The sequence below is a fragment of the Lathamus discolor genome, chromosome 1, assembly GCF_037157495.1.
Source record: "Lathamus discolor isolate bLatDis1 chromosome 1, bLatDis1.hap1, whole genome shotgun sequence".
NCBI lineage: Eukaryota > Metazoa > Chordata > Aves > Psittaciformes > Psittacidae > Lathamus > Lathamus discolor.
In genome coordinates this window covers 69,801,865-69,873,306 of record NC_088884.1, presented here as the reverse complement: position 1 = coordinate 69,873,306, position 71,442 = coordinate 69,801,865, and the positions used below count along the sequence as shown (strand labels likewise).

Here is a 71,442-nt window from a genome sequence, read left to right as displayed (position 1 = left end):
CCTGGAGAAGAGAAGGCTGCGTGGAGACCTCATAGCAGCCTTTCAGTATCTGAAGGGGGCCTATAAGGTTACCAGAGAGGGACTCTGCATTAGGAACTGTAGCAAAAGGACAAGGGGTAACAGGTTCAGACTTGAACAGGGGAAGTTCAGGTTAGATATAAGGAAGAAGTTCTTTACTGTGAGGATGGTGAGGCACTGGAACAGGCTGCCCAAAGGAGTGGTAAATGCTCCATCCCTGGCAGTGTTCAAGGTCAGGTTGGACAGAGCCTTGGGCAACATGGTCTAGAGTGAGGTGTCCCTGCCCATGGCAGGAAGTTAGAACTAGATGATCTTAAGATCCTTTCCAAATGAAACCATTCCATAGAATCATATGATTCTATGATGAGTGGGTCAGCTCATGCTGGTCAACCAGGTGACTTCCTTATTCACACAGCCCATTGCAGCCTCTTCACTGTCCACAGCGTAGTGCAGGACATTTCTCCTGGTCCATGATGCAGCCGTCACAGTCCACCAAGCAGGTTCTGGAGGGAGAGGTCAGTGTGGTTTGCTGCAGGGACTGCGTCAGTTGGACACAGTCATAGTCAGAGGCGCTTGAGAGAACAACACAGACTCGCAGACGCAGCTCACACCTCATCCCTTCCCTGGACACACACCAGCTCACACAACCTGGTGCAGAGCAGAGGATTCCCAAGGTCTCTGTCTGGAATCATCCAAAGGCTGCTTAAATACAAGCACTGCTTGACTCTTTCATAAGAGATCATTTTGGCCCAGAGGACTGACTACAGTGCCCCCATGTCCCCCCAACCCAACAGTCCCCACAGGGCTTCAGGGCATTTGTGATTACTTCAGCCCTCACAGTCTTCCCTTCCCAAAGCTTCCCACTCCACCTAGACAGCATCTGCAAATATATTTTGTCCTTCCTCATCCACGTGACAAAGCAACCAGATGAAATGCAGAGACTGTAGAAACAAAATCGAATTTAGCAACAAAATAAACAGCATGGGGGCACTCAACTGATTAGATTATGCCTCTTCATAATTTATGCATTAATTCCTCCCAAGTTTTGAGATTCCCTGTCTCAGAAGGCCCATACCCCTGCACTGCAGGGATGCAGATGTCAGGAACACCACCTTGAGCCAATGATACAGCTTTCCACAGAGCACATGAAGCTCTGATTAACCCCAGCAGAGCTCCTTTTGGTTATGCACCATTGTCCATCCCCCAGAGGTGCACAGCCCAGCACCATTCCTTCCCATACTCAATCATTCTTCCTAAGTCCAATGAAGAACATGTCAGACTGTGAAGCATCTGCCTGTAGTAGCATCTGCCCCCAAGGTTGCTCTAAAATGAATTCAAGCATTAATAAGAGTCATCAGCTACTGCAGCATATATATCCAGAGGCTGAAAATCACTGTTGTGTCCATATTCACAGCCCCTTAGGACCATTTATTTCTGGCCCCTGCAACTAGGAGCAGAGGCTGTGAGCTCAGCACACCCCAGAGGGAAGCTCAGAAGCCACAGTTAGACCCACCTGACCAAAGCTGGATGTGCAAGGGCAAAAGAAGAAACCCTCTGAGCCAAGCAGCAGTACCAATCTTGGGAGGAACTAGAAACAACAACAAACAGGAGGCAGAGAAGACATGCAAGGGAATGGCTGCTATGTCACCATACAAAAATTGGCCTAATTACATGTATAAATGCACCAATAACCACGGATTAGCTGTCTGTGTTCTTGACTTTAAATATTGATGCTTAAGAAGAGCTGAGATCAGGATATCTGCTGGTGGATTAGGCTACAGATTGCTCAGTCATTACCCATGGCTGAATCACCTGGCTCGGACTGCCTTCCTCCAGAGAGCTCTGGAGCTTGGGAGGGGACGCCTCTCACCACCAAGTGAGGACTTGTTGTGTAGGTGATGGGTGAGGAAGTGCTGCCCTACACCATGCCCAGAACGGGGCATTGACTGGGTGCTGGAGGGGACCGGTCTCATGGCAGAACTGAGGACTCAGTAAATATCAGTATGTGTCCAAACAGATACCCAAGGGCAGAGAATCAGTGTGTTTGGGGGGGAGTAGATGGCCACAGGGTGCCTAGGAGAATCCTTCTCCCGTGCCCTGACCCAGCTTTCTTGGTTTTTCCCATAGCCCATTCCCTCCCATCCCATCCCACCTCCTCTACAAGACAAGGCCAGAACAAATAGACTCAGAAGCAGCTTTTCATATTTTCTGTTTGTTGTTTTTTGGGTTTTTTTGTCGTTTTTTCCTTTTTTTTTTTTTAAATAAGAAATTTATTGCAAATATAGAAATTGATTTTCTCCATACAGGAATCTCCGAGTTGAGGAAAAATGATTTCGTGCCATTCAGTTTTAAAACAGGAAAAGAAAGGAAAAAAGAGGAAAGAAAAGAAATACAAATCTAAAAGAAGAAAAGAAAGAGGAAGGAAACAAATTAAAAACAAATAGAAGAAGAAGAAAATATAACTTCAACTCAAATTTGTCCATACACAACCAGGGGGGGGTCACAGGGGTGTTACGGAAGGAGGAACACCGAAGAGGCCACAAGGAGCCAGTCCCAGCAGCTGCCTCCCAGGCCCTTCCTTACATTCAAGGGCTGCTGCCCCCAGCTCTGTGCCTGGCAGTTGCCTGCCCCTTCCCATCCCCTCGCCCCAGGTGCTGTGCTTGTGGATGGACCAGTCGTACCAGCCCTGGAGGGTCTGGACTGACCCTGATGGCCTCTCCCAAGGTGGAGGGCAGGCCATGGGGGCAGGACAGCCAGGAGCAAGGCCTCACAGTGGCGGTGGTTGTTATGGGGGAGGCAAAGGCCAAGCCAAACATGTGAGGATGGGGCAGACTGAGGGGGATCATAAGGGGCAAGGAGGAGAGGAGGAGCCCACCCAGTGGGAGAAGGAGAAGCCGGGCATAGATTGCCCTCTCTCCGCCCTGGGGATGGGGGTAGGGTTGGGGCAGCCCTGGGGAGAGCTGCCCTGGTGGGACTGCACGTGGAGAGCTGTAGAGACATCTCCCCACAGCAAGAGAACTGAAGGGGAGGCGGACTGAGAACGCCCCTCACGGTCCAAGGCCAAAGTGGCTGGAGGGACGAGGTGTGGGTGAGTGTGTGTGTGTAGGGGGAAGGCGACAGACGCTCCCCTCGGCCCCTTCTTCACAGAAAGACACAAACCCACCTACCCCAGCCACGGTGGGCAAGGGGCAGCTGAGCTGGGGCAGGCTCCCGCAGCCCTACAAGAGACCCCACTCAGGGTTCATCCTGCACCAAGCCACGCTCAAGATGCTCCCCCCTGCTCAGATGGTGGGACAGCAGCAGACGGGCTCCAGCAAGAGGACACGGCTCCATGAGGCTTTTTTATACATGGGGCTTGTGCAGAAGGAGGTGGTGGTGGTGGAAGGGGTGCTCTCCAGGCTCCCAGAGGCTGTGTGTCCTTCCAGACGTAGCTGAGCTGTCCGGTCAGCAACAAGCATGGCAAATGTGCATTCGGGGCCTTGGGTGCAGCTCCTGCCCATGTGGCTGCTGCCCGCCCTGTCGCGCTGAGCTCTGCCCTACAGAGAGGGGCCACAGCTTCCTCATCATGAAGTCTGCCCAGCTTGTCTCTTCAGGCACTGCTGGCTGACTCCCCACCTCCTCTCAGAGAGCCTCCACCCCTGCACTCAACCCTTTCTCTCTCTGGTCCCTTTCTCTTTTACCATCCCATTTTCACAGTGTGGCCATCTCTTCCCCTGGTCTTTGCAGCCTGTCCTCCTCCATCTCCCTCTACCTGTCCCTTGCCTCACGATTTCCTGGTCCCACCACACCTTCCTCACCCTTGTCTGCCCCTCCTCTCTCTTCCTCAGCTCCTTTTCCACCTTGCCTCCTGCATCTCCCCCTCTTTCCCCAGGCCCGTATGGCAGAGCCTCCTCCAGGAAGGCAGGCTGATTAGCATTGCAAACACACACAGGCCTCCTCAGCCCAACATAAATCTTCATTTGTCAGTCATGAATATTTCACACCTGCCTCGGGAGGGATTTATTCAGCATGGAAGAGTGGGGAAGGGGGAAGAGGAAAACGGCAGCATAAGCTAGGGCAGCACCGGCGGGGATGGGGAACAGCTCTGCCCCACGGTACAGCATGCCTAGGGTCTCACCTTCACTCTTCTGGGTACAGGAACCCAGCCCAGGCTTCCCCCCAAGTCTGTTCCTGGGGGGAAGAGGGCAGGTCAGCACCCAGCCTCTTTCCTCACTCTTCATGCTTCCCAGTGAGGTGAACTAAACCCCTGCTTTCCCTGCCAAGAGTAACCAACCCGGATAAATAAAGTGTGAAAGGGGCTGGTCCTGGTTCTGCCCAACGAATCCACTTTGCCCTGGGAGAAGGCAGAGGTGAGGGACCCTTGCCAAAGCCAAGCCACAGGGGGCTTAGGAACTTCAGGCAGTCTCTCTATGCTTTTTACTGTCACAGAGGTCTTAAAAGTCTCATCAGACCCTGCCCTCTGCCAGGGCTACCCACAGGAGAGGAGGGGTAGGACAGACCTAATCCAGACCTATGTGCGATCGATGAGAGGAAGGTGGTGGGAGGTCTTCAAGTGATTGCGACCAGCTTCACATCAAGCTTTCACTGTATCAGAGGTTTCCCTGCAGCTGAAGCACTCCTTGCTCCCCCAAGAATAACCTTGCTTGTAGATCTGGGGAAAGAGCAACCAGGGCATGGGGACAGTAGTGACCATTTCTCTTATGAGATCTGTCTTGATTGGCCTCACTCCTGTTTCTAAATAATTAGGAGAAATGATGACCACTACGAAGAGCCAGCATTTGGTATATAACACATCCCTTTTCACACGCACAACCCTGAAAAGCAGCTGAGAGACCACATTTGGGATAAGGGGAGGGAGACACTGGAAAGAAGGAGGAATGTTTATGTGGCTGATTGGGTTGGGTTCTCTTTGGGGTGTGTTCCCTCCCAAACTGGTAGGAGTCTCTCATAAAATCACATCAGGGATGAATGAAAGGAGCAGGGAAAACAGGGACAAGGACAGGAGAGACTTTGGGGGAGGAGGTTAAATTCCAACAAACTGGCACATACACAACAGGTGTTTGCTCAGAAAAAATACAATAAAATCGTCATGCAAATAGAACGTTAAATCTGCTTTCCTCCAACAGGGCTGGCGCCACTTTGCGAGCCCTCGTCCCTGGGGAGGGAGCAGGACAAGGAAGAAGGGAGGAGGAAGGAAGGTGAGACACTGTGTTTCCCTTCCTTGCCCTCTTTCTCCCACAGAACAGTCCATCTTGTGCAAACTTCACCCACTGGTTTGGAGTGGGGGGCTACAATTGGGAGAGAAATGGCTTGTCCCTCCTACCCAGTCTTACTCCCACTGCAGGCAGAAGAAGGGCCTGGTGATAGCTGTGTCCCTGACCTTTCTTTTCTGCCTTGTTGGGGTGATGGGGGAAGGGAGAAGAAACCATTACAGGTTAACACTCCCCCCAAAAGTATAGACTGAGCAGAACTGATTACAAGACCATACAGCAGAGAAGCACAGGGAGGGAAGAGATGGGGAGAGGAACAGCACTCCGTCCCCCCATGCCTGTCATTCCCCTTTTCCTGTCCAGTTCTGTGCCCCAGCCATCAGTCGTTCCTGCTTGGATGGTTGCCATGCCGGAGGACCACTGGGCCTGCTCCATGTGGTAGCTGCAGAGGTCTCTACTGTGCCTAAGCATCACTCACAGTATTTACCTGTCTTGATATGCTGCATTGTCCCAACATGGAGGGATGGCTGGCAGCAGTGGTGTGACTTCCCTTCATCTTTCTGCATGTAACACACATTAACAGACACAAACGTGTGCACACACACCCTTTCTTCTGGGTTGGACTGGCAGTCAGTCCTATGAATACTTCTGGACTCAGGGCGAAATGATGCTTTGACTGTGGGGAAGCAGGCTGACAGTGAAGGAGGCTGAGGCAATGGGATCAGGACCTGGCTACCATCAGCATCCCTACAAGGAAGGAACCCCATGGATCTTCACAGGTTTAGATCTTGGGGACCACCCCTCTGGTTTTCATACACCAGTCTCTGTCTGCTGCTGTTCCTCACTTGCAGAAGATGAAGTCATGTCTCCTGTGGCATAGAAACCAGCTCTCTCACAGCTGGCAGTGCTGCTGCCTGACAGGCTGGTTTTCTGCAAGCAGCATGGAAATCCCTCCCAGAGAAGCTCTTACATCCTCATCCTTCTCCCAGGGCCTCCCAGAAAACCGGGGCTTCTCAAGAATACCTCAAAAAGGAAATAGCCACTTAGGAAAGGCCAACACAGCACAGGCACTCACCCCCATCCTGACAGAGGTGAAAGATTGTCAAGATTTGCGGTGTGCAGCTCATGCAGAGGAGGACCACTGTGCTGCATAAAGATGCACTCAGCAGGCAGCACCCCTGCCTGACAAGAAAACTTTGGGGGAGAAGGTGCCAAGATTGTGCTTTGTTGGGCTGCTAAGAAATGGGATGATGTGAAGAGGGCAGCAGGCTCATTCCCAGCTCTGTGGCAGATCTTCTATCCAAGGGACGGAGGTTGGGACCTAGCAAGTGAAACTGGGTTTTTGCCAAGGCATGAAAGGATCCCTAAGAAAAGCTTGTCATGGCTAAATGTGAGGAGGTGGAAGATTTAGGAGGTGACATGTTGCTCTGACTCTCATGAGGCCCTCTAAATATTCAAAAAGACACTGTCATCCAGAGGCCGGTATGCTCTTCTATCCCAGTACACACAGCATGGCTGCACATACAAAGGGAGTTTCTTTAGAAGCCATCCCTCTTCAGCTATTCCTGGGTCCCATGCTCATATCCCTTTTGTTTCCTGGGTTCCTGCCTCAATCCTAGGCTATTTCCTACCCATGCCAGAATGTCCATGGCTTATTCAAGAGGAAGCCAGTTGGGTGCAAGTCATTTGGGAAGAGCTGCAGAAGGTTCGTGCAGAACTTGTTCTGCTGAGTTCCTCTCCAGGTGACTTCCTCATAGTAAGGGAGATACGAACAGAGAGTATCGAACCTACAAGGTAGCAGTAGTTCTGCCTGAGCGCAGGTGTATATGGTGGGGATAACCTCTGGCCTGTGACACTCATGAAGAGATAGGAATCCTTTACACCTCTGAGAGACCAGACCTCCTGCCTTTTCCTCCACCACTCCTTAAGGACCTGGCTTGCCATACCAAAGAACACATTCATACCCTGCCACCAACTGGCAGAAAACTGTCTCTGAGAAGTCTGGAGAATGCCCATCACTCCAGAACTGCTGGTGTTCATCAGCAACAACATAGTTTGAAGAGAAGGGAAGGAAGAAGAGCAGCAAGGGCACAGAGTGTGTTGTATGGCAGGTCCTACCTCCCTTGGTCCTTCACACCTCCTCTCCTTTGTCTGAGGACGATGGAGGTTTGCAAAGTATCTAGACAGAAAGGGTGAGCCTAAGGACCTTTAAGCACAGAAGGGTAAGGAAGGGCAAAGGAAAAGAAGCGAGAGAATGTCTTCCAACAAATCCCACCTATCTTGGAAGGGGACAGAAGAGAAAGAAAAGACTCCACTGCCAAAGGAAATGAGGGAAAAATTAGTGATGGAAGATTTGGAAAAGCAGGTGTATCAGAAAGGCAGAGAAGCTTTCTAAACCAAATCCCTTCCTCCCACCCAAAAGAAACATCATCCCTCAATAGGAACAGAAAGAGCAATAGTTCACAGCTGAGTTTCATGCCCAGTGAGTGTCCATCCCTGCCCTTCCCTTGCCACCGCTGCCACCCCATCCCGGGCCATTCCCACCCACCCGCACTCCAGAGTTGTTACCACAGTGTCAGAGCAGGACGCTCCTCCCAACCATCGCAAGCAGAACAATGGTCCCCATAACACAGTAGAGACAATTCGGCTTGTGTGTGTGTCTGTGTGAGTCAGTGTGTGTGAGAGTTTTCTGCTGCTGTTGTAAACTTGAAGAAACAATTTTGTCAGTTTTGTATTTTCAGGAGTATTTTGTTGGTGGTTTATTTTTCACAGTCAAGTGGCTTTTTTTTTTTTTTCTGGTTGTTTGGGGGTGGGGGTCTTGTTTTGTATCGTTTCCTTGGAAAGAGCAAGGGAGAGTCACAGCTTCTGCTGAGCAGAGACGCCTTTCCAGTAATCCAGGATGTCATGCAGATCCTCATCCTTGGCAAACTGAACTTTCTTCCGCAGGGCATGCCCAGCTGCCATGTAAACCTCCTCCCTGTGGTGCTTCTTGTAAGGCCGGAATCGCTCCCAGATCTTGTGGGTGCTCTCTGATGAGTACTCAGGGCTGGAGGAGTAGCCTGAGAAGTAGTGTCTGGGAGAGAGCTGGGAGTACGTGGAGTCTCGCTTGGACCGGGAGAGTGGCTTGAGGAATGACACCCTCTGGCTCAAGGTGTCAGCACTTTCCTCATAGTACAGGGCTGGGAAGGAGTGACGGTGCTCACTGCAATGGTAAGAAGGCTTGACCTCCAAGTGGTGGATGGCGCCTGGGGACACCAAGGGAAGACGATCCAAAGGGCTGTTGAGTGGACTGCCCTTCTCAATGTATTTGGAGTCAGACTTGCTGAGTGGTGGGTGATCAGGCACATCCAAGCTGAAGACCTTGGCGCTCTTGATGGAGCCACTAGAGGAGACGCTGCAGGTCTTTCTGGCCACGGCAGCATCAGCACTGAGCTGGCGCTGCAAAGGGTGGTGGGAGCTTTCCTTGTAGGGTGGGGAAAGAAAGCTGGGCCGCTCTAGCCCACCCGAGGAACTGGCTGGGATGGACTGGCACTCAAAGGCCATGTCTGAGTCAACACCCGTTCCACCACCCAGGAAGGAGGCTGTATCCAACTTGAGGGCGTCAATGCAGTTGTTGATGATCTGGTTGACCTTGTCTACCTCCTTTGCTATAGTAGAGATCTCAGCAGCTGAGCCTTGCCCATTATCAAGCTCCCTCAGGTCCTCATCTCGCTGCGTTCTCTCCAGCCCATCCCCACCACCAGTCCGCACCTCAATGTAGTTACCTTTAGTGGTGACTTTAGGAGTCTCCATCCCAGTGTCTATTGACTTTGATGGGGGCAATTTCTCCCCAATCATGGAAGGGATGGAAGACATCCGTGAGACAGGGATGACTGGTGGCTCACCCAGCTTCTGAGAAGGATGGACCATGGTACTAGTATCAATATCTGATCCATAACGCATTTCCAGAATGGTCTTTTTGACATTGAGGGATTTCTGTTTCTCCTCCTGCATCCTCCGCTTCCGCAGGCAGTAGTACACCACCCCCAGGACAATGACCATCCCAAAAAGGCAACCCAGGGTGGTCATGATATAGTGGGTGGTGGTGGAAGTACTGGAAATAGGGTCCTCCCTGCCTTTGCTTCGGGTTGCAAAGGTCAGGCAAGTGTGGTTGTAGCGCCTGTTGTTGCGGATGGAGGCCACACAGAAAGTATAATCAGTGTGGGCCTTCAACTTGTTGACAGTGACATATTCTTTCTTGCTCTTCAGTGTTGCTATGTCAGAAACGTAGCTATTGTTGTACTGGACCAGCACATACATCTTACTGTAGGGCATGGGGATGGTTACCATCAGGATAGCTGAGGTGATGGTGACATCATGGAGCTTGATGCTGGGACTGAAGGAGGAGTCAGTGGTGGAGGAAGCTGGAGGCTTGACTGAGAGGAAGTCCCCAGGGCTGATGGCTGAGCCCTCATCCAGGTCTCGCTGGGAGTCAGGGGTATACGGGGTGGGGTTGACCCTGGAGAGAGAGGGAATGGTGCCACCTCTGCACATGGACTGGAAGATGGTGATGGCGTTGCGGTTGTGGTGAGGCCTAGGCACCAGGAGTGGGTACCCAGCAAACTCCCGTGGACTCTCACACTGGAGCCGGTCATAGTTCTTGGTGACATTGTTGAAGACCGCCAGCCAGTTAAGAAAGCTGTAGAGGCTACAGTCACAGTTGAAGGGGTTGCCAGCCAGCTCGCACACCATCAAATTGCTCAAGCTGGTGAAAGTGTTCCCCTCCAGTCGGCTCAGACGGTTAGATGACAGGTCAATGCTAATCAAGCTGGGGCACTCAGAGAAAGCAGTAGGGGTGACCAGCTCAATAAGGTTGTGCTGCACAAAGAGGAACTGGAGACGTGCCATGCCCCGCAACATACCCTCTGTCAGGTTGGTGAGTTTGTTGTAGCCCAGCTGTAAGACCTGGAGGTTTGACTGGCCCATGAAAGCCCCATCCTCAATGTAAGAGATCTCATTCTTGGTCAGGTTCAGATCAGTCAGGTTGCCGAAGCGGTTGAGGGATGAGTACAGCACCACTTTGAGCTTATTCTCGTTGAGACGCAAGTCGTGCACCGTGCTGTTGATGTGCTGGGGGATGGTCTCATATGGGGGCTGGTTCTGGCTGCAGATGGCCAGCCACACATAACCTTTGTCACCCTCAATCAGCCAGCAATCACCTCTCACAGTGCCAGGAGAAAACAAGCAGAGCAGGGCAGCTGCCCACAACCCCAGGCACATCGTGGTCTGCAGTGGTGCCCTCATCAGGATGGGAAAAAAAGGCCCCACAACAGAAAACAACCCCAAATTTCAGGATCACAGCAAAAAGAAACTAAGGGGCAGGGGGAAGAGAAAGGGGCAGTAACTGGGCTTTAGCAATTGAAGGGCATGAGCACCCCAGTCTTTGTGTGTGTTGTCACCATTGCTTCTTCTTGCCCTCTGGGTCAAGCCAGGAGCATGGAGCAGGGAGAACACGTGCAATCTGCTTCCAGCACATGCAAAAGCTGTGACCGTGAATAACTGGTCTGGAAGGGAACTACCTTGTGCTTTTCTAAACAAAACTTCAGACCGAGGGTAGCGAATCTTCTTTGATGCTCATGAATGACTTGCCCACCTTTTCCACTTTTCTCCCTCCCACCCACCCCCCACCCACACCGAACCCACCCCAAAATCAACCCAAGCCCTCCCCCCTCTAGTCTTCCCTCGCCCCTCCACGGTGTGATTTGGAAGAACAAGGCAGGGTTGCCTCCTCTGTCGCTCACACTCCCTCGTTTCTTTCTCCTTCTCTTCCTTCTTCCCCAGGTTCGCTTCTGAGAAGCTTCAGAGCTTCCGATCAAACATGTTGAAAACAAAAATACAGAGAGGGAAAGAGCAAGTGCACACGAGAGAGATCCATCTGTCACTGGAATCTGGAAAAGAAAGCACACAGGAGACAAGAAGAGGCATCAGTTGGAGGGGTCTTTGAGATAAGAGTATAGACAGCAAGGTTTCAGGAGAAGAGTGAGATGGGGAAGAGACAGCATTATGGGGTATGCAGGCAAGAGAAGAATGATACTGCCTGCTATGCTGATAAACCTTCTAGAAGGGAACCTTCATGACATATAATCTCCTATCAAGGGTATGCAGAAAGGCACTGGGGCTGCCTCAAGTAACGTGATCAAAACTAGGGACCTGTGGGAAGGCAGCGGTGGTGGGGGAAGAAGGGGAAGGGAAAGAGGAAGAGGGATGGAGAACGTAAGTCTGTTATTTCAGGGGCTCAAAACTCCTAGGGTAAACAAAGGCAAGCCTCAAGCACAAGCCAAAGCTGTGGATTTCCAGCCGCCTGAAAATGATGTACACGGAATGCATGAAGCAGAGAAAATTTGGACAAGCCTTCCCTCCTGGAAAAAAAAAAAAAAAAAAAAAAAGAAAAAAGAACAAAACACTTTTTTGTTTGTTTCCGTCCTTCCTTGATGCAAAAGGGATAAATAATTCAAGCCACGTGTAACCATTTGTGCTCTAAAAATTGTTCCTGCCTCTTGGTGCATGGATAAGGCTCCTGAGGTGAGCCAGCCCAGCTTCAGCAGGCTGCGGGGGCAGGCTGTAGGCATTGTGTTAAACACCAGCCTCTCAGCCAGCAATGCCAGTGGTCCTGAGCTGGAGCACATCACCCACCTACCTCCCACCAAAGAGGGATGCGCTGCTTCCACCTTTGTACTTTGCCACCTCTCCTTAGGGCTGTGAGCACTGCCCCTTTGAGGGAAAGGACACCTTGCAGGAATGCTTCAGTGCATTCCTGGGCTCGAGGCAAGCTCCTGGTTCTGGCTGGGAAGGGCAGCCTGGAGCACCCTTCCCTCCAGCTACAGCTTCAAGCCTTCTCCCACTGTGCTGAGACACGAGCCTGGCAGGGGTGTCCTCAGGCAGCACAGAGGAAACGATTTCATACGGCACATAAAACAAGTGGGCACTGCACCCTCATGTATTTATTTATTTTAATAGGAAAACCAATAAAAAACAGAGAAAAGGATTCTTAGTTAATGAAAAACTAAGGTGTCCTCTTGCCCCTTTTATTGTGAGGGGAGGCTGCTCACTAAAGACACTGACAAAGCTCTTTCTGAAAAAGCTGAACCAATTTCTAGTGCAGAGACACAAAGGGCAGAAATAAAATGAAGGAAGATAAATGGAGGAGGAGTGAACCCTTGAGAAACAAGGCTTAGGGCTGTGGAGAAATCTGAGCTGATTTGGGTCTGTGGAATTACCAGGCCAGCTGGATTAAAGGATCAGAGATAGTGTCACAGAGAAACACTTAAATATTTAATAATCCAAAAAGTAAAGCCAAGATGGAAAAAGGGAGGGGGAGAAGAGCTAGACCAATAGAAAAGACAGAGAGAAAGCCTCTGTTCCCCACAGCTCATCATCTGAGGCCACCAAACTCGTGTCACTTATGGCTGTCATACAATGGCCTCCAGCTGCTGCCTAAGCTTTGCATCAGCCAGCACTGCAGCAGAAAACAGAGGCTTTTACAGTCTGTTGCTTTGTTTCTCAGCCTTATAATCCAAAGGGAAATAACTTCCTGACATTGTCTCTCCAGATGCATGAGATAGGAGGCACATCTGGCTCTCCAGAGGTTGGAACCCACATGCCTCTGATATTCCTCAATGCCAGTCCCACCTTTTCCAGAGGTGACTCCATGCAGAGACACAGCCAACCCGCCATACCATCTCTGCCCCTAAAACCTTAGCTAACATTTTAGCCAGCATCCATCTCTGAGCATTTTGCTTTAGCCCGTCTGTCTCGCCTTGACAAATACAATACACAATACCCAGCTCCATATAGGAACATCGCAGCCCCCTTGCCTTGACCCGTTCCGGTAGAGCAGACTGCTCCAAAAGCTGTGCTGAATTGGTCATTGCCTGCTGTAGCTTGTTCAGGGTGCACAGGGAGAAAATCTGAGGACAGGACCGCATTCCTCTGCAGCAGCCCCAGCAATCAATGAGAGCCACCCAATCCCACTCAAGAAGCTGCACTCAGGGAACACAGAGAGGGCTCGAAAGGGGAGATGTCCTAGCAGCCTGGAGAGGAAGAAGGTGGCTGCATTAGGGGCTGAGTGGAATGAAGGTAGTGTTTATCCTTGCTATGCATCAAAATCAAGGGGACCATGTAGAGAAGACCTGCTCCCTCTCTATCTTCCATCTTGGCTGTGCAACCTTGCCTCAGCCACAGGCCAAAGGAAGGGCCAAGCCATTCCTCAAGCCAAACTCACTGGTCTCTTCAGTCCCCAGGGTAGCAATCAACTCCAGCCCAGTGGAGAGCCGAGGCAGGCGGACACAAGAGCAGTTGCTGAGAGCCTGGTTTGGACGGGGTCTGTGATTACAGGCAAGAAGAACAGTTCAGACATCGGATCTGTTTTATAGGGCAAGTGAAAGGTCACCACCCTCATGAACCGGGCCTACCTTCTGTAGGGTTCCTATGGTCTTCAGTGTAGGCCAAGACAGCACTTAGAACATGCCCTTGGCTCCTGGCCATCCTCACAAATGCAAAAGCATCAAGTAACAGTAGTGGCATTGTGCCCATGAATGGCTGTACCCTCCTTGGCTGGCACAAAGTCAACCCACCAGCTCCAAGCTCCCACTAATTTCCCTCTGGTTTATTCCCTGCTAATGGATGTGCCAATGTTATTGGCATTTCTTTGCACCAGAGAGTTTGGAGAAGAGCAGGAGGCCAAAGGAATGGTTCCCTTTTTCAGAGGAAAAACAGAGGGAGAAGACCCCCAGATCTGAATCAGGAGCTGGATGTTCTGATAGCCACAGGCAGCCCTTTGGCTTGGGGATCAGGGTGGCACAGAGGGTGACAGAGGAATACAGTCAGTAGTTAGACGGCAAGGCATGAGGGCAGCTTAAAATACAGCCACTTGAAAGTGTGGACAGACTTGATATGAGGGACAGAGACAAGCTGGGGGCTGAGTAGATGGAAAGACTATGACTGAGAAAGGATACAAGGTCTAGAGGGCACGGTGTAAAAAAGCAACCAGAAAAGACTCATACAGCAGCAATTTGGGCCTGAAATTCTGACCTTGTCAACCTTGTCCTCCTGGGGCCCAGTTCACTGGGAAAAACAGCACTTAATTCTACCATTGCTTAAACGGTGCTAAGAGCCTCCCATTAGAAATGCATGCATTAAAACCTGCCAAACACATTTGGCTCCTCTGGGGACACCCCGAAACCAGGCCAAAGCTCCTGCTGCTTTCTTAGGCTTTGTGCTGCAGCTGGGCATCAGCCCTCTTTGCAACTCAGCATGCTGCCTGCTCCTGGCAGGCCTGAGGGCACAAACAGCATCTCCAAGGGGCTCTGCCTCCCAGGATTTTTCTACCCACCTCCCAAAAAAGAGACCTTTCGCAGGGGTGCGTGGTACTGGGGGCTGGTGCCTCATTGAAGGGCCTCTCTACACCTGATGGATAGTTTCTACAATATACACTGCTCTTATGCATCACTGCAGCTACTTCAAATCACCACCCAGAGATGGCCCTTGCTTTTGTCCCTGGCTATAGTGAAAGGACAGTGCCATGGAAGAGCTCACAGCACGGCTGTGGCACTTAAACAACAGCAGCCCCTTCCCTCTCAGTCCCGCTGCTTCCAGGGATGCTCCTATTTATCCCAGGAGTAACCATCAAGTCATGCAGCAAAGAACCCGTGGCTGTGCCCAGAAATGCTCCAGAAGGCTTGAGATGTTTGGGACAAAGAGGAAGCCTGATGACCTGTGGATCTGTGACATGGAAGACACGAGAGAAAGAGAGTGTCTTACACTGCAGCTTCTCTGATGCCCACCAAAGGTTGAACTCACACAGCACTCTCTCCTCTAATGGGGCTCTGTGAAGGTTTCTCTCTCATTTTCTCCTTTCTCTAATTTTTCCCCTATTTTCATGAAACACAATCTGATCCCAGCATCTCTGAAATCCACCCCAATGTTACATTTGTTTGAAATTGGCCCTGTAGCTTCAAAAATCTAGAGGTCAGAGGAGCTGGCTAAGGCAGAAACATAAGAAAGGGGGAAAAGCTGTAAGGCCACCCTAAAAGTCATGCAACAAAAGGTGTTTTCATTTAATTAACCAGACAAAGCCTTCATCTCTTACAGGGGTTGAACGGGTACCAATGCGTCCTGCTGAAGGGTGGCCACTCAGCCTTAGAGGCTCTGTGACTTTTAGCAGAGAGCTGTCGCAAGACAGATCTCATGGTTCAACTCTGGGCAGGTTCATTTTGCCATATACAAATCCACAGTGGCTGCTGGGAGAAAAATCATCCCTCTGAAAGCCAGGCTGGCCCTGCCATGAGTGGGGAGGAAGCTCACAGATCCCAAACTCCAGCTGTCCCTGACACGAGGAAGCCCAAAGCACTAGGATCCTAGCAGGACACACTGTGGCGAGGGGGCCCACAAACCCACAAAGGATCTTAGGTACTTCTCACAGGAGCTGCAAGGATGCTCACAGTGCTCCAATTCCAGCCAGCAGCTATGGGGCCCCTGCACAGAGGAAGGGCAGAGGGCTGAAATACAGTCTGTAGGACCATCTCAAGGGTATGCTGCTCTGCAGCCCTGCCCTTTGGCCAGCTCAGGGGATGGGAAGCATTCAGGTGTTAACCTGAAGTTACCACTCACCACGTATGTGCACATATATGTGCTCAAGCAAATGCACAACCATTGACTTCAAACCTTTGCTGGGCCAAACAGCTTAAAGATTAACCATGAAAAAACCCAACACGGTGCTGAATATAAAAGCCCTGCTCTCCCATTGCGCCTCCCCAGCAGTGATTAGATGCTTAATTTGTTAGGCAGCAAGAAAGAGAGAATGGGAAAGCTCAGGGGAGAAAAATGAAGCTGCTCAGAAGCATGAAAGGAGAGAGAGAGCTTTAGAAGCGTAAATCTTATTTTAGAGTGATAAATACTGGCAGAAAGGTCTTTCATATGCCAGTGGTTCCCTGGCAGGCCAGAGAGCCTCTTTTGTTTTCCAAAGTGAAATTTTATATTAATATGATTATTGAAGATTAAGGGTAATTTGCATCAAGCTAGCGCCACTCAGATGGCAGCATCTCACAGGAGTGTGTGCATGGGGGTAGGCTTGGGGAACAGCCTTCTCCAGGTAGACTAGGATATCAAGAGATTATAGGTTCCATAAAAATCACTATCAGCAATAAAGCCATCTTCACCAGTCTCCCTCCAGGGGAGAGGGGGGCCTGGGAAACATTGCTCCCCTTGGTGTCATCTCATGACCCCGGACATGAGGCAGTGGAAAGGCTTAGAAATAACTCCTGTTGGTGATGGAGAGGGACTGTGGGCTCTATGAGTCTGTAGGGACCTGCCACAGGGAGCACGACAGCAAGACTGGCTCTGCCTGTGCACATGGATGGGTATGCTTGTGTGTGAGTCATGGTAGAGAAAGAGGTGGCAGTTTTGGCTCTGGGGGTGTGAGGTGGAGGGGGAGTATGTGTGGAGGAGCTGCTATAGGTGGGTGTAGGGGGCTGGGTGTGGATGTGGGTTAATCACTTTGTGAAGCAGAGAATGAGCGCTGGCTCCTGTAGAGGGGTTGAATTGCCATGGGGAACCAGGCAAGGTGCTGACTGTGAGTGGAAGTGTGTGTGTGCATGTGTGTTCGCATGAAGCAGTGACTGTGGGAGTGAGGAGCCGTAGGGAGCTAGGTGGGAGCGCGGGCTGCAGGTAGGCGTGCGTGGATCGCGGGAGACAACCATGGCTGTGCAAGTGTGTGTATGGGAGAAGGGCTGTAGGAAAGGGGTGGGAGCACTCCTGTATGCGTCCCTCAATATGAATCGCAGCAGAGAGCAGGGTCTGAGGGCTGGATCTATGCACGTGCCTGTGGGAAGGAGTTGCTGTGGGGGACACGGAATGACCTGTGCTCTTCATGACTGGGACATGTGAGCTTCTGCAGGTAACAGGCCAAGAGTGGGGGCTCTGGGGACATGGAGGAAGCAGCTGTAGGAAGCAAGGATGCAGAGCCAGGATGCACCGGCTCTGTCTGTGTGCAGGGCAATGCTCAGCATGAGGCCAGGAGAAATTCTTGCACTATATGTGATGTTACTGCAAAGACCCCCATCCTGTAAGGGTCACCATGATGCCTCTGCCATCATGTGCTGGCCTTGCTGCCCTGTTTCCCACAACAGCAGCTCCTGGCTTTCACTGAGCTGGCTGTGAACAACTGGTCCACAAGCAATTTGAGAGATGCCCTCACTCAAACGAAGCATACCTCCAGTATATCCAGGTGCTAAATGTATCTCCAGCAACCAAGCGGTACCAGTTTGGAGTGCCACCAAACATGCTACGCTGCAGGTAGAGCAGCAAAGGGACATGAAGGGGGTTAGACCTTACACTACAGCTCACTACTGTCTCTTGCTGGAGGGACTCAGAGAACCTGCAGAATCATATAGGTCCTGGGCTGGCTGAGGGAAGTAATCACTACCCTCACGGTGCACTGGCAGACAGTTATACTGTGGAGGATACCTCCAGGCCTACAAACTGCTGCAGGGCACAAACACTGGCATTCCAGTAGCTTCAGTGTGCTCTTGCCTTCCAGTACATCTCCAGATTGAAAACTCCAGAGGCCAAGCCATGTCATTCCAGTGACAGGAAGGGACTGCCCTTGCATGGCCTTCCCAGACAGGGCATCTCTGACAGTCACATGTTGCTATCCCAAGTCATTAGTCTGCAAGATGGGGCAGTCCCTGTGCTCAGCCTTCTGCCAAATGGACAGTCAACCAGAAGCAAAAGCTTTTATAGATGGTGGTTCAAATGCAGCAGATGCAGTCCTGGTCTGGGGTAGGGCAGAAGCAGAGGAAAGGTGTAGGGGGACATGGAGAAGCTACTTTAGGTAACCCAAGAGTGAAATGCTGTGGCAGCACAGGCTAATGGGGACACTTCAGCCCCTGAAAACTCTCCCTTCGGTCAATGTGTGCCTGGATTCACGAAGAGGAGTAGCCCCATGCATTATGTTTCCACATGCCTGCTTCCACCTTCACTCCATCCTCCACTCCCAAGCACTGGCACAGCTCAGCCCCGCTGGGGAGGGACCCTCCTCCCAGCCAGCTCGCCTACCTATACTTCAGGCTAAGATCTGACATGCATTTTGACACAGCTGTGCCTCCCCTCTCTTTTCCCCACTACCTTGCCTTGTTTAGAGCCTGTTTTTTTCTTCCATTGCCAAAACACAATGACTGTTATAATTAACAGATTATCTCAGTGCGACAGCTGCAGTCCTTTGAAAATTAGGTTGAATAACAGGATCCTGCCGTATGGTAATTTCTTTTCAACTCCCAAATATTTTCTCTCTCTCACTCTCATTTCTACCTCATTTCTTCTTCTCTTTCTTTCTTTTCTCTCTCCTGTCTCCTACATTTCACCAGCTCCCTGGCTGCACGAGTGATATCTTTGGGGTGAGACAGTCTGAAGGGCTCTTTCTCCCTTCATCAGCTGTTTCCATTCCTCTTCTTTTACTACCACACCTCGCAGAGAGGCAGTGTTTTTAAGTCGGATCATAAGCATGCCTGGAAAAAATATGCCCACCAGAGGCCATGGTCAGGGGCTCAATATCTCAGAAATGCTGCTTAGGTAATTGCATGGGAAGGGAAGTAACCGGGATGCAGTAACCTGAACACTACCTGCAACTTTCCCACGGGGAGCTGAATGCAGCGTTGTGGCTGAGTGGCTGAGTGGTTAGTACTGAGCTAACCAGGAGCTCTACCTACCCACCTACCCGCCCGCCTTCTTGCTGACTCAGCATCTGCCCCTGACTCACCACTTGCTCACTGAATGGGGACTGGCAGTACTTATACGGCATCCTTCCCTCTCACTAAGGCAGTAGCTCTACCACTTACCACCCCCTCTCCCCATTATCCACCTACATCTGTCTCTCTACCGACTCAATCAACCCAAGCCAGCCAAAAAAGCAGCTTGCTGGAAATTCAGGGTTTCAAAACCAAAATAAGAACTGGTGCTGCTCCCAGCTGGACCCAGATTATGGGCTCTGGAAATCTCCTCCTCCAGGACTGGAGATTCTCTGGCCCCTGCTGCAAACTGGACTGATCCATTCAATGAAGTGGCAGGACTCCTTTGCCTCTGCTTGGGCAGACATGCTAATGCACAGCGTTTCAGGCTGCAAGGATGCCCAGCCAGACATGTGGGACAGGTCTGCTGGTATGGTGCCCTGGATTTGGCAACTGAAAGGTTTCAAGTTCAACATGTTCTGGACTCAAGAAATCTGCAGCTTTGTCATTGACTGCACCAGGAGTATTAGTTAATTATTCTCGATGCCTGGCTTGAACTCCTGCAAAATGCCTCGATCCTGAGCTGCTCATTTCAAGCATGTCTGTAATCTATACAGCATTGTCTTTTACAGTTAAACACTGCTTTTTCCTTCTGGAAAAAAAGGGCAGTATTCCTCCACACCACTCATCCATCGCAGCCTACCCCACCACTGCAGAAGCCAGCACCAGCTGAGTCCTGGGCCTCCTCCTGCCTCCTCATCACAGCCATTTCCTCTCCTCCCATGGAGTTCCACCTCATTTATTTCCTTAATCCCGACTCAGTAGAACAGAAACACTTTGTCACCATTATTCTGCCAAAAGCCAAGTAGAGTCTTTTAACAAACACTCATCTGTTCCATTGTGTTTCAGCAGTCTCCAGAAATGCTCCTCCTCCTTGTCCATGATCTCTCTCTTTTCATTCTTTGCTACCCTCACCCTGCATTCTCCCTTTGCTTTCACTCCAGGCCTCATGTTGGCTCGAGGCACTTATAGCGCATCTCCTCATTCATTCACTGTCACTTACCCAAATGTTACCTTCAGTTATTAATTCTCCTTTTTTTCTAGTAGCATCCCTCCTCTGGGTGCTCTGTACAGTCCTACTTACGTATCCAATAATAGTATTTTCCCAATGAGTGAGTCATATACCCCTTTGCTGACATTTAGAATTCTCCTTGTTCTTTGAAATACGTTTATTCATTCCCCCTCTCTACAATTATATACGTCTACTCATGATGTTGCATTTCCTACAGCAGCCGTGCAGCAAACAGATCATCCAGGCAAATAACAAAATAATTGTCTCTGCTGGTACCTTGTCATTCTCCATTTTAATTATGTAGGACAAAGCTAATTCAAGCTACGAAGCAATCAAAAATAGAGGACAACTTAATTTTAAAAGCACCCTACCCTTTCCTTTGTTCTTGCTCAGTCCAGATTTCAATCTTTTTTTTTTTTCTTACCTATTTACAGCTCTGCCTCTTCCAATGCTGTTAGTAGCAGAGGCTGCGATGGATATTGGGCCTCTGGTTTCCTAGGTGCTATAAATACCTTCAGTGAGAAACAGACTTTGCTCCAGACTGTTTCCAAGCTGAAGGGACAAAACAAAAGGAGTATCACTCAGCTAACAGCGGCACGTAAATGTCTTACCCACTAACCCAGGTCACATACACTCCATGACCAGAGAGTGATACCACATCCCCCTAAATCTGTCTCCAGGTAGCCCTAGCAAGTAATTCATCTGGCAATCCCTCCTCATTCCTCACCATAGCCCTTATTCCTTCCCACACACTGTTCTTTGCTTCTCTTCTAGTCCTTAGTCACCCTTGCATATGCCTTATTTTATTTATTCCTTACTACTCTTCTTAATCTGCACAGGCCAAACCCTAAACTCTGTAGTCACCCTGACTCACTTCCTACCCAGGAAAAGCAACAATACAAATCAGTGGGAAAGCCTGTGATGTCAGTCTGGACAGAAACTGATACTGCATGAGGACTCCTGCATGATTATTTCTTGTTCTCTTCTCACTCATTCAGGTCTCCATTTATCAACATACTTAAATATGCACCCAACTGTAAACCTATGCAAGTGCCATTCAGCTTCTCAACTGCTTTATTCTGCAACATCTGTGTTGATGGTTCCCACATCTTCCAAACACAACAGATTCTCCTTCTGTGCTTTCTGTTTGTAACCCACCCACCAACATCTTTAATTTTGCTTTGAGAAATTTAACTTTTCCTTTTTTTTCCCTTTGCTTGTTTGGATTTTCTTATTTTCAGAGCTGCCTGGAGACTCCAGCTTGTAATTTCACCTCCCTTTTCCCGAGATCACGATGCTGAATAAAACACCGACTTCCCCCTCTGCTCTCCCGCATTCTGAAATACCGAATTGGACCACTGAGGAGAAAAACTACTGGCTGGGACTGCTCTCTCTGATATGGAAACAGAGCTGGCAGTAATATTTACAAGCTGCTTTGAAAGCTCCAGGGATGGCTTGTGGCCAAAAATGATGATATCTACTCCTCTTTTTTTTAATGATGCCTTCCTATGACTCAGTCTGGTCCATAAGTCAAAATGAGATTTTTTTTTTTAACCATCCTCCTTTTAAGCAATGAGAACAAGAGCCTAAGAACAGAATGCCATAGCATCACGGGCAGGATGGGTTACGTCACGAATAATGCAACTTGGGGTGTCCTTGGTGGTTTTAAAAGAAGCAGAACAAAAGGCATATGTCCTCTTTCCAGAGAAATGAGTCTTGGCAGAGCTAAACCGGCAATTGCCTGAGTTTTCTAAACTTAGTTTGATCTGCAAGCAAAGAAAGAAACATGCGGGAAGCGGGGACACCGTGACCTCAAGGGGCTCATGACTACCTGGGCTCAGCAAGGAGCTACCATGCCCTTTATTATCCAACACTGTATGGAGGCAGAGCCTTGAATAGAGGGGGTGGTGTAGGGGGGAACTGTGGCAGCTGTTTCCAAGGGGGACCAAGGCAAACCAATGCGGGCTGCCCACACACTCTTACCTCTGCCTCCAGCTATACAGTCTGCAGCAACAAACAGACATTCAGATGGCTGATAAATGAGCAGTTCAGCCGGAGACCACTTAATTTGCTCCTTGCCTCCTTTACCTGCCAGCGGCAGGGAGAAAATGCATGCTTGGAAATTGGCAGTGGTGCATACAGCATTACCAAGCTGGAGTTATGCTGACTGCTGTAGAAAAAAAAAAGGAGAAGAGAGGAGAAGAAGGGTGCAGGGAGCAGGAGAGAGTCAGGCAAGGAAAACAGGAGAGAAATGAGATGGTTTTGTACCCAAGACTAGATACTATGATGATGGGGACATTGAGAATATGATAGATAGGCAGGAAAGGAAGGCAAACAGACAGAGGCAGGCACAGAGAAAGAGACAGAGGCGAAGGAGGGAGGGAGAAGGAAGACAGAGAACCAGAATTAATTTAGGAGGAATATACTGAAAACATAATCTTCTCAACGGAGAGAAAATAGAGAGAGAGAGAGAATTAAACAAACAGTGACAGGAAACTGGGAAAGAATAACTTTTTTTTTATGAGCTTGTTAACATTTGTGAAGTTAAGTAACCCTAAATTTATGCCATTAATTTGCATGCATTACATTTTTTTTTCTCTGCTGCCAGTTTATAGTCTCTGTGAAACCTTTAAAAAGTGGCTTTTTTTCCTCCTTTTCACTTCACTTGTGTTAATTAAGGCTTGTGATATATGTATATTTTTACACTGCTGCTGTGCTTTAGCATTTAATCATCAAATGGCCCTTTTTGTCTTTGCTCTGTGTTGCTCTTGCCTCTTCTTCTCCTGTCCACAGAAACATAAGGAGACCTGGGGTCCCCCCCCATCCACAATGATCTGTAAGCATGCCTGGAGCCAGACTGGGCTCCCACCAACCATCTTCCTGTGAAATAAGGTGTCTTTCACAACAGGGAGATGTGGGGAGGATTTTCAGCTGCTGAAGAGTTAACAACTCAAATCCATTCAAGCAATCACATTGCCATGCTGAAGCACACTGTATTTACACATTTGCAATCACTGGGGAGCCTTAAAATCGGATTCTCAGGGGAAATCCAAAGCCAAAGAACACAGTGAGATTCCTAATGAAGGCAGTGGCGGCCAGAGCTGGGGGAGGCACAAGTGATGGATATGCTATAATCGCCTGCTGGCAGGAAAGGGGATGCAGGTCATCCTCCAGGGCTTTAGTAGCACCTAGAAATATCCAAATTAGGATGCACGTAGAAAGAGCTGCTGTAGAAAATGCAAGTTCTGCTTCTCCCCTGTTCCCAGGGGACTGCCCCACAAATGGTCCAGGGACAGCCATCTCTCCTCTCCTCCTAAGGACTCTCCTTCCTGGGCAGACAGATCTCTCTCCTTAGCACATCATTGACTTTGGTAGTGCCCAAGGCCAACACGAAGCATAGCTGGTAGAGCCCTTTTGGCAGCTGTCCCAGCGAGCATATTTCTGAGCTCAGCTGGACAGGAGTCTTGGTCCTAAATGTGCTTTGATTGCTTTGCTCCTCTCTAAAGGCTCTGTATCTCCCAGCTGTAAGCAGAGTTTGCTGAAGCAAGAAGTAGGTTGCTAAGTCTAGTTTGGATGCTGTTTGGTCTTTAGTGGAGCTGACGGGACTTGTCTTGTTAAAAGCCAGCTGAGCTGAGACCACGAACACTGAACATTGATTCAGACCTAAACACCCGCCATGGGAGACACAGCAACCAGAGCAGGGGGTAAGCATGATTGCTGGTCACAGAAAAGATGGCATTCCTTCATGCCCTATGGAGGAGCTTTGTGATCTCCTTGGGGAGCTGACAGGCATATGACAGGTCTCTGGAGGGTCTCTGCTGAACTGAAGTTGGGAAGGAGGGGTACAGGAGACAGGCCAGGCTTTCCACACTGTCACTAGTATTTTGCCATATGGGGGTGTTGAGCACCAGAGAGGATATTCTGATTTACTCCCTGACTTACTGTTGCTGTGGCAACGGAAGAAATACAGGCCAAACCAGGCTGCATCTGCAATGTGGTGGTAATAGGGAGTTTGGGTTCCCATGTGTGTTTGTTTGTTTGTTCAGCTGTTTGCAGGAGCCACATGGTAAAAAAGCACTGTCGCGATGAAAAGGGAATAGGGCCCAAATTGTACCCAGACAAATACGCCCTCCTCTCGTGCACCAGCAAAACAGTCATGCTTGCGGTCATATTCACAGCAAACAGCCTAAGGAACACTAGCACATACATGTCGTCTCTTCCTATCACACATATACCTCTGGAGGTGGCATTTCCCTGGCTATTCTCCCACTGTTCAAGCAACTGGACTTCTTGTTGTATAGGCATGAAGACCCCATGCACCAGGCACCTTCTAGTAGGGCCCTTAAGTGCAACAAAGAGTCTGGGGCCCACCAGCTTGTGTCAGCGCGAGAATCTCCTTTGCTATCAGGTCCACACGCGCCAGTTGCCATGATGCTAAACGATCACAAACTGCCCATTGGCTTCTGAGCAAATACCCCCGAAAACACTCCTCCAGCACATCATAGTGACTAGTTCTTACCTCCCAAGGTGATCAACAAAACAAACTCATCCTCATCCCAACAGTCATATCCCCAGCTGGGAGAGATGGCCTCCATTCCCAACATCAGAGCGAGCCCTCAGGTCACATACAGCGGCCTGTTGCAGATGCCCACCTCCAGCTGTGACACCACCTATCTTCTGCCAGCACGATTCCCACCCCAGAAAGCAAGCTGTAAAGTGGAGCCTGCTGGGACCAAAGTATTCTTAACTTAAACTGTAGCCTTTGGAGAAAGGCTCAATGTCCAGTCTATCCAAAGTACTGGTCCCGGAGATCTCCTTTAGATCAAGTGAAAGGAAGAAGATGATTCTTCAACTACCTTTTACAGCCTCAAAGCTGCTCCCTGTAGAGCTGGAAGCACAGAATAGCCTTACAGAAGGTGAAGCTGCTGTTCAGTCACATCATGTTCTGTTTTTTATCCCACAGCCCATAACAGGCTGAGGCTAGCAAGGGTGCAGGGGAGAAATAGCCTGATGTCAGGGCAGCAGCGGGGTTTGCTTAGGCATAGAGGCCTTGGTGTTCCTGGAATTAAAACTCCTAATAAGCACTGGGAGTCCTGTGCTGCAGCTTTTGCAGTGGAGAGGCAAAGCCCATGGCGAAGGAGGGCTGAATTTCCTCAGTCAGGCAAGGCTGTGAGGTGGGATGTCTCTATGGGGATACTGCATGTGGGGCTGAGATCCTGCCAAGACCTGAAAGGCTGGTGGATCCATAACCTGCTGGCTGCTGCTAGTGGTGGCCTAAAGGACACTGAAGGAAAAAAAAAGGGGAGGGAGCAAATGGGTTAAGGTTGAGCTGGAAAAGGTGATGGAGATGAGAGGCTCTGCAGGCATGAAAAGCCTCTACAGAATGTTGTGCAGAGAGGAGAAGTCCAGCTCAATGCCAACAAGGCCAAGACAGCCGCAGGGCACGTGTGATGGCTGCATGTGTGCTACAGGAATGCTATGAGCTTGTATAGTGCCTGGGCACCCAGGGCCCCGTGCATGCAGGAGAGGCGAGATGGGCACAGGTTTCCCTCCTTTGACTCCTGGCTGCTTTTTTCCCCATCATTCCTGGGACTCCATCTGGCTCCACTACTTTTACACACACACACACATACAAAGAAGAGAAAATAAACACTTAATTCCTAACCTAATCAGCCCTTCTCTCACTAATTAGCACCCTCTGAGCACATCCACAGGCTGTGAAAGATAACTCTGGGGCTGATAATGACCCCCAACCTGCAATTGCATATGCTGAAGGGTCGGCAGAGCCAAGAGCAAGCCACGGGGGAGGCAGGGAGCGGAGCAACCTTTGCCTTTTGTTGTTTTCTCCCCTCAAATCTGGGATGTTGGAAAGGGCTTGTCTCCCTTTTTGGCAGGATCCCTTGTGTGCATGTGTTTGGTGGTGACAGAGAGAGTGTGTGCGTGCACGCATGTGTGCTGAGGGGGGGAGAGGGAGAGGTTTGGAGGGAGGGGACTGGCGCTGAGCCCAAACCCGAAACACATGCCAATTTGTGCCTCTTGCTGGTGGTAATGAAGGGCTCCGTTCAGGACACGCGGGACACTAATTAAGGGGCTTCAAAGGCGGCTTTCTGCAGAGTGCTCTCTGAAGGGGGGCTGAGGGGAGGAAGGAGCACAAGAGGGGGGTGTTCTCCACTCAATGGAAGACTTCTGGCTCCTGGCGCTGCTGGGGAAGGCACTTTTTCTTCCTCTCTGTCTCCCATAGCAACTCCTACCCATGAGAGCTAAGAAGGTGCAAGCATCTGGCAGCTCCCGGCCAGCCCTCAACAGTTAGCAGGCAAGGCAGGCTCCTGTACAGAGCGTGTGCTGTCATGGGGAGGGGAAAGCTCCCTCTGAAAGCGGAGGGACACCGTGCTGAAAAGAAGCAAAGATGGACAAGCAGCAGGGCAGAAAGAAGAGAAAGAGCTAGAAGGAGAGAGGCAGAGCCTCGGTGTGATTGGTTTGCAAAGGTAGCTCCTATAGGAACAGGAGTTGCCCTTAGTCTCCAGGGATTTGCAGGGATAAAGCTCTGGATCGCCACAGATCCAGATGATCAGGTTAGATATTAGGAAGAAGCTCTTTACTGCGAGGGTGGTGAGACACTGGAATGAGTTGCCTAAGGAAGTGATGAATTCTCCATCCCTGTCAGTGTTCAAGGCTAGGTTGGACTTGGGCAACGTGGTCTTGTGTGAGGTGTGCCTGCCCGTGGCAGGGGGGTTAGAACTGGATGATCTTAAGGTCCTTTTGACCAAGCCATTCTGTGATTCTGTGATCTGGATGATCTGGATCTGTGGCTGAGCCCTGTCAACTTCATCCCATTGGGTTATTTCTCATGGAATGTTGGATGGGGCAAACTTTGTGAAGACGACAATGGGCAGGGCTGAGAATGTGCCTCCAAGGTGTCAGTCTGGGTACAAGGCTCTGGGCTTAGCTGGGCACTAAACAAGCGCTGCATGGGCACCAAAAGAGCTCCAGCCCACTTCCAGGAGCTTCACAGACTTTGGCCCTACAACCTCTAAGCATTGCAGATTCACTCACAGCTATAGAATTCCCACGTCAAAGGGAAGGAGCCAAGCCACAGAATGGGTGATGTGACTCCGCCATGGCCACCAAAGAGCCTCAGCTCAGCTGTCCTGCTTCCTACCTGGTACTTTAACAGAACATCTGCCTACCCTCCCTCCATGGGAGCAAACATGAAACAGCAGCTCTGGTGGAAAACAGGCCTGTGCTGAGATTGATTAAACGGGGACAGAGTGTGGGAGGAAAGAGAAGAATAAATTGGCAGAGAGAGCAACAGAGTGTTAGTGAGAGACAGGAAGAAAGGATGAGTGAGAAAGATGGTAAGGGAAAGAAAAGAGAGAATGGAGGGCTATCTACAGATTATATTCACTGGGCTATGCACCAAGCACACACAGAAAGTGAGGGAAGGAAAAGTGAGGTGATATGAGCACATGAGAAGAAGCGCAAAGAGACTCACAAAGAGCAAGAGAAACAGCTTGAGAGATAACCAGTTCTTCACTGATCCTGCATGACAGCATGCTCCCTGCCATCACTCACCATCCTACAAGCTGCTAGGGTGCCCCACAGTTCCCCTCAGCTTCAGAGGGAGGTGCCATCTCCATGCTGTCTCAGCACTACGCCCGTGTCACTTGGGCACCGCTGCTTGGGAGTCAGGACCAATCCTGACATGGGGAGCCATGGGTAACACAATGCTTAACCGAGGTGAAGCAGCAGGCTAGCTGAACTCACCTCCCAGTAGTCCTCTAATGCTGCTCCATAATTGTCCAGATCCTTAGTTTTTCTGACCTTTCTGCCCTCTCCTGTTCACCACCCTCTTACGCACCAGCCCGCACTTAACTGCTTGTTCCAGCTGACCTGCTGCATGTCTCCCGCATTCAGTGTCACCCAGCCAACAGCACAGTCACCTGCAGCCCAGAGCAGTTCAGCAGAGCTGTGCCTACTGCTGGAGAGAGAGAACAGGAAGACTTACCCTGGGAGAAGCACCTGGGGCCAGGCTGGCTGAGGTGTGACTCAGCCATTGACATCAGCTGTGACATCAGCTCTTGGTCTTCACGTGCTTATCCAACAATTCTCTTAACTACCTTCTTACTACTGCCCAACCATGACTCTCAGTGCCCAGCCTAAGCGGTTTCTGAGAAGAGGTGCTCAGATTCCTAGGCAGACAGAGTCAAAAGAGTTTGGATGCAGAAACACATTATAGTGCTGGAATGGGCCCCACAGCAGGTCTTGCACCTGCCTGGGCTAAGGAATATCTGCGGTCTACACAGGATCTGCAGGGAAAACAGGTCAGCCTCAAGGAGGTGCAGACAGAGTCTCAGGTGCAATTGCAAGACACAGCCTTGGAAGGGCTGAGCTCCATCACTGATTCTTGTCTCATGCAAGTGTAACAAGCACAGGACAGACCAGACAAGTACAAGGCACTCATGCACCCTGCCTTCTTCCATCCCACAGACCACCAAACACTTCCCATCAGATGCTAACAGCTGCTGAGCCCTTCCTAAGAAAGCTACAAAAGATTGAAATCAGAGAACAGAGCTGACCACCAGTGTCTTCTGACCATGGGGGAGAAACCAGCCTCCCCTTTCCTCTCCCAGTTCTTCCTTTTCTCCTCGCATCCTTCCACCCTGTGCAATCCGCATTGGATGCTGTGCTGAGGATAGATGAACAGGCAACTACTGAATCACTCCATTAAGTCTGAACTGAATATTAAAAAAAAACCACAACAAACCCAAAAGAGAGGGAGAGAAAATCAAAGCTGGGATTACAGGCTTAGCAACCATGAGTGCATATTCAGCCTACACTGTTCTCTTTGTGCCTCTGTCACACCGGTAGCCTGCTAAGGGAGTTATACCATTACTAACATGACAGCATTGTCCTACCCAGCCTGGATTAGAAATCCCAGTGGCTGTGTGGAAGGGAAATGTCCCTTGGCAGTGGCAGGCACTTGGCCTCATGATGCCTTCTACTCGCAGCATGCTCGCCAGCCAGGGAGAGGTATTCAATTATCAGACAGGCTCTGCCTTTTCCTAGGCCAGCTTTCCCTTATTGTCTGAGTGCTTTCTCCCTGGCCAGCAATGCTTGAGAAGTCTGTCACGCACGAGAAACTCAAGATGGCCCAGGCAATTCCTGAATCAGGCAGATTTCTCACAGCTGAACCCCAGTAACTTCCCCATCAGAACCTTCCCTTCTCCTACTAACGACTACACAGTCTTCTCTGTACAGATAGGCTGCTCAGTCCGCAGGGGATGAATATCTCCTTCACCAACACAAGACCTCCAGCAACTGCCTGGAAAACTGGATCTCCTTGTTCCCTGCTGGGAGCATCAGACGGTTCTGATTCCTTAGTGCTCCTCTGGCCTAAAATCATCTTACAGTCACAGAGCTGAGACTGATTGCCCTCATTACTTTTGCTTCTTAAGCAGGACCCCACCGTTTCTTAAACACGTTAAAGATGTTTATGTTGCTCTGATACGTTTCTCCAACATTTCCCGTTTCAGGTAATCCCCTTACAAACACTACCCGCAGCAATCAGACCATCCACACTCTCATCCACTGCTTTTACCCTTGTGATGTCCCTGGGGACTGTGTTTCCTCATTGGGATAGTGCTGTTCCAGTGTGTCTGGCACAGATTGGCAAAAAAAAAGGCAGTTTGCAACAATAAATGCATCACCCCATCCAGGATGCAGAAAGAGGTAAAGGTCATTGAGTAACATGGTCTCTCATTGCCCTGGCAGCAGCCAGAATTTCTGCTAATGTGGTCTCCTATGCTGGGGGACCAGCTTTGGTACCGCTGAGATAAAATTAAATGATGCTGTGAGAATTGGCTGTGCCAGTCCACAGATCTTCAGAGAAGGAAGGAGGAGCTGGGCTTGGAGAGAGAAAGGCAAAGAGATACGAGGAGGAGAGAATTGGGTATGCATTGCCTGGGGGGTAAGGGTCAGGACCAAGAGCAGCAGAAGGAGCTGCCTAGGACAGCTGCTCACCCAGATGGTCTCCAGTCTGCAGCCTTCAGATCTTGCCTTAGCTGCAGCCTGCGGCTGGTGCTTTTGGACTCATCTCCCCACATCCCTGTTCTGTAGCCAGTAAAGCTACTGGTGGGGCAGGCTCTGCATCACTGCAGGAACAGGGACAGGGACCATTCCTCATTCACAGTACCCCAGTACTACTTCATTTGTCTCAACCCAAAGAGACAAGGGAATAAGCACATTTTTTCTTTCCAGAGCTGCCCCAGGGCTAGGCTACAGCATTTTATGGCCCAGTTCTTAGCTTATTTGCATTTTGTATTTTTACTTCAACTGCTGTTTGTTTCCAGGCATTTGGGATGCCTAATGATTTTCAAAGCACTGTTTATTTTAATCCCTCTAATTTATTAATACATTAGTTGGCCTCGAAGTGCTCGGGAAAGAAGAGTAAGGAACTTGCAACCAGTGCTTTGAATAAAGCATCAAACTGTCATAGGATCACATCAAAGCAACAGCAAGCAGCTCGCTTTGTTGGCTACATCATGATACTGCCCCATGGGTCCTCCGGTTTAGTGTCATGTTTCCTCATGCATGTCACCCTACAACACTACGCAGATCACCAGCCCCAAGGATGAAGTAAAGAAACAGCAATGCCCAGAGGCGGCTCCTCACAAAAAGTCTGCCCCTTCTCAGTCTCCCGTGTGTTATGTGGATGTAACACGCCACCATGGTACAGGTAATATAAACCATGCTGACATCCACGTGGATTTGCAGGCAGTGTTGTAATCTTCCAATAAGTTGAAGGTGCACTTGGCCTCCACTCTCTGCTATACTCTGTTCAGCCCAGTGTTCTGTGGTGAGGACAGTTTCGCACACAGGGCAGTCTGAAAGAGCAGTGAGCATAAACACTGCTACCCATGCAAACGAGAGGGCTTTGAATCCCTGCTAGTCAGTCCCAACAGGAATATGTCAGATTTCCTCAGCACCAGAAAGCAACTGACAGGTCCTGAACATCCTAGGGGCTGCCCTCAAATAACTTCTCCTGTCTCCAGGAAAGCAGTGAGTGTGCCCCATCATGCGTTCATGAACCTGCCCTCATCTAAGTCAAGGCCTGAAGACCACTGGTTTTTGCAGCTGACAGCTTCAATGCATCCTTACAGCTGCAAAGCCTATGTGCTTTCAGTGGTCTCACTGGGCTGAAGAACCCCTTTCTTCCATATCACATCTGCTAAGAAAGCTCACAGCAGTACAAGTTGTCTTACCCATCGCTACCGGTACAGCTCTGTAGCTGCCCTGTGATGTTAGCCATGGACCAGCACTTGCCAGGGACACACCACTTGCAGAAAGCAGAAGCCTCTCTCTTGTGTAGCAGCATGGCTTCCTGCAAGTGTACATCTTGTGCTAAAGGGCTGAGGTGATTCCACAAACAGCTCTGTGAAAGCAGCCTGAAGTTGCTGCTGGTTGTCATGATGAGTTAGTTGTGCTAGATGTCCTCCAGAAGCAGGGTTCTGCCTGGGAATAGACAATAACTACTGTTTACAGGGGATGAACACATCCTGCCTGAATGAGCTTATTGCGACAGCCAGCACGGCTGTCTGGCAAGGAGAGGGGCACCTGCACCAATGTTCTCTTTGCACTTGTGGATAAACTGACAGAAACAGAGGTGCCTCAAGAAGGACAGTGGGACAAAAGCTCTTTCCCCCAGGATGCAGCAAGGACAAAAAAGCTTTTACAGTGACAGTTGCAAACCCTGTGTACCCATCCAAAGGCAGGCCCTGCACCCCCAGCAGCTCAAGTGCAACACATTTGCTGGACAAGTATACTCTCAGCGGTGGCAGGTTGGACACCACCCTAGAATAAGAGGTCACAGCAATAGCTTTACTCCCTTCTCCACCATAGATAGAGCCTGCACCTCCAGGTGTAGCTCCAGTTCCTACCTAGGTATCGTTGCTGATTTCCCACTGCCACATCCCAAACCACCTTATTAATGTGTTTGTTTCTAAATCCTACATAAAAAATCCCCTCTCCTCTCCGGGATGCAACTCTCCGATGACAAATGGGAGCCCAAGGACAAGGGCTGTCTGCCACAATAACCGCTCGCTCCCTGCCGCTTCACGGGTGCCAGCCTGCCAGCAGAGCATCCTCCCTCCCCGCCTTTCCTCCTTGAATCCCTGCACTCCCACCGCCTCCTCAGCACAAGAGGGCCCCCCTGGGGAGGCACTGAGACTGCTCACCCTCTGTCCTAGCCGTTTCCTCGCTCCCATCTCCTCCTCCCCCTGTGTGGAGGGTGGCATCTACCCACTCACTGGGAGGGACATCAGAGACACCCTGCCTGCCCTGCCCCTGGTACTCGATACCTTCTTTTGAGGGCACTGTCCACCACTCCAGCAGCCTTTCCCTCCCACCCAGCCCCTCAGAGTTAACAGACAGCGACCCATGCTGTATAGGAGGAAGGGTGAAGGAATGAATCCCAGCTCACTGTTCTATGTTGTTTAGAGGGCATCATCTGACAAAGAAAGGGTAATTCTGCACTTGGCTTGCCTGTGAGCACTTAGTTGATAAAAGTCAGGTTATTGCCTGCCCTGGCAAGGCACCTTGCCCTCCCTCCTGCCCATCTTCCCTGGGGCAGGGTGCTCCCTGCTTTAGCAAAGCCTCATCTCCCAGCCAGCCCTCCTAGGCTTCCAGGGGAGATAAAGATCTTTGAAGCAGAATTTGAATCGAGTCCTCAGCTTGATGACTTCCCACTTAAGAGAAAGCCAGGGTAAATTAACCCTGATCTCTACTCTCAACAAGATGCACCAACAAACGATGAGGACTTTGGAGAGGGATAACAGAGGGACAGCAGACAAATCGGCCCTCAGAGCCTTCCTGAGAGGAGCGTAATGAGCTCATGTACTTAAGGCCAGAACCCTTCTCACTCTCCCTGTAGGTCTCTTCATGTCTTTTCTTCTATTGCCTCTATGATCCCTCAGCAAAGAGCACAGCCTTGGCAAACCAGCCCCAGCAGGAAAATCTACAAAAGGCCATCCCCCCAGGATCATGCCTCTCTTATCTGAGAGCACAGGCAAGGGCCACCTGACCCTAGGATGCTTTCTCCAGCAGTGACAAACACTGAAGCCTTGGTGAAAGGAACAGAACCTGGCCAGCATATAGTGACACCTCCCCAGGTTGCTCTCTCAGACAAGTTGATGTGGGTGGATTTTGTGAGTTGGACAAAATCCACTATGAATTTACTATACCTCACAAAATTCTCCTACAAAGATCTTGCCCATTATCCCTGTTAACTGCACTTTGCAGTTACACTTCACAGCTACATACCAGGTGCATTTCTGGTGGGAAGAAAGGAGACAGGAAAAGGCACATCCACGAAAGAGACTGTTTTGCAGTCCTTCCACCTCAGTGTGTCTCTGTAGGCAGGGACCTGAGGACAGGTCTTCCTCTTCCATGCTCCTCAGTAGGAACAAACATGCTGGGAAAGCCTAGCAGCACTTGGGTGAGGCATAGGGGTCTTTTCATAAGAGAACACCAGCCAAAACGAAGAGACCATTACCGTGTTCACTCATGTTTGTTGTGTCCCTAAAACTGGCTAGTGCAAACCCCCCACTGTGAATGTTCACGTGTGACAGGGTGCACACGTGTGTGCCGCCTGGCTGTCAGGGCGCCTGCCCACTGGGGAACCTTCCATGTGAACCAGCTGACAGCTGCTCTCCTGGGTTTCCTGGACACCAATAATGTTTTCCCTTTCCTAATCTCCCTGATGTAAATCCATTCACAACGAGTGCCTAGAGACTTTTAATTCCATCGGCATTAAACTCACTAAAACCTCTATTACCAAAAGCTTTTAGGATTTTCCCCAGAATCTACAAGTCAGGTCTGTAACATGACAGAACTCCACCTCTCTAGGGTGTCTGAGAAATTAATTTGTGCTTTCTAAATGCCAGGATCACTGACTGGACATTCAAAGTATCCCCCTTCCCGTCAGTAAGCTCCAGTTGCTCATATACCAATGCCATTCCCAGGTGCTGAGCTGTCTTCTGAAGCACCCGTAACAGTGTGAGAAGAGCCTTCACCCTGCGATATGCAAGAGCAGATTGTCTGCCACAGCAGAGCAGCACCAGAAGTTCACAGATACTGTATTACCAGTGGAAATGGTCTATTGCAGTGGTCCCTTGCTGCACTTGTAGAGCAAAGGGCTAGATAATGCATCACAACACTGACGCTCCTCAAGTGAAAAGGTAGCGTGGTCCCATCTCAGCGCTGCACACAGTCAGGTACTGTAAAAGCACAGCGATTATCTGACTAAACCTCCCTGGACAAGGTGGCTGGATGCAGACTAGTTAAGGTGGTGAAAGGAGGGTGAAGATAGCTGTGAGTCAGTGAGCGAGTTTTCTAAATGCTATAATACTCCAGAGATGGTGCATTTATCCTTTGGCCCTGGAGGTTCATTGGTTGCTGTAATAGAGCAGAGAGATGCAATCATCTTCCGATCCCAGAGGTCTTTTTAGGTGCTGTAATAGAGTAGTGGTGATCAAGCCGTCTCCAAAGCCCTGAGGTTGCTGGCACGCAGCAGGGGTGACGTCAGCGTCTCTCAGCCCCCGCAGCTCCCGGATTCCGGATTCCAGGAGACGTGCTGGAGATGCCTCGTCCACCCCAGAGGTTTGCAGGGGCTGTGACAAAGTCAGCTTTGTGACACTGCCAGAATTCCCTCTGGCTTTTAACCCCGTGCAAAGGTGTGATGCTGACCCCAGGTCCCTCCACACCGGGACACCAGCACGGTGCCTCCCACTCTATCCACATCAGCTGCCGTGGGTGTAGCTCCGAGCTACCCCACCAAAACAAATCATAGCTCTGAGAATACAAGAGAGCTCCCAGATCCAGCAAAGAGTGGCACGCAGAGATGACCCTCAGTGTTTGTTTTCCTGGCTTAAAAACACCTCCCCGTGCAAGGAATCACTCCACTTACACCTTCTGGGCTGTCCAGGAAGGAGACATACTTATGAGGAGTCTGAGGTTTGTGTGTGCTACACACTAATAGCTAGAAATCAAACTCCGTGGACAGGATCAGTTAGCCAAGCTGCTAATAATGACTTCAGCACCCTGTATAATGGTCCCAAGAACTGGGACTGTGCTCCTGGGTAGGAAGACTGTAGGACAGAGGAGATGTTTATAGACTCAGCTCCTTACACTGAAGAGTAGGAAATAATCAGGTAAGGTTTCAGAGTTTCTATAGGCTCAGGGATTTCTCTTCTTCCTTCAGCCCCGGAGGACTTTTAATTCTGGGTTCCAGGTTGACCTGGCAAATGGAAAGGCTGCAATAACCCATTATCCTAGCATTGATTCCCACATCCATAGCTCAGGCAGGAGATGGGAGCATCAGCAATCTCCCAGGAACTTTCTAGCTAAAGTTTCTGTTCTCGGCCAGTTTCAGGAGTTTAGGTGGCTTTGCATTTCTGTGTGTTGTTACTTTTTCACTGGAACTGAGTTCAAAATCAGAGGCTGAAAACCCTGCTTCTTATTATTGAGTTTGACATGACTATGCCAGTTTATGTTAGGGGAGAATCTGACCCCATTCTTCCAGAGCTTGAGGATGCTCCTGAATACAAGTGATGCTAGGATGGGTCGGGACATGAAGAGAATTTCAGTGCTCTTGTCCCAGCAGGTGTTATTAAGGTATGGTGCATGCTGGGGAATGACCATTGCAGATCAGAGATGTCCACGCTGACTCTCATGAAAGACATCACCAGAGTTCGGGGGTGGTGGTGGGGAGAAGGTTGGAAAAACTTCAAAGCAGACAGATGAGGGACAATGTGCTCCTATCTTCATTTTCTTATTTGCTACTATGAGTTGAAAGTTAATATAGACTTTGAAGACTGAACTTCAAGGTTCAGGTTCCAAAACTGGGCTCACCCTTAGTTAAAGCTCATTTATGCATTCTCACTCTTCACAAAAATACACAAGCCTGATTGTGCCTAAATTCTTGGTCCTGACAAAATCTCATGACTTAGAACTCCACAGCCTTGTGAACCTGAATCCCATACATTCTAATTTCACTATGCGTTCCCTCACTCCTGTGTCATGAGGAAAGGAAGGACTGGTCTCACAAGTCTCACAATTTCATTTCCTTCCAACATCTACTCCCATTCTGCTGTCTGACATGGGCAACTTCTATTATCTCCTCCATTTCTTCACTTGGATGGGCTCAGAGGCTTACTGTCCCACTTAAGAGCCCCTTCAAGTCTCCAGCATCCCTTCGGAAAGAGGCTGACTGCAGTTTGGCATGCGATTCCAAATGAGGCAGCACCGCAGGTGTACCGAGACCCTCACAGCTCTGTCAGAGTACTCTCTACCCGCTGCCTCTGCAGCCAAGCAGCTACTTTGCCTGCTCGAGGGCAGCGTGACACAGGTCAGAGCTCTCCAAAGAGCTCCCTGACAGTCGCCCACACTTCCATTTGGCTGATACCCTTCATTCAGGACCTTTGGGGTTATCCGAAGTCATGAGTCTGTTCTGCAACACACATTAGTTTGAATGTACCAACACTGAGTTTCGTTTGCCAGAGCACAGCGCATTCATTTAACTTAGCTCTCCTTCCCCAGCATTTCTCACAGCTCCTTCTGGCCACTGCCAACTCAATAACTTTGTCTCACCTGCAGATTTTTATACGGTATATGTATCTCCTCCCACCTTTCCAATTCATTAAACAATACATTAAACCACATGGGATTTAGAAGAGAACTTGGAGGCCATGTTAACCTTTTGCCATGGTGAAACTTGGCTGTTTAATCCCCTCATTCTTTCAGTCTCCTACTCAGTTTTTGATCTATGTCAATATTTTGTCTCTCAGTAACTACTTAGCTTCTTTAGCAGCTCTTGTGCAGGATCTTTCAAAAGCCTTTTGGAAGTCTAAATACATTATATCAATCGGTTCTTCTTTATCCTTCGCTTTATTGACACGTTCAAAGAGATGTAGGAGATTAGCAAGATGCAGTTTTCTTCTGCCGAACCCGTGCTGGTTAGGCCCTATCAGACCACAATCCTCCAGATGTCTTCGAGCATTGCTTTTTAATTATCATTCCCACCAGTTCACCAGATACAGATGCAGAGCTTACTGATCTTTAATTCCCCGGATCATCACTGGAGCCCTTTCTTAAATATAGGTACAACATTTGGTGTTCTCCAGTTCCCTGAATCAGTAGCTTTTCTTTTTTCTTTTTTCCACAAGAGATTGCGTATTTTTGTTAGCAGCTCAATCACTTTAAGCTCCTTCCAAACTCTCAGATTTAACCATCTGGACTTGATATCTTATTGTTTGGAGAAAGGGAGGGTGGGGAGAGGCTTTGTGTTTTACTCGGTGGGTTTTGAGTTTATGATTGGCTTTGTCCCAACACCCATTATTCTACCAGCATGGTTTCCATCAGTTGCTCATCTAAGCAGATATGGGCAAAGAATCTCACAAACACCGTTGGTAGGGACAGCCGATATAAGAGAAATCATAAGAGAATTCAGCTCCCCAGCAACATCCTAAAAATGGAGTTACTGAGTCACTTTAAACACAGGAGGTGACTGGAATTGATCAGTGCAAGTTTTCTTGGATAACTTCCACCCTGTTCTGACCAACCAGGCTACTTTTGCTCATTTGTTTGGGTCTCTCGCTGAAGAGTGATTTCCGTCTTGACCCCAGAAGATTCAAGGCAGGAACGGAGCTAGCTTGATTATATACAGCCTAAAGTGCAATAAAAAGAAAGTAACCTCAGTGCTGGGGGATGCATGAACCTGGGAGGAGATGAAACCCAGCGAGGATGAAAAGAAGTAAATCAGAAGGTGAGCAGAACAATGCTGAGCTGTTAGCTCCATTGATTGCCTTTCAACTGAATCAGCCACAAGACATGAAATGCAATGGGAAATGCTGGGGAACTCAAATAAGTAGCCCCATTATATGTTTTTTTCTTTGTGCTGGGCTGGTTCCTGATAGCTGTCACCATGCTGGCTGGCTTTAAAAGGCATGGGAGTTCAGACAAGGGCACAGTCTGACGGCCCTGATATGCCACTGACTTCAAGCCACATGGGCCATTGGTCCTGCCACAGGAGGATGTGGAGGAAACTAAACATGTGCCTGAAGCACCTACGGGTTTGTGTCGCAGTGAACACACCACGCTGAACGTATGGCCGGCCGTGGGTACATGCTCACTCACCTGCAAGCCTGTCTGCAAGACAACGCAGGTAATCCAGCTTCTGGAAATTGCCACACTCCCATCAAAAGGACACTAAGAACTTGCATGAAATCTACCTACCCTGACTAGGTAGAAGTGTCTGTATAAGACTTCCACACCACATAGTCACCACAGGGACATGCTGCTTTCTTCTTGCCTCCCTCTCCACCCTTCCCTTCATTTGCTGCTTCTGCCCATTTGCTCTCAAGTCTTTCCTCTTTCTCAGTGTCTCCATCCCCTCCACATTCCTATGTGCCTCACAATTCCCTTTCCCTCCGTGACACCTCCCTCCACTACCTGCAGGACTCTACCTCCAAGAAACAAGGCAGGGCTCACACCTGAAGAAGCACAGCAGGGATAAGATGAGGGAGGAGCTCAGGGGAGGAAGACATCTTCTTCATCTCCTGAGTTAGCCCAAAATGACCTCCCAGCCTGTGACCCAGCCCCACACACCAGGTACAACCCTGCTGAAGGTGCCTGCTTGGGTTGGGATGAAGCAGCATGGACACAGATGCTGTGCTACCACACATGGGCTAAGCCAAGCAGGGAAGTAGCATGAATCCCATCCAGCTGCTCTTCTAGGAAGGCTTTTACTTCTCTCCCTCTTCTCATGCTTATGGGTCTGTCCCATGTGTGCATCTTGAGCCTGTCCTCTCTGTGCAGGGGGTAAAAGTGGGAGGTGAAATGACAGGGCTGGGTATGGCTGGCCACTAGTCATGGCCTGTACTGGGGTCCCTTTTTCTCCCCTGACACACATACACAGATGACACACAGCGTGGATGCTTGGGGAGGCCCAGCCAAGTAGCCTGCCCTCCACCGCTGAATCCCCACTCTGTTTCCCAAGTGACAGGCCACAAACTCCCTTTCTCTTCCCAAACAAAAACAGGCTTGAGTGAATCGCTGCCTTGGCCCTGGCACGCAGCACCCTAGTCATTACGGATGCTCCTCCAGCATCCAGCCCCCTGTGAACGTCAGCGTGCAGCCATATCAGCAGAGTTCACAGGCTGCACCTCTCCACACAGCACCTCTCTGTGCTACCCAAAGCACCACGCAAACCATAAGCAGCCCTTCACATCCCTCCTCCCCATTCAACTCCTCTCCACCAGCGTTTGTGGTGACACTGTGTCCCACGTAAAGGTAGGGGAAACTGAGGCACAGCACAGTGACCAGGGAAAGTTCTTGCTGGGGTCAGTGTTCAGGAGTCCTCAGCAACAAAGCTTTGTAGGCAGTGTCATCTCTTGCCTTCAACCCCAAAAGCTAATCTTGCTGGGCTTTAAAGTAAAGCTGGCTTCAGACTGCAAAACCTGGTCAGCAAATGCTCCTCCTCATCACCAGAGACTTGCACGTGTCCACACACAAGCATGACGTTAACCATCCCTCACCACCTTCCTGCCCTTTCACCCCTTCAACTCAATCTCCCTTAGCAGCACAAGCACCTGAGTGACCGAACTGGAGTAAGTCCCTGCTGTAAGAGGAAGGGGTTTTGCTTTTACGCTGTCCCACGTGAGCACCTTGCCTTCCATCCATGGTGTAACCCCATTTCCTCTCAACATGATCCTATGAGGAAAGCTAACACTTCTCCCAGGCCCTATGCACTGACCATGGGTCTGTGCGATGGTCAGGGCTAAAGAGCAGCATCCTCTTCTTGACATGACACTTCCCTTCCTTTTCAGCATGAAGCCTGTCCTCCTCCCAGCTGGCATCCTCTCATCCCTGCACACATGCTCTCCAGGACAGTGGACAGCCCTTTTCAGTGTGTGACACTGCCGAAAAACCCTTGGGGACATCCAGGCAGAGAGGTGGCCACCAGCCAGAGGACACACTTGTCTCTCTAGGATCTCCCTGGCCCCAGGCTGGTGCTAGGAGAGAAAGAGATACAGAAAGCTAGGTTTCTGCCTTGCTGCGCATCACTTTTCAAGACACCTGGGAGACCAGAGCTGTTGTAATTCCTGAAAGGGGAGGGCAGCTGCCTGGTGTGGGATATGTCTTGCCCCCTGCTAAGACAGTAATTCAACCCTCTTTCAAACCAGCTTGCCCAACAGGAGGGGCTGAACCTGGCTGGCTACGGTGTGCAACTGCGTCTGTCAGATTAGCCAAAGCACACGCGATCCGGAGAACGTGCCAGATGTGGAAGGACAAACACTTGAGCCAGCATCCAGCTAGAGTTGTGCAGACAGATATTACCCAGTGCAACATAAACCTTGCCAGTACAGAGTTAAGCCAACATTGTTTTCTAAACAAATCTAAGCAGCAGAGTGAGTTCATACAGGATCAGCATTTTCTATCACGCAGCAGCAGCAGTTTTGACCCAGTACCAAGCTCCCTAGAGCTGGATTTATTGTCTTGTCCACCCTGAGCCAGTGCCAAAGCCATGTCCTGGGAGGGCTGAGGAATTAAAACAATGCCAAATGGCTTTGGAGACTCCATCAGGGAAGAGCTTGCTTTCTGCAAACTCCCCAGTAAAGGAACTGAGCGCGACTGCACGGTGTTGCTCCCTGTCGGGCCCCGGCCAAGAGGAGCAGTGACACATCAGCATCGCTACAGTCATTCCATCACCCGCAACACACACACACGCTCACGCACCGAAGGGTGTGAACCACAGGGGAAAAGATCACTTCACAGTATTGTCAGCTGGCAGCAGCGATCAGAAACAATCCTGCCAGGGGATATCAGCCCTTCCTGAGGATGCCCAAAGCCTCTCCTGCCCCTGCACTGAAGGGTCACAAGGGATGGGGAGTGATGGAGACGGAGTGAGGAAGGGGTGCTGTTGAAGGAGGGAGAAACAGTTTATAAGTACCCCCAAAGAGGAAGAACACCGGACAGAAGCTGAAGGTAGCAGTTCAAGTGGAAGGGTAGGTGTCAGGGTAGTCAGAGAGGGGGCATCAAAGAAGTGAGAGCTGATGGCAGGGTCCTGCCATAGCAGTAGGGAGATGCAGAGGAAGATGCACCCTTCTTGCCAGCATCACCAGGTGAGACCTGGGCAGGAGGGGAGCAACCCATCACCTCCTTCAGGAGACACCACACCAGTATGCAACAACACAGACCCTACTGGCCCCTTCCCCTTGAAGAAAAGCAGCAGCCCCAAAACCTGACACAGAAACCCCCAGAGCCTGTGCAGAGCCTGAGTCCACCGGCAGGTGCGAACCCCCAAAGCTCCCCTCTAAACCCCACTCTCAGCACGCCTTCTGCCTGCCGCCTTGCCAGCAGCTCGTTGCTTTAGGGTCTTATTGTGGGGAAAGGCATCTCCAGGCACGTCCGTGCCCCTCGAGGGCCGGCAGCGCATCTGGGCCTGCCCGGGCAATGGGAGAAACAGCTGCTCCCTGCTCCCATCCGCACGCTGCAGCAGCATCAGCAGCAGAGACATGCCATGGAACTAGTGCGGCTGATCCTTCTGCCTTCCCAGCAGAGGAGCTGGGAAGGGGGCACCGAGGGCAGCCCCAGGCAGCGGGAGGCCCTTTCAGGTGCTCCCAAGAGCTTTGCGCCCCAAAATGGGTCAGGCTCGGCACAGGGCCCCTCCACTGCCTGTGCAGGGCACACGGTGTTCCCAGCTTATGAAACACGCTGTCTCCAGAAGGAAAACATCCCTCCTAACTGGGCAGGAGCACCAGGTGACAGCAGCTAAGCAGCGACAAAGAGCACGCCCATCACCCCCAAAGCTGTGCCAGGTTGGGCTGGGTATTCCGAGGAGGTACCTGGCTAGGAAATGGAGGCCAGTGCCCTCCGTGGGGAGCTGGGATACTCAAAATATCTGTGAGATGAGGAGGGAGGGGGAACCTGTCCCCTGCACGCCCCACTCCCGGTGCCGCGATGCCCACTGCTGCTCTGCTGTAAGCTGCATCCCCAGGGGGACTCATTCCAGGGCCGCGGAGCCCAGCCATGCTGCTGGCCAAAGCAGCCTGCTGCTCTGCTGCAGCAGCGTCAGCCCGGCTGCCCCTTCTCCCAGGAAACGGGGAGGGCAGGGAAATGCTGTAGGGAGAAGAGCAGACAGGTGTGTGCCAAGGGAGGGATGGGAAAGGAGGGGAAAGCACTCGGGACTGCGCGCAGAGGACCCCTGCTGCTCGGCAAACATCCCCTCCTTGCACAGGCATGCAGAGCTGCAGGGAAAGGGGGTTGGAGAGGGGGAGCAGCTCTCCATAACGACGGGGGGGGGGGGGGGGGGGGAGGGTGCTGATGGATGCCTATATTTTGTTCACAGCATAGCAGAAACCCCTGCTTTTCTCCTTCCTCACTCCTCTGGGGAAGAAGCAGGGATGGATGGAGGCACACAGACATAGGTGCTGAGGTTGGCTTACCTCGCCGTGCCAGTGCCGGGGGTGCCCGGGTGTGCAGAAGGTAAATCCAGGGCTCTGCTCTCCTCGGCGAGTGCTGGGAAAGGCCTCTCTTCAGTCACATCAAGGAGTGGCCTGTGAGTAGGTGCTCCAGCTCACTGCTCCATCGAAGCTGCCATGGATTCATTGCGAACGACTTCGCCTTCTGTGAGGAGAGGAGGAAAGGGGAGGGAAAAAAAAAAGGAGGAAAAAAAAAAGGGAAAAAAATCACCAGCTTAAGACTTGGAGGGTAGATTCACTTCTTTCTTAGGTTTCCAATGGCAACTGAATATACCACAGATGAAGATCCAGGGTGCGTGTGCATGTGAATGTGTGTGTGTGGGAGGGACGGAGAGATGCACAGCTGCTGAGTCCACAGGCAGTGTGGGGTGTGAGCTGCTCGGGGCATACTGGTGGTGATGGGCACAGACAACTGGACATGGGCAGCAGGGCAGACAGACAGACAGATGGATGGAAGCAGATCTAAAGGATGAGAAGAGGATGGGCTGTTTCCTAAGAGCCTATCTGTCCCACTGCATGCAAACAGGAGACAGCCCCTGGCCCTGTGCAGGGGGAAGGTGAAGTGTGCCTACACACGTGGCTGTACACATGCAGGCAGGCTGCCTCCTGGCCCTGCTCTCATCACCCCCCTGCAAGTACGCTGTTCACACTCAAACTGCTACACACATGCTATATGCACACACACCGGCCTTTTCATACCCTCATGCACCACCCTGAATACACCCCCTTCAGCGTCCCTTCAAGGGGTGAGGTGCTCCTCTTCTTCATGTGCGTCCTGCACCGACGGGGTTGCACAGCTGTATTAACCTGCATGCGTGGTGTTTCAGACAACCACCACACAACCACACCAACTCCACCCAGCCTGTTCCACCTCTCACAGCAAAAACATTTGTATACAGCACAGCAAATACTGACCACTGCACAACCGCATGCTGGAGGTTTGATCATACCTACCACATGAAAACTCCTGACCACTTATACATAACTGTCACCGAACAGATGCACATCATTTAATCAGCCCACCTCCATAGCAAAGACGATAAAAAGTGCCCACGTATACACACACACATACACACCATCTATATCAGCACAAACACTGCACCAACAAATCACAACGCATACATCTGTAACAAAACAAAAGCACTTAAAACATCTCCACGCGCTTAGGAACATAAGTCAAGCAAGCAGCACTAGCTGCCTATCACACACAAATGTACTATGCTTACGAATCGCCTGCAGCATACAAACTGATCACATCAGATACTGTTACCCACCTAACTCAGCCCACACAGCAGCATACCATCCTGATGGATCTTAAACGCTAGCCCCAGCACCATCAAACACCAGCCATATTCTGTCACATGGAAAACACAAATACTCATCTACATCCAGCACAGGCAGACAAACACAAGCTACATGTGAAATGCGGCCAGCCAACATCACTCAACACCCAAAAAATGACATTCTTCAAAGTTATGAAGCTGGAACTCACTTCAGAGACAGCTGTATTGTTCTATGTACCTGCACGGGTGTGCGCGCACACACACCACTGCCACACCAGCTCTGCTTAAACTGCCTCCATCTCTGAGATCTTCCCCTTTTTCTGCACTTTCTCTAGTTCTCCCCGTTCTACCACCTCCCAGCAAAGCCCATGTGTGTCTGCTGACACATGTTGCATCTCCTGGGAGCAAGGTCTCTGGAGCAGAAAGCCTGCAAAAGTATCCACACTCATCCCTTCTCCTTTTCTCCTTTCTTCTGGCATTAGATGTGCGTAATTTACATGCAAAGAAGAGTGCAAGGTCCCACCAGCCCCAAGTGCTCTGAAATTGGCTGATGCTGGCATCAGCGGATGTGACTGCAAAACCTAAGCATGGTGAAGAAGTAGATAAACCCTTATGAGAAGCAGAGATTTGGCCAGGATGGCACCAGCTTCCTCCCAAGCCCTGGGAGAGACAAAGAGATGTGCAAGGTGGATAAGAAGGAGTGATGGAAGGAGAGGAGTTTGGCCTGGCACCAGGGATGGCGCAGCAAGCACTCTGCCAGACTTGTTTAACAAGCACGGTAGTGTCACAGCATGATACTGCTATCAATGACTGAGAGCGATCAGGGTTCGGCATCAGGGCAAGCCTGTGTACTGTGTACTGCTGGAATATGGGAGAGGCATGGGAAAACATAGGGTTTTTTGGGGGGAAGAGCAGCTGGGTGTGGGTGCAACCGCAGGCATTTGGTGCAGGGGTCTGTAGCTATACTGGGAGCAGTGGGTATCGGCACAGGTACAAAAGGAAGAGCCCACAGACACAAAGAGGCTGGCATCAGGGTGGATTGGATGCAGGCAATGCAGGGGTTGCAGTCAGGTCTAGCTCCAGCCACAGAGAGGGAAAATGGAGGGAGTCCCCCAAGCTCTGTCTGGTGCTATTGGACATGCAGAGAGACCTCAGTAATGTCTACACTGCAATAGCCTCTTCCAGGAGCATCCTGCCCTCGCACACGTTGTGTGCCCAGCACCCTGCTCCCACAGCTCTCCACCAAACACCCCACAGCCCTTCTCCAGTGGGTGCAAGTACACCTTCCCCACTGTTACTGAGGCGTGCAGACTCTGCTCCCCAAAGCCACCTACTTCAAACCTTCCTCCAGAGCACTCCCACCTTCCAACATATGTACCACACACATGTTCATGCGGTACCATGAGAGGAGGCTGAAGAAACACGTGGGGAAGCCACCACCACCACCTCAACCCCTCCAAACCAGCCCCTCTTCCCCTCTATTTCCACCACTGGCTTTTCAGAAGTGCTTAGGAGTAAAAATTTCCCCTCTCTCATCTTAACTTGGCCCATGCACCCAGGCAATTTCAGCCTGCTAGGAATGTCTGTTCCTCAGCACTGTGCTCAGCTGTACCTGCATGGCTTTTCCCACAAACATTCATTGTGCATTACAGGAGATGAATAATGCAGGCTGAAAGGGGACAAGTGAGAGAGTCTTTCTGGGGCTCAGCAAGACACGTGTACAAAGCACAGTGGAGATGGAGTTGCCTCATTTGGTCAAAGCTAACTGATGCTGCTGAACCTGGAAAAGCCACCACAGCCAGAGATGCTACTTAGGTTAAAGTGCGGTCATGAGGACAATCTGAAGAGGCTTTCGGACCCAAGATTTCTAATAGGTGCTCAGAGGTAACAGAGGTGTCGCTGTGGATAGCCAAGGAAGATCTTCATCTCTGAGATACTTATTACTGAGCTAAGCAGCTCAAGAGAGCCACTAGTGGAAAAGAAACATCATCCTAAACTGACCTCCAAACCATCTGCTCCTGTGCTTCAGGGGCATGGAAGAAGCACCATAACTGGCTAAACAGAAGGAAAAGGAGAGCAAAAGCGAAGCAAACAGAAGCCAAGGGGGATGCGTATGTGTGTTTGCACATGTACATCAGTGTGGTGTTCACCACAGCGACGTGCTTGCCTCACCTTTACATGCCAGTTTTATGCTGGCAAGCAAGGAAACCTGGCAGCCACAAAACCATGAATGTCCGTCAGTATTGCTGTGAGTGTGTCCATCCGCATGGGATAATGCTGAAAGGGGGCAACACGGCCAACATGATGTCATGTGTGCACATGGGTATGCAGGAATGTGTGGCCCCTGGTGCTGTGCATGTGCCTGCTGTGGGCAATGGAATGCAGATATTGATGCATGGAACATGTATGTGTACATATGTGCATCCAAGCGCTATATTATATATAGGGTGAACACTGTGTCTGTGTGCAAATCTAATCTTTGCTGAAAACATGAGTGCGTTTGTGAGATGTCAGAGAATTATGTGTCCTCTGTGGGTTGTCTCATGTGTGTGTCACAGCATTTAAACCTCTGTGCGCGCAACACCAGTATGTTACTGCGCACCTGCAGAGTGAGCATCCTTGTGGGAGCAACACTATGGGTACAGCACAATGAGTACGGCACGCACCCCTGGCTGCATACAGGTCTGCAGGGAGGGGATCCCTCTCGGCTGGAACAGTCTGTCTGGCTCCTGCGCTGCCTCTCCTCCTGGTCTCTGCTTTTAATTTCTCACCTCCCCTCAGTTCCCCTCGCTCCCTGGCAGCAGCGTACTCTGCCCTAGGAACCAACTCCCACACAACACACAGCACGGAAACTCCTTTCCTTGCAGTTCCCTGGTATCTTCCCCTACCAAGTGCCAGAAAGGAAAGAAAAACCTCAGTGGGCAACCCGGACTGGACCTATGCCCTTTCCATGTGCTTGTCGCCCATTTCCAACCCCGTGAACTGCATCACAAACCCGCAGACCTGCACCCCCAAACTCTGCACGCTACAAACCAGACTCATGGCTTGCATGGGTTGGGTGCACAAATTGAAGTCAGCACAGCTCAAACTCACACCTCTGGAGCCAAAGCAACATGTCTTCGTTGCTCTGACATTGCTCCCTCATCAGAAGGCTGCCTTCAGCCAGATCCCACAGGAACTGAGTAACCTCCAGGCTAGGATCCAAAGCATGGAGCACTTGGGGCATCTCCTGGGGCAGTGGGGCTTTGGTAAGAAGAAAACCCCAAAGATATTTTGTTATTCCTTTAACTAATTCTGCACCTTCCTCCCAAGCACCCTACCCTGAGCTCTCTACATGCTTGTTCTGGGACTGATCTAAATCACTCAAATTGAAATAGCAAACAACTGGCATCCATTTCAGGCTTTGCTTTTGCCCTATATCCCACTCAGAACCTATTCCCTTTGGAGGATAAAATTAGCACACAAGGAGCCAGATGTGAAAGTATGCATGCCTTCCCTGGAAGGCTTCAGGGGCTCCCAGCAAGACCCAGTTTCATCCAGGCCCAGGATCATAGACTTTTGCCTTGAAAATGCAGCCTAACACTGAAGCTGCACCACTTTTGCTTCAACAGCAATCCTGAATCTGTGATATCTGCAAACTTCACCCAATCCTCAACACTGAAAGCTTAGCCTCTAAGCTCAATTTTGCTCCCATTAATTTGTCTCCAGGCTTCTTCTGAACTGAGACCCAGCCTTTCATTTGTTGCTCACCAGCAAGGCAGTGCACTCTTTACACATAGGGGTGCTCAGAGTCACATTCCTTCACTAACATTTTCCCTACACTGTAAAAGACAGAGATCTTCCCAGGTTTTTATCCCTAGATTCCTGCTCACCACTAACACAATTTGGGTGCCCTTTTCACTGCTGGAAGTCACAACCAGAAAATACAGCCCATTGTGTTAATATTTAAACACCCACCACATGAAGCACGGGGCCAGCCTCAGGACCTGTTTGTGGCTCTCCGCTGTGCAACACCACCAGCATCACTACTCCGCTCGCCCCAATTCTTTCCTCACTTTCAGGTCTTCCCCTCCAGCCTTGCACTCTCCTATTCCTTCCTAGGCTTCACTAACAGCTTGTGCAGATGCCTTTCCCATGTCCTGCCCTGCAGCCTCACCAGCCTTCCCAGCTATGTGGGCATGTGGAGAGCGAGCCCCTGATTACCATTCAAGCCAGATTCTCATTAGGCAGAAATGCCCCTCCAGGAGATCCATTAACAGTCCATAAGGTTAACTTAATCCAGCCAGTCTTGTGTGGTCTCTGCCCAAATTCCCTATTACATTAACAGTCTTGAGCCTTAATTAGCATGTGAGGCAGAGGTGGCATTATTAATGGAGATAATACGGAGCATTAAGAATAAACAGGCCAGACTGTCTCTCCCCGACCATGCATGCAAATCCTCTTCTACGCAGAAACAGCATGAGCTTTCCCCATGGGCAGCACATGCTGAGAGGCTGGAGTGCCCCACACCAAAGACAAGCCCTGGACTGTACGGCCAGGCTGATGCAGGAGGACAGCAGAGAGGAAATGGGATCCCAGAGAGACCCTTCATCCACTTGGGAGAAGGACTGCCAATAAGAAGAGGACAATGGGGCAAGGGAAGTCCTTGCACTGGAGAGGAGCATGTCCCTGACTAATCCAGCTATCCCATTGTTCTGGAAGGCTTGGGAAAGCAAGGCCAGATACATGAATCTGTACTCCCTTGCAACTCAGCTCCCACTGCCATACATGCACACATACAATAAGACAATAGGCTTTGAACACTTTGTGCAAGGAAGGGGTGTCTGCCTGATGGGATACGAACTGTAGCTGCCAACTGCAGCTGGGGAAGATGCTCTTCATGAGTCTCCTTTCTGACCTCTGAGCCTTGGTACACTGAGAACGCAGTCCAGGACAGAGGGGGTTCAGGTGAAGGAGGGAAGCAGTCACCTGTGGGATCACAGAATAAATGGGCTGGGGCTCCTCCTCAGCACAGATTCACTGTGTGGTGGGGAAGGGATGGGTTGGGACACAGTGGTCAAATCAGCTTGGTCACCAGAAGTGAAGGGGCAGCCTGCTGCAGACCCCCTCCCATCTGCAGCAGAGCCAGCTGCTCCCCGGGGTGAGAGACGGGGGAAACTGGTGCTGCCAGCAGCAGCGAGATGCTGGGGAGGAAGCAAAGGCCACGAACTGGTCAGGGCTGCAGTGTGCCAGCCAGGCTGTGTGAGGAGAGCTTACATATGGCCTGCTGCCCTTCTGCCATCCCACAAGCCTGATGCTTTCTTCTCAAACACACACTTGCAAAAGCATAAGACAAGCAAGGGGAGGAAGGAAGCAGAAGAAGCCAACCCAAGGAAGCAGTCTAATGACAGCACTTCTTGACTGCTAATTCACACCTCCAGCAGCACTCGGCAGGCTGCGAAGGGAATGGGAAGCTTGCCATGGAGACCTGTGACTGCAGGGAATGGCATCCTGGCTTGTTCCTGAGGCCTGACCCACGCTATTCCAGCTGTACATTGCTCTGTTGTGATCGGCATGTCCCTCTAGGCTTTGCAGAGAGGCTTGTGCTGGGTGCAGTTGTCCCTGAAGCACAGACATATCCCCTGTGCATTGGCCCTAAAGCACCCAGCCTGCACTAAGTAGCCTTGCTTAGCCAAGAGTGGTGCTGCAGGCTGAGAGTGCTCTCTCCTGGGGCAGCAACAGCACTATGCTCAGCATCAGCCCAGCTGCCTTCACTGCCCAGGGGCACAGTGGGCAGCAGGCAAGGAGCTCTCCCACTTTGCCGCACAGCTCCTCCAGGCCCACCAGCCAGCCCCTGCCAAATCCATTTGTCCGATCTTGCGCTTTCTACTAATCCTGTTGAGCCATCCTTTAAGTTGCTCTGAGGCAGAGATAGAAAATACAAGCGATGCCTTAAGAAGCTTCCCCTGACCTTGCTCAATTCAAGATAAAGGGCTTTGATTTAGAAAAGTTACAGTGGGGGTCTGTCACTGATCCATCACGTGGATTAAAGGAAAATAAACAGAGACACAGGATGCAGCCCGCGTTAGGTGAGCAGACAGCGAAGGGAAGAAAGGTTACAACCAGCATGGGGGAGGAGACAGAAGAAAGGAAAGGGCAGAAAGTAAGAGGGGAGGCAGAAAAGACACATTCTCCTTCACCATCTCCATTCTTGGCTGCTAGCATACATGGTGTGAAACAAGTCTCACCACCTTCCTTAGCATGTAAGGAAGAGTGAGGCAGCTGCACTGTCCTAGTGTGTGACCAGGCTGAGAACAACTCACTGGGGCTGAAGAAGACTTCCTTGCCCCTTGAGAGGCACCCAGTGGGGAGCAGAGACTGAAATCTCAAGGCATAAATGGCTGCTACAGACATCTCACCGCCACTGTCTCCCCTGATGTTGTTCCTCTCTGTCTTCACCCCTTGCCCCCTCCTTCACACCAGACCTCTCCCCTCATCTCCTCCCCTTGATGCCAGTCCTAGCCCTGGTCACATCTGGCAGCATCTAAGCAGGCTTTCCACACTCACCTCAGTCACCTACTGCCTTTAATCCAAAGGTTACTCAGAACAGTGTTTCTCTGTAGGAAATATAACGGCTACCAGGGCACCTTCTTCTTTACCTTCCAATACGATGAGGTTGTTGCACCCCACCAGGGACTTTTTCTTCCTGGCATGAGTTCCCTCCCTCTGAACCTATTGTACTTGAAGAACACTCACAAGATTGCTGATGTTTCATTTTCGTTCATCTTTTCTCCATAACCTGGCTGTGGGCCTCAGCTAGCCAGGAAATATGAGAAAATCTTAGTTTCAGCCATGGTTTTGTTGCTGTATCTCTCAATCTGCCATAGGAAAGCCTAGTCCTGACCTGGAAGCTTACTCTTGGGTGTCTCTTTCAAGTAGGTCAAGATGTCCCTGTGCTGTGCTTAGGCCCAAGAGCCTCCTCATAGGTGGTCCATGTCCTCTTAACCTCCTCCTTCCACTCTCTTCCACCGCCCATTACACCAGCAAAATAGGCAAGCCATACTTTCCCCTTGCTTCTACAGCCTGTCCCACCGTCAACTGACTTACCTGAGCATGCTTCAGTAAGAGTTCAGATCAAATCTCTGTCACCTTTCAATGCCTTTACTTGCTCTATATTGACCAACTCCTGCCTCTGCTGACCAGCAGCACCAATGGTCAGGGAAGCTATCCTCACATCCTGAGGCCCACTTCAAAATTCCCCCTCCTATTTTCCAAGCCTCCTAGAGTCTTGCCCAGTCCTGTCTTGATGTTCCAAGGGCACCCTAAAATGATCCCAGAGATTTTGCCCAGCTTCTTAACGTCCTACAACATGCCACTGCAGCTGACACAGAAGTCTATACCTGTGTGGGACTTGGCACAGCTTATTGGTGTGATGTCTCTTCCCATCTAGCGATGCCTCATGTCCTTCTGTCACTACAAAGATGAAGTGCTACAGCCAAGAAGGAAGCAGCTGGTATATACAGAGAGATGAAAGGTGAAGGCCTACTGGAAAAGAGGCAACAGAGACCATAAAATAAGACAGGTCTATAAAACCACAGATGACACAGGAAGGGTAGAGGAGGCAGGTGTTTAAATCTCTCTTCCCACCCAAAAATTGAGGGCCAGGAAATTAAACTGGAAAGTAACAGGTTCAAGACAAATGACAGGAGGTCTTGCATTGCACACTGCACGTTTATGCTCCATGACTTCCTACCATGACATGTTGTGGGTGCTAGTGCTTCACCTGGTTTCAAAAACTGGCTGGACGAATTCAGGGAAGAAACAAATCCATAGGGATCTATGAAGTGTGCAACAGATCTTCCAGCACAGGGTCCGTCAGCCACACATCACTGGAGGCCAAAAGAGTGCTCAGAAAAAGTACTCCGAGACAGTTGTCCTGTCTTTATGCTCTTCCTCTTGCCTCCTTCAGACACTGCTGGGGATCTGGAGACCGGAAGGACCTCACACCTGGCTCAGTAGGGTCCTTCTTATATTCATGTGACTTTCAGTAGCCAGGCTGATGTAGAAGTCATGGGCAAATAGTACCCCTGTGTAGCAATATCATTTTAGACCATTTGATCCTATTGGAGGTATTGACAAGAAAACAAACGACAGAGCCCATTCCAAGAAGGACTTCTTTTCCCTCCACCCTAAAGCTGTAAGGAGGTCTGAGGCCATTTAAACCAGTCATCCCCAGTACAGATCCTTGCTGGGAATAACGTCTATGCTTCATTCCTACTGCTCTCAATACCTTGTTCCAAACTTTTTAAGACCAAATCCCTTTTCCCTGTTGATAAACATGGAGCCTTTTCAGCAGACCATCTGTAACAGGGCCAACCCTCCTGAATTCCCTTCCATTTCACTGACCTGTCTATCACACTATTCATGGCAACCTCTCCACACTAGTCCTTTTATTATGATCTGACTCAATTTTCCTGGCCTGTGACTGCAGTGGGGTGAAAAAGGAGGGGTCTTAATCTTTCTGACCTTGTTTCCCAATTCTGAACCATCTGTAAGCAGGAATTCAGAGGAGGGAAGTCTGATCCTCCTGACCCCACTGTCCCCATGCCAAGCCATCTTTGTCTGGAAAATGGGAACCACTTGCTTTGGTAGGTTCAGCCTGTACCCTCCTAGAAAGCTGTTGTGGCAAAGCCCATTTTCACCTACAGGATTGCTTCCTGGAGTACCTCTTCGGACGGAAAGGATGGAGAGGTGGAAGGAATAACGTCCTCCACCTCCATCAGACTCCATTTACTCATTCCTCCTGTACCGCCTCTCTGCCCCCTCAACAACAGCGTGTGCAGGTTCTCCCCAGCGGTGAGACAGGGTATCAATAAAAGGTGAAAGACAATCAAACACCTCTCGGAATTCTCTTGGCAGTGGTGCGTATGAAGGAGAGGCCTTGCAGATCACTCCACCTCCACCACTATCCATGGTACCCATGCTTATTCCCTCAACCCCTTTTCACCACCATGTGTTTCTTTGCTGCAAGCAGTTACATCTCCATGAACCTGCCAGACTATTTCGTAGTCGGTCTGAGCACTCGTACCAGGAAGCTTGCATGCATCCTCAGAGCCAGCCAAATATTCACCTTTTTGCTCAGCCTCATGCCATACTTCTGAGTTTGCCCATCTTTTTCCACCTTAAATAATCTCTTCATTTCCTTGGTGTTTACAGTCCTCAAATACTTGTAAACTGTTATAGTATCATCATTTAGTCAAGCTCTATATATTTAGCTCTTTTAATCTCTCCTCATAAGTAAGTCCCTCTAGCCCTTTCATAATTTTTGTTGCTCTTCTTTGAATTCCCTCCAATTTATTTATTCACCCTCCTTCAGCTAGCATAGCACCCAGGATTGAATGCCAGGTTTTTCAGACTGGTCTCAATAAAGCCTTGGAAATATTAATTGGTTCTCCTTGTGCTTCACAGCTTGATGTTTCTGGATGTACTTGAGTTACACAGATGCCAGGAAACCTAACTCACTTCATACATGTGGCACCAGGTAATACAATTCAAGACTATCTCTTGAAGCACAAGACCTCTCCCCAAGGAGAGGAAGAAGAAGAATCACAAGAGGCGGGGAGAAGAAGATATATGAACAGGTAGTGTGGATGTCCTCCAGCTGAGCATGGCGCACAATTACAAACACAGACTGAGACATCAAGTACTGAGATTTGGACATCAAGTCCAAGAGATGGAAAAGGTGCACATACATACCCATACACGTGATCACCCCAGGTATAAACCAATTACCTGCGTCACACACAGGCACATACACAAACACACACAGGAATATATGGATGCATGGATAACACAGAGGAAGCCGAAGAAGGAATGAGACACACATGGCACACAGACTTTGTGCACACACAGATGTGACCTGTGCATACAAGAGGAACGGACAGACAAAGCCTAGCAGAAAATGGTTCTCTCCCTGTTTATAACATACATGTTCTCATGCATAAACCAATGTTCCCAGAGGAAGGATAGCTCATGGAGTCCTCACAGGAACCTAAAATTACACAGGCAACTCTGACCCATCTGGTCTACAGATTGAGTGCATGAGCCATGGAAAGAATGAATACAAACATATGATACCTTGCCTTAAGGCGACTGGTAGCCTGTACCCCATCCTGAGACACAGTCTGCATACCTACAGTGCCTTCCATGGTGATTAGCTTGTCACCCAAGCCATTCAGAAGTTAGGAGGGAAGGAAGGAAGGGACTTCCCCATAGGCCAGTTGTGGCAGTTCGTGACACCCTCTCCAGGTCATGCTACTGATGATCCTTCCTATTTGCTCCCTATCTCTGCTGTCAGACTAACCGACACTCACAGGAGCCAAAAGTACCTACAGTTTCTTGCAAACAGTCCTTCCCATACAGCTTACTGAAACCACATGGGGGTAACTCTTGTGTGGAAAGCTGAAGATGCACTCCCCAGGGTGTGGGGAGGAATGGACAGGAAGGAATGGACCCAGCACATCAGTTGGGTCAGCACAGGATGATGGATGGGCTTTACGTTCAGCAGTAGGACAAATTCTCCTACAGGGTTTTGATCCTGTGCCTATCTCCATGGTGTCTGGTGCTATGCTATAGGGCACCATGTAGCCACTCTGTCTACCCAGGGCTGCTTGGGAACCCTAAAGACTCCCTGCAACATCAACATAGTGACCAAACCCATCGAGTTATTCACCTCAGCCTGGCTCTTAATAGCTTGTTTCCCACCCCTTATAATGCTGTGGAAAGAATGACAACTGCCCTTCCCTCCTTCTGTACCTCAGCTGGTCAGTTGGAACTGGGTTTCCTCTTGGCTTATGAATGTTGAGCAAATGAGGTCATTTCTCCTCAGTGACAGAAAACTATTTGGTCAGTGCAGTCTGTGGAGAAAGCAGTTCATCTCAGGCAATGGCTAGGTACCCCTGAGCTCCAAGGGGACCCGAAGAACTGCTGTAAGCCCTTAAAGAGGAGGTCAGGCAACGGTAAAACAAGCTACCAAACAGCTGGGGAGCACAGGAAAGCCAGGACATAAATGCAGCTGTAACTGCTGCCAGACCATGTAGCCACTGACGCAAACACTACAGCAGTCCCACAGTCACTGTCACCTCCAAAGTGCCAAGCCTGACCCATATGGGGCTTTAAATACAGCCTTCATCTGGATCACAGCTGACCCAGCAGAGAGAAGGGGCTGGAGGTGGGTCACAGCCCTTCGGTCTGCCCCCTGAGCTTTGCACTCTGCCATTCCAGCCCCAAAAAAGAGGACTTCACACCCACACACCCAGCATAGGAGGTGGCTCCCATGCCTTCAGCCTCCTTCCTTCCCTTCAGTGGCTGAAATCCATGTCCTCCTTAACCCCTCTTCCCACCTGGAAAGGCATTGAGGAACACTGACCTCTGCCCCAAAGGAACCCCAAATAGAGCTCAACCTCCCCCTGTAGCTCAGCATCGAGACCAGCATGACCAATCCCCACCAGCAGAACCCGCAGTGTTACTGAAGATGCTCCAGCTTTCCCCATACCTGCTGGCAGGCTGGGATCCCTCAGTGCTCCATAGAGAAGGAAAGCAAAAGCTCCTCTATTCCCAGAAAAGGGGGTATTTTCCTGGAACACCTAATCTGCTCCTGTCCTGCTCTGGTACCCAGGCAGGGGTGAGGGCTACAGGTGTGTTTGGGGGACATCACATGCCTCTCCCAGAGCAGGGCTCTGCTTGTCATCTCACCAGAGTATGAGGACAGGGGTGTTCCCTGCATGTCCTCAGTCCTCCTTCACACTAATAACAGAAACAACTTAGCTCAGGCCCACATTTGGGGACCTGAGGACCCAAGGGGAAAAAACACACTATTTGAGATGAGGGAGAGAGCAGCCAGGTCTCTTCCTCTCAGCAAATGTGCTGATGCTCTCTGACACATCTGCTGACAGCAATGGGAGGTTTCAACAGGCCCTGATGTGACCACTGGCTTTTCTCCCAGGTGAGCAGGGCTCTCCACCACTCTTCAACAGAGTTAGATGAGGCAGCCGCACTCTGCCTGAAGCTGCATCTGGCTTCTGACATGACCCAGGTAGGAAAAAACGTCACAGACATCATTGCCGCTGTGCTTCCCTCCCCTCTGCTTCCCCCCTGCCTGCTATTTTCACCTTTCTCATTTTAACCACAAGCTGCCCCCCAGCAAAACCTCCACCTCCGTATGCCCCATTTTCCCAAACGCCCTTTCTACCCTCCAAGCGGCTTCTGCTCCACAGCTTAGCTTTGCACCAGCGCAGCGGATCAGGCAGCATATTCCCAAATACCCACTTTGCCTGGAGCTGGGTGAAGAGAGGAAAAGGCCATTCATTCACAGTTCTTCCTTTGGTGTCATAGGTTTTTTTTGGGGGGGGGGAAGCAATGAAAGCAGCTTGCTTCATCCTGACATATCTACATGCTTGTGAGTTGGATGCCCTGAAAGCAAACCACCTCCCAGAGGAAAACAACAGGGTAAGGAGAGTGGCAGCTGGGGAGGGGGCTGGGGGGAAAGATTTCTAGGCTGGGGAAATCAGTGGGATGAAAGTGGCTGTTTCTCACCCCTGGCAGCACATCAGCACCCCTCCACTCCCTGCAGCTTCCTCACTGCTGCTGGTACGGTCTGCATAGAGCAGGCAGGCGAAAGGGGGGCTCTATTTAAATATATTAATAATGCATGTTCCATGCACATGAAGCTTCCTTTGAATAGAACATCAGTGATGCTGTCAGGCCGCGCTTCCTGGGACACAGGAGTGTGTGGGGATGGGGCGGGGGATGCAGGTCACCAGAAATGCCCTTCTGCCCTGGCACAGTCCCTTCCTCCCCCTTCACCCCAGCTCCCCACTTCACACACACTCTTCTCCCTCCCACCTCCCGGTGCATGACAAATTCCTTGGCTCACAGTATGCAATGCAGCCAGGCTGCCCAGTCCCCTAGGCCCCCTCCAGGGACATGGACCCCTTCTCCCCACTCCCTACATAATCTCTACCCCTCCCGGCTCCAATCTCAGCAATCCTCTCCCCGCTCCATAGTTTGGGTTATAGCTCCCTACCTCCAGGGTGAGGAGAAGCGCTGTGCTCTCCAGCCTTTAGGGGAAAGGAGGGGGAGCAGCTCCTGAGTCTGACCTGCACATGGGCACCCACTTTTGTGTGCACACACCAACCCCCAGCAGCAGACGCTTGTGTGAGCCTGTAGTGGGTGCCAATGGATCGCAGGCTGTGCATGACTGCAAGATGCACGCGCCAGCAGCGCCCGAGCGATGCTCTCCTCCCCATCACCAACACTTCCTTCCCTGGGTGCCTGCAAGGCTTGCAAGCATATTGTTTGTGCACAGCCACCCTTGCCTACACACACACACACACATGCAATACGCACATGTGTGCTCACGTGCATTGCACACAGAGGTAAGGGGGAGCCACAGCAGCACACACAGGAGAGGGCATTACGTACAGCAGCTCCCAGATATGCTGCCCGCTGCAGCATTAGCAGATTTATGCTGCCTTTACCCAGCCAGATCCAAGCTCCGGAATGGGAGCAGCAGCAGCTGTGCACTCCTGCCTGTCCTGGGATGAGAATAGGATGCGTCTGTTCGTCTCTCTCCCCCACCCCCATACCTCCTCCTTCCCCCTCCTCTTGCTCCCATTCATTCATTCAGCTTCTCCTCCCCCATCCCATGCTCCAAAGCCAGAGGATCCTTATGCATAAAAATGTGGGCATGCTTTTTCTGATGGAAAAACAGAAAACCAAAATGGTCACGCAGACCCCCTGCAAGCAATGCATATAGACATACGTGTGCATTTGAGTAGCTGTCCTGGGCCCCTACATAAATACCCAGCTCCCTCCGCCACTGCACGCACACTCACAAACCCGACAGACACCACGCAATGACTTTTCTGCAGCCAGTCAGCCTCCCAGCAGAGCAGTGTAAAAGCAGAGCAGAGATTTACTCACTCCCCTGCATCCAAACCAGGCGAATGTTCACACACCGCACAGAGAGACGACACACACACACATCGCTGTCTGCAAAGGCTCCCTGGCAAAGTTTGCTAAGAGGCAGGGAGCAGGGGGCTGTGGGATGAGGACGTCTCCTTCTGCAGGCGATAAACCTATATGTCAGTGTATCTATACCTGTATATGCACATGCATGCATATAATATACATATATAATATACATATATAAGTATACACACACAGAGACACACACATACATACCTATACATACATATACATGTACCCCCTCCTCTTGCAAGGTCTGAGTAGAAGCAGACCAGTCAAACCCAGCTGCGTGCAGCAAGCCCTGATCCTATTCAGCATCCTGATCCTAAGCGAGTTGCACACACACACACAGAGAAAAAGGGGGACCTGTCTCCAAGCTTCCCTCCCTCCCATCACCCCCTGTGGGCATCATCTCCCTGGCCACTTCCCCATCTCCCATGCACTCACCCCTTGCCTTCATCCTCAGCTCAGAGACATCCACCCCCCGCCCAGGGGGTACATGCATAGGCTGGAGGAGAAAGGCAATCCGTCCATCCTGCCTTCCTCCCCCCCACCCCGGTCCTCCCCCTCCAATCTCAGCCGCTTCTCCGAGAGGCGACACGGACAACAGGGAGCCGAGGACACGCAAGGCAGCTGCACCAGGACCGCACACAGAAACGTGTCACACACACACACACGCACACACAGACATACCTGCTTCTGGAGGGGCGACTGCTCCCTGCTTCCATGCCGGGCATGGCAGAGATGGAGTGGAGGCACAAAAGACCCCTGTCTTCGAGCAACTTGGAGCCCTGCAGGGGTGTGTGCTCTTACGGGGGGATCCCCCACCTTGTATCAGTCACCCCTGGAGCTGTGCTGTCCCCTGCCCCACAGCAGTCTCATTCCCGGCTGCACCTAGGCAGCGCTCCCAGCCACGCACACACGCGAGCACGGCAGCAGCAGTCCGGGGAGGGCACGCACAGCCGGAGGATTTGCTGCCTTCGCCGCATCCGCATCACTGGGGGAAGAAGGCAGAAAGGGCTGTATTGGCATTTAAAACGCAAGTGATTAATTCGCCACAGGCTCAGCTGATAGGGCTCCGGGAGCAGAGCCGGCACTGCTTCTCCCAGCTGGGAAGGCTGTGACAGGAGAAGGTCCCTCTCCCATGGAGCCAGCTCCGAGCTCTCCTTGACTGCACAGCCACTGCTTGGGTACAGGCAGAAAGGGGTGGGCCTCCACCGGAGACATGAGCACGCATGCAACAGCTGCTGGGGAACTGCACACACACACCATTTCCTTCCAACAGCTGCTGAACAGCTACACATGTACAACATACAACAGCTTCCCAGGAACGCACACAAGCAACAGCTGCTGGGGAATCACAGTCGTGCACACACACAGAGGCTACGGCTTCTCAGAGCCAAGTCACCCGCATGAAAGTACAACAGCCTCTAGGAATGATGGAGGTGCGAGCAACAGCTCCTGAGGAGCTACATACACACACGTATGCATGCAACAGCTATACACCTACTGACACAGGTATGTGGGAAACTACAACTTAATATATACCCCTGTGGTATTTACTAAGAAAACTGACAAACAGAAATGCAACAGGAGGTGAGAGAAACCTTTCATCTGCACACAAACACACGCATGTGACTGCTCTGGGGCAACTGACTTTCATACACCTCCCCAGATCACCATGCAGAGAAATGCAACAGCTCCTCAGAAATCACCCTCAACCACATTCCCTCAGGTACATGCAACACTCACGGGAAGAACTTCCACCTCCCTGTGCCCAAACCCACACATGCCAGTGCTGATGGAGATCTTGCCTACAGTCAGAAACAAACATCCATGTGTACCCGGTGCTGGGGAGCTCAGCCCCCAGATACTGCACACAGGTCTAGTGGAAGGTGTCCCTGCCAGTGGCATGGGGCTGGAACTGGAGGAACTTTAAAGTCCCTTCCAACCCAAACCACTCTGTGATTCTATGGTTCTCATATGGGCTAGGAAAACACCTTACCAAACACAGGGTGACTCTTAAGAAATGACTGCCCAGCCTCATCATGGAGAGCACAAACACACGTGACAGTTAGGCATAAACAATCCCTGCGGAGGGATGTCTATGTGCAGACACACAGACCACAGCTGAAAGGACACAATGCATCCCTCCACTCACCACAGCTGTGGAGGGACTGCTTGTCTCATTTGGGTATGCTCAGACAAGCAACAGCTGCGCAGGAACTTAGGAACACAGAGCATTGGATGGGAGCTGGCTTTCTGGGATGTGCAATCCAGTCTCCTGCTATTCCAGGCAGCCACACCATAGAATCATGCTCAGAAATGTCTCCAGGTCCATCCTAGACCTGTGAGACCTCTTGCTCCCTGCTCACAGGCTGTTCTGGCCCCTGGCCGTGCTGATGTTAGAAACCTGCCCAACACCTGCATTTACTCATGGCCAATTCGCACCCACATGTCCTTGTACCAGCTGTCCTTCACAAAGGTATGAATAAAGGTTGCGAGAACAAATGGAAACGCTCCAAAAACTTGCAGCTGAACAGACACCATCTGCACCCCTGCCTCACACAAACATATGCAATACATCCAGGGGAAGACATTCCTCCCAGCACAAAGATCAACAGCCTGTAGGAAAAGACACCTAACCCTGCCACCGCAGCACTCACATGCACATGGGTACGGACATACAAGCACTTGTAACCTCTGATGGGAAACTAATGGCTTTCTTCCTGCAGTCCAAGAACTGCAGAGGAATTACTCTGCCACAAACCCCCATTGCAAGCAGTACTATTGTTAAATGTGTTAAATTGTGATGTCCAGTTCCATCACCCATAGCCCACCTCCCCGTCCTGCTAGCTGTTGTGTAAATACAGAACAATGTAACTACCCCATCTATCTCACACTTGCAGATCTACAGGGGGCACTGAGCTCCTTCGATTCCTCTCTCTGTTGGTAGAGAATAACCCCATGCAAATCCAAACCCAGTAAGTATGGGGCTGCTCCCAGCCTCCTCACATGCATACGGCATCCCCAGGGATGGGACACCAAACCCACAGGCTGAAGGGGAGGGATGGGGACTACAACAGTGAGTAGGCCTACAGGAATGGGTTGCCTGCGTCAAAACACAAGCAACAAGTGCAAAGGACCCATCTGTAAAACTAGCCTCAGGCATCACACATATCCATAAGGTACAAACACACAAGGTCAGCCCTGTTGAAAAATGGCACACGGGAAGCTTGCTGTAGCCTCTTTTACTCAAAACCTGCAGACCCAAATGGCAAAGAACACACAGCCACACACACTGTGCTCGGAGACAGGAGGTGAGCAGCTCTGAGGACACTTCTGGATGTTCCCTGAACCATCTGTAGATGTCTGTTCTCATAGATTAAATGCCAGAGCTACTCGCTCCACCTGGGATGAGAGGAGAAGGGAGCTTATCTTGGCAACTCCAGGCTCCGTTTTCTCGCCTTTATCACTTTGGGGGTTATGACTGTAGGGTTTTTCCTCCAAGCTCTTTTGAAGCTAAAAGCTAAAGGAACAGAGGCTTGTTTCCATCTTTCTCTACCTCCTCCAAGGACAAACATGATCTAATCTTGGAGGGTGTTGAAGTAGGAGAAAAGGTTTCCAACTCCAAATTAATGCAGGATTTTCTCCTGCTTGAGTTCCTCCAGGATCGTCTTGCAGTCTGTTCAGGATGAGTCTCCTAGAGGCTCTCCTGCTGGCACAGATCGATTCTGGACTGAGAAGTGATGGGGCAGGATCCTCGCGCTGCCAGTGCCCATGGGGGTCAGACAGCACTTGCTCATACTCCCACTAACCTAGGAACAACACTTAGATCCATCAGAACAGAACTGCTCCAAGAGACAAGCAGAAGCGAGCACCACAACCCCGGCGGTGTGGGACATTTGGGTCCTCAATCTCTTTCAAAGACAGAACCCCTGCTGCTTACTTATCCCATTGCAAATGATCATTCTGAGGACAGTGATGCTCACCCTCATGTTTACGTTGCAGATGCTCTGACCTTGTCAAAAGTGCTGGAAAGACTCCGTTGTTTGTTACTTCACAGGTGAAAAAAAAAAAAAAAACCAACCTTAACCAAAAAAGCTTCCTAAGGACGTCACAGATACTTTAAGTCAGCTGCAGAGGCGCCTCATTCCCGATGTCCAAGCCTACGGAAGAATAATCACCTCCTAATTCTTTTGTGCCAGCGTCTTGGAGATCACCACCCTCCAGCCAGGCCTGACCTCTCTGCCCCCTTACTGGGGATGGGAACAGCCCCACGAACTGCTTTGGTTTACACCTTTCATCTCAGCTGTTGCTTTGTTAGGCTCCTACATCCTCTTAAGACTGGAGATGCTGTTAGGGGTGAACAAGGGAACTGAATTTATTAGAGCGATTCCCTAGTGTTATTCCAACATACGCCAGGGAGCTGTTAAGACCTAGAATAGCCCAGAATCTGGGAGTCACGAAGGTGATGATAAACACGATTTTTAACCCTCTGTGCCCAGGCTGAGGAATACTGCAGGTAATGTTCAATGTGGATGGCACCTCTAGGAGAAAGAGTAGTGCAGACAGCCGTTCCCCCTCTGCCCTCCATGACTTGGCCCTTGTGCCATTTGCCTGCACAAGGAGGGAAGAGTGAGGCAGGGAAGGCAGTCACGCAGTCTGCCTGCGCTGCCTTCGGTGTGTGCTGGCAGCGAAGGGAGTCTCGCTGGGAGCGTTTCCAGCTCATGGAGCCGGCAGATCAGCCCTTCTCCCTCTCTTCCCTTGCCCATCTGCCATCTCCCCCAGGGGTACCACCGGGTCCCTCGGCTGGGGCCCCGGGAGAAGGCTGGGCTCTGCCCTCGCTGCAGTCAGAATCTCTCCACTGATCTATACTGCGGTGAGCAGTGACAGATTGATTTTACAGCTCTGCTTGGAGCCGGCCGCTGGCCCTGGGCTGTGGATGAATCAGCTTTCTCTGGGCCTTGGCTTTTATTTCATTATTTTACTGCAGCCTCCCTCACAGGCAGCTAAAGAGAGCGAGAGGAGGAAAGGCGAAGTTGGCAGATTTTCTTCCTTGCTCGTGTGCTCCCAGCCTCACAGCTTGGCTCTGAGACTCCAGGAGGAGGGAGGGAAGGGACCGTTTTCCAGGGACTGACAGCTGTCAGGAATAAAGACATGAGGCACCTTCTACATCAGTAGCTGCACATTGCAATGGCTGTGTGCACTACAACGGCAAGTAGTGCGTAAGCGCTACGTGGCATGAACAGTAATGTTATGCCGATGCCTCGTCCTTTGCCAAATGGAGAAAAGCCCATTTTTCATTACACGGGGCAGTGCGTTTGGAAATCACATCCCATAAGCGCACTGGGCATTAACCTGCCTACAGGATACAGGTTGGGAGTGCTTCCAGGTCCTCCCCTAACAGCTGTGGCCCTAGGGAAGGGGGCAAGGGCTGTATGCTGCTGTCTCCATCAGGCTGAGAGGTCTCTGAGCATACTGCAGCTAGGAGATTCTCCTGGGGTGAAGAAGCTCCTCCAGGTATGGAATCGACTTTCTTCCCTCTCCTGGCTATTACGGATATTGTAGGCATTACCCAGGGGGAACCAGGCTCAGTCCTAACTCTGTTGGTTATCGTGCTGTCAAGAAGAGAAATTGTGAAATCAAATAAGGAAGGAACAGCCAAATCAAAGGGCAGAACGGTGCTGGGTTTTCCGGCCCTGGTCTGGAACTACAGTGGGACAGTTCAAGCCTCATTAGCCGAAGGCAGTCTGGAGCAATTGTTATTCTGTGGAAGGGCAGAGGACAGAGGGACCAGCCCAAAGTGCAACAAACATTCCTCTCCACACCCCCAATACCTCAGGGGTAAACAGGGGCAAATCTCTGCTCTGTCAGACTTGCTCCTGAAAAATCCCTTTGTCAATTCTAAGATCTACCGTGGGGTCCCTCACCTGCCCGACAAGAGGAGGAATAACCAAAGGAACCCACAACCAGTTGGATCTGCTCCAGCCTTCTTCCCACACACTCACCCCCCACAAGAGGGGCTTCACGTCACCAGGGGTGGTACCTTCATTGCAATGGGTTCAAGATGCCTTGAAGCTTTTCTTTGCCTTGTCACAGAACTCTCTCGCAATATAGGCTGCCTGGGGAAGCAGGGTCCCTCAGAGGAGGAAAGCTAGAGTTACTGAACATGGACAGCTAGGACATTATGTCAGTGGCTCCCCCAAGCTCACACCTACCCTTTCATTCTCCACCTGCCCGTGAGTAAGGATCAGAGAGCAGCCTTGAGGATGGACAGAATGGCTCAAACCATCAGAAGGCAAGGGCCGTTTGATCTGCAGAGATCAGGGAGTGTGAGAGGAGAGAAGACGGGAAAAGCAGGAGAGAGAGAGGCTTCTCAGAGGTCTGTCCCTGCAAGAGGGAGGGACGGAGACAGCAGAGTCCGTCTCATCCACTTCGTATAATCTTTTAATCTCTTCGGTTTTAATCTTTCTCGTCATGAATGAGACACATCGTTAAGAGTAGAAGGAATCCCAGCTGTAATGGAGATGGGGATAGTGACGGAGATAAAAAGGTCTCATTTCTAGGCCTTCTGCCTTGTTCCCTCTTTCTGTGCCTCTCTCCCACTCTTCGTGTTTTCCTCTCTGCTTGTAAGCAATAACACATGTAGTGACCTGACAGACACAGAAACACACTATGGGCCTCAGCATCTGGAGAAAGGGCAGTGCCATGGCCTCCGCATGATGCAGGTTGAGCCCCCCCATGGTGACAAGGCTCAGTGCCTCAACTAGTCTTGAAAAGGCCTTTCCAGAGCCAGAGACAAACAGCAAACATTGGCAGCAAGGTCTCTCCTTGTCAGAGACTGGGTGGCCCAAAGAAGCCATCTCACCCCTCACTGGGAGAGAAGACATAAGTGTATGGAGGGCAGGGGATTCCCTCTTCCTACAGCCTCAGGCTGGGTGTTTTACATCCCAGCTTCCCCCATCTGTCCAGTTCTGTGGATAACAATCCCAATCTGAAGGTGATGGTGAGAGGTTAATGAATTAATATTCGTAAAAGCTTTAGATAAAGGGCCAAGGATTATGACTGTTGTTATACATGGAAACAGCTCCAAACAGAGTATTTCCCACCTCCTTTCTCATTTGAGCCTGCGGGATCATCTGACACAGATCCTGCCACACAGAAGCTCCCCCAGAGATGGTAGTACAGGAGAGTAACAGAGAGGGCTGCGGGCTGCCAGAGACACTAATCAGGGGGCGACAAACTGGGGACAGTCCATCAACCAGCAACCCATGATGGCCTGTGGGGCCAAGAGCCCTGCGCTCACTCGCTAAGCACAGGTTCATCACACTCCCATCAAAGTTCAGCAGAAAACAGCAGCTGATTTCTAACCATGGCAAACCTACCCCTCCTCTCACCCTTTCGAGGCTGTTGACTTACCTGAGACAGTTGCTCAAGACATATTTGCTTTAAGGAGAGCTTAATCCCCGAAGGAAACACCTGTGCTGCTGGTCTGGGGCAAGATTCAGAAGAATAAAACCACACAGACCCTCCCTTCATAGCCCTAGGAAAAGACTGGATGGGATCTGATTTTGGTGTCTTAAATCTTGTGCAAAATGCTTTCCAGGCTAGGGATGGGAGCTAATTCAAAGCAGGAGTCTTAACATCATACACCTCTCCCTCACACACAAGCATAACCTCAAGAGAGAAAAGCCCTCCGTGACTAGCCTACTATAAATACACCAAACCACTTAAATGGCTACGTTAAAGAGAGCTGGTAATTTGATAGTGGTCTCCACTTAATTAGATTAGGCCCTTCTTGAACTCAAGGGCTGCAAGCAGCTGATCCTCCTTTCTTCTTCAGTATTATCCTGTCAGCTGCCAAGCTGCCGTGACCATCCGTGCTTGGTCCTTATGGGATGCTGACAGCAAAACACTGGGGGACCAAGAGCTGTTGTCAGGCAGTGACCCAGCAGAGCATTTAAGTATGTGCGCCTAACCCTGCACAGAAGTGTGCCCATTCGATGGAGCAGAGGTGAAGTGGTCTCTCCGTGAGGGTGAAGCTTTGGGGCCTGCTCTGCAGCCAGAGTCCAGGTGATGCAGCTGCGGCAAGCTTTCTGCTGTTAATCACTGGTCAAGCGATGCTCTTCCTGACATTCCTTGCCATGTTCGCATGCCTTTTGCCTTCACTTTCCATGTGTATCCATGGTAAGAAAAAATGTGGAGTACAGGAATGAGTATGAAAGTAACAAGGAGACAGAGCCAAATGTTGACTGAGGTAACTGGCTGAGGACCTTTCAATAACCACACTTGAATGCACGTTTCTGTGACATCCCATATTAATGAAGAGGGAATGGATAGGTTAAGGGCAATCATGTCATTCACGGAGGTGAAGTCATGGTGCTCACCCATGTTCTGGGCAGCTGGATCACCAACCGCATCATGGACCATGTCTGTGCCATACAGTGCAGAGCTGCAAATCCCAGAGCAGAGTGGCTGCTCTCAGACAGTGACCTGCCTGGGCTGCTTAGCACTGCTGAAAGTAAACTGTGCTGTGCACAGTTGGTGACAGAGCGTTTGAAGCACGTCTGGGGTAAAAATCAGCCTCTGCACTGCAATGTGTGGGAATTGGCCCTTGAGCTAAGGAAACGGGAAACAGCACCGCTAGTCTCCCCTGCAGAGAGAGACCAGGGGACAGCACTACCTTGGTCTTCTCCTCAGGAGACCAGAGCAGATGTTAATAAACCGTAACATAGCCAGAAGCTTTTCCTAAATGTCTTGTTTTCCTGATTTCTCACTTGGAAGGAAATAAGTTGCCTGTTTGTAGGGCTTACTGGGGCTGGCTGGCAGAGTCTGCAGCCTGAACATCACTCATAATAAGACAGCAAGCCACCTGGAAGGGAGAGATGAAGTTGTTCTGCTCTTAGAGCAGTTGATGGACTTGATCAATGCTTGAGGGCCTTGTCAAGCTTCCCTAGCAATGCAGTCATTCAGTCAGTACCTTTTCCACGAGTCCAGGTGCCTGTCTCCCTGGAGTCCGATTCAGCTCTCACCCACACCCCGGCTAATTGCAGTGCTGCTCTTAAACGTCTGGATTGGGCTGGTCTGGATTGGGTCCTACCCAGATCCTTCAACCTCTGCTCAGTGAACTTCATTCTGTCCCTAGTAGGGCTGTGTTCTGCACAAGTTCTCTGCTCCACGAAACAACTGCAGCTTTGGAGAATCAAAATACTTAGACCTCTTGCTCTCCATCAACAATGGAGGAAGTTGACTGTAACGATGGACAATTTGATATTCAATGTGTTCTTAATTCATACTAAACTCTCTGTCAGGTTGTTTTGTTGTGGCTTTGTGGGGTTTCTTCAAATCCTCTACCTCACTGTTATTTATTCAGTTTGATTTTTTATTTTACCTTGTTAATGTAGCGGTGATTTAGATGCAGTTTCCTCTCCCTGCTGCACTTAATGAGTCGTCAGCTTTATTCACTCTCGCCCGCATCCTCATGGGAGCATGCTTTGATTTTCTAGTGGGTGCATGAAAACACAGATTAAAGCAATTAGACAGAAATAATCTTAGGGAAAGGGGAGAGAGATCCAGAGCGCCTAATTATACCATTTTAATCAAGATACAATTATGCAGAGACTTTTATAGATTATAAATTAACCAAACTCCAAAGGCAGAAAAAAAAATATCATTTTAAATATGGTTCATTATGCTTGTTGTTTCTGCCTTGTGATCTCTTCCAGACTGGACTTCGGCATTCATTTGGAAAAAGTTCTGGATGGGGCTTTGCAGAAATGGAGGAGAAACAGACTCAGGAGACCCTGCTTGCTAGGAGCGGGGTTTGGAAATGGCCCCTGGGAGAAGGTAGGGAACTACAGCTGCTGATCTCACCAGTCTTTCCCAATGAACTAAGTGCAGCTCATGACAGGCCAGGTTTGACAGAAGACCTTGAGCCGCCTGCATGGTTCGGGTAAGGAAAGACGCAGTTCAGAGGTCTGGGTTTTACTCTGCCTTAACAGGCTATGCGGAGCTGCCAGCGAAGGACTGTGGGTACTGTAGTCTAAGAAGCAATTTCCTAAGCTACAAACATTCCAATTAGAAGTACAGTGAGTGGGCAAACAACACACACCAGGCTGGATGTGTTTTCTTCTGAACCCTGGAGGAACTTCAGCCAGCTGCTCCAGATTTATAGCTGCTCCAGATTTATTGCAGCAAACCCACAAGGCGCTCAGGCTCTCAGAGCACGTAGGAAGGTGCTCTGCTCCTGCTGTCTCTGCAGAGGAGCCAGGGAGACCCCCCTCTTCCCCAAGAGCTCCAGGAAATCCTGGTTTCCCATGTAGCTGTCATACTGCTTTGTGATGGGGAAGGAGTCCTGACCTCGGGCTGAGAACAGGGAGGCCAGTTCAGGCACCTCTGATTTTGTGGCTGCAGCCCTGTGATGTCTGTGCTCTTTTGCTGTGAGTGCAGCACTAGCAATCCCTTCTGCACCGGGTGTACAGCACTCCTTGAGCTGTTTGTAAAGAGCTTCAGGTGTTAAGGAGACAGGAGAGGGCTCACCGCAGTGATCCTTAGCTTCCTGTGAGGTTTGCCAGTGAGCATCCTGAAAGGTTTTGCTGTGTAAAACTTCTCCAAAAGAGGCTGCTGCCAGGCACCTCTCATAAGGATGTCTCAACCCATCAGGGCTTCACCAGGCCCTTCCCATTGCCATGGCCACCCTGCATCACGAGCAGCAGTGCTGAAATGGCTGCTGTCCTCTCGATTAAGAGTAATCCTCTCATCTACCAAGGGACCAGCCTCAACCATCTTCCCTCTGCAAGCCCTGGTGACACTCATGCAGGCTGTCTGCAACGTGGGGATGGCTGGGGTATGCCCAGAGCTTGTACATCCAAGTGACAGGTACAGCATCAGGATAGGCAGCTGGGGAAGTGAACTGATGGGTCCTGCTTTTGAGTCCACCCAAGGTGTGAAAGGCAATACCTTCCCTCAGCTGCCCTGTGCCATAGTCATGCTGCACCCATTGCCTCAGGGTGGAAAACCTTTGGCACTATGCATTCTGTCCACCATCCGTGTCCAAGTGGTGGGACTGCTGTAAGATGATGGAGGCAGACATGGCTAGCAAGGAGATTCCTGGGGCATCTCTCCCTTGCAGCCTCCTCACTCATTTTCCCCTTCCCACAGTGAAAAAAGCACGGCTGCAGGTTGCTGCCCTTGATCCCTGCTTTCTCCTACAGCCAGGGCAAAGCCGAGGAGGGCTGCAGGACTTTGGGGGTTGCCCTGCTCCCCATCTGAGGGCTCAGTCCGGAGGGTGAGCGGTGGTATCGGAGTGCCCTCTGCTGGCCCCAGTTCTGGACTATTTGGACCGTCCAACCCTTGCACACCACCAGTACCCCTGGAAAGTTGGGTCTCGTCTTGCCCCCCTAACACCCCTGCTATGGTGGGCACTGCTCCAGCAGCAATACAAGCCAGCACACAAGCCCCGTGGAGTCCTGTCAGTGCTGGCTCACATCCCCAGAGGAGCCAGCGTGATGGGGAAGCCAGGACAAAATGACTGAAAGTCAGCGTTTGGCTCTGTGTGTGTGGGTGAGGGTGTGTGAGAGCACAGGCATCACTCTCATGCTTACCAGCTGTTGTTTCAGAGATGTGGTGGGGTCTCCCAGGGGCTTTCTGCATATGTTCGCAATTCCATGGCAGGAAAAGTCCATCCCCTGCTCCTTTGCTCCAAGAGGCAAGAAAATCAGAGGTGTGGTGAAGGAGGCTGAGAAGGAGCACACTCTCCCTTTAGGCTTGGTGTTGCTTGACTGGGCTTGGTTGACCCTCTGATGGGAGAGGGCCACTTTGAATGAGTCTTCACAGAGCTAGGGCAAAACAGCTCTGCAGCATCCTAGCCATTCATCTGCTCTGGGTCACTGGAAGCCTTTATCCCACTGGGATGCGCGTTCCTTTATTCTTCACCTTAAATTTCTCTCTAGAACTACCCTAGATATCTCCCTAGTGTTTTGACTATCTCAATATGGTGAAACTGGCAAGGAGAAGGTTGGAATCATTGTGTCCGGATCCAGGACAACTGTGTTCGGACCTACCAGTGGGTTCCTGGGTTGTGCTAAGCAATGCACAGTGTGCACACTGAGTAGGGGCCTGCAGTCCCTGTGGATCCAAGCTCATTTACACCAGCCGAAAACCCGACACACTGTCTGTGGGCTCCAGAACTACAGAGGTGACCTTCTACTGCTATCAGCAGAGGAGAGAAGGAAAGAGCAAGATTACAATCCAAGGAGTTCAGGTCCTTCTGTGGAGCTGGTCACTTTGTGCTTTAGTATCTATGTCATTCAAGCAGGCATAACACTGATCTGACAGATAAGATGTGAGCTCATTAGCAGTGCTCTCTTCAAGCTCCTTCCAAGCTCAAGTGATGCAGAAATGAGTACAGCAGGTCCGGTTAGGGTTCAGGCCAATTGTTAGTTGGAAAGAGGCAATGGAAACTGGATTAGCCAGAGAGACAGCTTGGATTTAAGACTGGGGTGCTGTTTTGAGGTATTTGAAGGAGAGATGGAATGAGGTGCTGGACATGCCAGTACCAGGGGGCCTGATGGAGCGGAGGAGAATCCCAGATGAGCCCTGAAGGAGAATCCCTGAGGAGAAACTTCCTCCCACATGTCATAGGTAAGCAGCTGAGCCCTGTGAGCACTTCCCTCAGGAACTGCCTTTTGTAATTGCAAAACAGTGACAGCAAAAAAGAACCCAAAACAAACAGACAAACAGAATTGCCCCAAACATATGCAGGAGGAGGTTTTGTTTTGTCTTTCTTTTAAAGAAGCAAACAAAGGTGTCCTGCAGCCTCAGCAAGTGGAACAGCACTGCATCCTGTGCTGGCAGAAGATACACACAGTCCATCAAAAGACTTCAGCATGGGACTAACACATAGAACACACAGTGTAGACACCCTCCCTTGCACCACTTATGGTCTTGAGATGCTGTGGCATGGCAGCTCTCTGCCAAGTAGGAAGCTATGAGTGGGTATCATTATTCCTTGGCCTTCATTAGAGGCGTGTACAGAGCAAGCTGATTGCATCCAAGGTGGAGTAAAAACTTCCCTTTTCTTCCTCTCAGCTTTTCATTGTGCACTGCTGAAGCCACTGCCCTCTCTCCCCCCCGACACACGTCTAAATGTCGAGCCACAGACAATGCGGAGCCAGCCTCTGCTCCTATTAACCCAAAGTGCTGGAAGAATTGCAGGCCAGAAAAACTTCGGTAAAAATGTGAATGTCACTTTACAGAGGACAGCTCCAGCTTGACAAAAAATCCATTGCCTTTTCCAAACAGTCTGTGGGCTCTTTGGGATTCCATGCTGTGACTTGTTGAGCAGGCAAGGTGAAATACAACCACTATTTTTCCAGACCCATCTACTCAATCTCCAGTTGCTGCAGTCTATTTAGCTGTGGATGGGCCTCTGGGTCACTGCCACAACGGCTCCCATTTTAGAAGGCACCAAAAAACTTGAAAGGCAGCCAAGACCTCCTTTATTTCTCCTCACTACTCAAATCCACATGCCTAAGGTGTCAGCATGGATCCCAT

The 71,442-nt window shown here is 50.5% G+C and overlaps 1 protein-coding gene and 1 long non-coding RNA gene across 2 annotated transcripts; both read right to left on the bottom strand.

Moving 5' to 3' along the window:
- Positions 1-8,032: 8,032 nt before the first annotated feature.
- ELFN2 (extracellular leucine rich repeat and fibronectin type III domain containing 2) lies at positions 8,033-10,696 on the bottom strand. The gene has a single exon (XM_065665118.1). It carries the CDS (start codon positions 10,509-10,511, stop codon positions 8,085-8,087), a length of 2,427 nt encoding a protein of 808 aa, XP_065521190.1. The 5' UTR covers positions 10,512-10,696; the 3' UTR covers positions 8,033-8,084.
- A 26,108-nt stretch (positions 10,697-36,804) lies between these two features.
- LOC136007195 (uncharacterized) lies at positions 36,805-58,785 on the bottom strand. Its single transcript, XR_010609523.1, has 3 exons — positions 58,579-58,785; positions 42,560-42,740; positions 36,805-37,780 (listed from the first exon to the last, which is right to left on the bottom strand). It is a non-coding gene; the product is annotated as an uncharacterized LOC136007195 (long non-coding RNA).
- Between the last annotated feature and the right edge of the window lie 12,657 nt (positions 58,786-71,442).

What these genes read in the sequence shown, in the direction of transcription:
- ELFN2 (XM_065665118.1), bottom strand. Translation starts at nt 10,511, where the DNA reads ATGAGGGCACCACTGCAGACCACGATGTGCCTGGGGTTGTGGGCAGCT.